This window comes from Tachypleus tridentatus, chromosome 11, assembly GCF_004210375.1.
Source record: "Tachypleus tridentatus isolate NWPU-2018 chromosome 11, ASM421037v1, whole genome shotgun sequence".
Taxonomy (NCBI): domain Eukaryota; kingdom Metazoa; phylum Arthropoda; class Merostomata; order Xiphosura; family Limulidae; genus Tachypleus; species Tachypleus tridentatus.
This window is the reverse complement of record NC_134835.1, coordinates 14,708,281-14,761,907: the sequence shown is the minus strand read 5'-3', so window position 1 is coordinate 14,761,907 and position 53,627 is coordinate 14,708,281. Positions and strand designations below refer to the sequence as shown.

Sequence of the window (53,627 nt, the reverse complement as noted above, 5' to 3'; positions counted from 1 at the left end):
AAACATGTATTTTGTTAAAAGTTAAATTAAAACAGTTAAAATAACCAGTTTGCTTGGAAGCTACAAAATTCATGGGTGAGGGTTATACATGTTATCAAATTATTAGCATTTTAAAACATCTTAAGAGCCATCCACAGTTTATTATGTATAATGCCAACAATTTTATGAGGCTGCACATACATGGAAAAGTCTGTTGGTTTATGAAAATACATATAGCATAGTATTAGAGTTAACGATAGGCCTCTGCAAAATTATCCTGTTAGCCTTATATATTAACTCCATAGTTGTATTGTTATAGCTCATGTTGTTAATCCAAGTTTTTCAAAATTTCTTATTCTTGTTTAGATGGAAAGTCTCACGTAACGTAACATTCTTTTTTTTTTTCATTGTTTTGAATCATTTTCCATTTTAGAAAGCAACTTGAATACAATAAAAGTGACTTGGACATTAATAAAAGTACATTATAGTTTTAACTTAAGAGCTCGTTAGTCATTTAGTATTAATTAGTAATATGTGTCTGATTTACAAAAAAAAATTTATGTTGCTGTTTTTTATCATCCAGGTGGATTTTTTCAAGGATCGATAAAGCATAGTTTAAAACCACGAGTTTCACGATTCTACTTTTTTCACTGTTAAAAACTGAACTGCCTGTTTAAAGTGTCGTAGCATCTGTTTACCTAATCTTAAAACATTTGTGGTTTTCTCTGCTTTGGCTACATATAATGTATATAAATAAATGTATATAAAGGTAAGTCGTATGTACAGAATAAATCTACAGACGACAAAACACTTGTCACCAAAACTTGTTGCTCTGAGATCTACGCCGACAAATCGTCATGCACGTGATCACGAGAAAAACCCTTTATTTATAATCTAGGCACAATTTCTTTATTAGATTTAAAGGATAAAATTTCGTTTTCATAACTCAACTTTCAATATCTTCTGAGTTTTCCCACTGCTACCCCTCACCAGTTTCATTTTTCTGTCAATTTTCCTTCTCTCTTTGCTTACGTCATTTCATTACAACAATTGATTCAAGAGTATAGTTACACTTGAAACCAATACAAACTGTGAAGAAAGACAACAATAAAGTTGAACCACACTATTACTGAATATTTGCATATAGTAACTATGGAGACCAGATATTAAAATAAAAGCCGAACTTTGAGAAGAAAGAACAAAATTTATAGCAAAAATTACCCACCTTACATTCCATAGGTATTTCGACCAGTACAATTTGTTGGTTTAAAGTTTTGTATGAATATTTTAATTGTGTATTCATATAAGATGATTCTATAAATCTCAATTAAATTCTTGAAATAAGAAACAAAAGTCAGACAACTAGTAACATTCACTTTACTCTGCAACCTGTGAGAGGCTTAGCAATTAGGGTTAGCAAATAGTGGGCTGTTTTAGACAGGGCTTGGCATGGCCAAGCGCGTAAGCGTGCGACTCGTAATCTGAGGGTCGCGGGTTCGCGCCCGCGTCGCGCTAAACATGCTCGCCCTCCCAGCCGTGGGGGCGTATAATGTGACGGTCAACCCCACTATTCGTTGGTAAAGAGTAGCCCAAGAGTTGGCGGTCGGTGATGACTAGCTGCCTTCCCTCTAGTCTTACACTGCAAAATTAGGGACGGCTAGCACAGATAGCCCTCGAGTAGCTTTGTGCGAAATTCCAAAACCAAACAAACAAGTTTTAGACAGCGTCGTACTGAAAAATTTAGAAAATGGGTTATTTTCTAAGACAAAAAATATTATTTTACAGTTATTAATGCAGTGGAAAACTGTTATCATTGTTCTAAGCAAACATTATTTTTAGTCTATTAAGTGTGTTATCGTTTATTTCAAAATTAACAGTTTTAATTCCTTTCCTTCAAACTATATTTATAAATTACATCAATAAAGATATAATCAAACCTTCAGATTTAGTCTTAGTGAAAGTCGGGTTCTTGTTACGAGGACAGCACTTTAAAATTTTGTTATTTCATAAACCTATCGTAGTTGTTTTCATAATTGTCTGAATTTAGAAAACCAAAGTGGGAATTTTATATATTTTTTTTTGTGTGCTGCCATTTAATAGATAGTGACACAATGTATTAATTATTTCGGTCACATAGATACAAATATGCACGACATGTCCTTCAGATAATAGTAAGATTAGAATATATAACGTAATTAATTCTTTATATTGGATTTACTAAAACATATTTTTTCAATATAATTTCATGGTGCAATGGTTAATAGATAGCCTATACCATGTTGCTGTATTATTAATTAACTGTACTTTTAGTTCGTGATTTTAATAAATTTAGGATAATTATGTCTATATATCCCACAACAGTGACTTAATAACTGTGATAGTTTACCCGGTGTCGTCTCATTATCAGTCAAATGTCTACGATATTTTTCTTTCTAAGTTCTCTCGGGTATCTTTGGAATGTTTCCTCGTTCGACGATAATGAATTAATAGGCATTGATAAGGAATTTAAATGTGGTAGAGTTGTCAAGAATAACGACCATTTTGATCAAGTAATTATTTTAGTTAAGAATAACAATGTTATTGTCGGACGATGTAACATAAATATTTTTTATTTAACGACAGTTCTTTTAAAATATTTCTTCAGGGCGTAAACGGTAAGGACGAACATTAGAGATAAAATCATAAGAAGTAGAAAAGGCAGAGTTCTTTATTTTCGTCATGAAGAAGTTACTGAGTCGATAAAGAGTTATTTTATCTTTCATAAGGAGGTCCTTTAGGTATTTGTATTGTGATTTAAAAGTGTAAACTAAATTAGGTACATAGAGTTTACGTGGTGAAAGAGAGAACTGAAGACCTTTAGCTAGCACTGATTTACACTGATTATTTATGTTATAATTAAATAGGTTAACAATCTGGTCGCCAGGATGAAACTAGGAATGAATACTGTTAATCAGTGAATTCAGCCTCAAATTTTGGACATGTTCACACTGAACAATTTGTCTTCATTCCATTGGTTTCACTTGTTTAGTACATTGTTGTAATCAACACTGTTAACAATCATTCTAAGGTTAGTACAGCACACTTTGAACTTTTTCAGTAAAATTTATGTTCTGTTGATGTTTTGTACGAAATTCTTGATCCAACTTTTACTCCACTAAATATGCTCACCCTTTATGATGTGTGTTTGGGGGGTGGGGAATTATGTTGGGTCAGTCTCACTATTCGTTTGTGAAAGAGTGGTCAGTGGATGGTGATGACTATGTTCTCTATTCTTTCACTGATAAATTACGGACGACTAGCGTAGATAGCCATCATGTAGTTTTAAGCCAAGTTTAAAACAAACCAATAGTCCCTTCAGACAAATCTGATAATATAACGACTTTTGAACATTTTGGTTTGGTTCTTTAAAGTGGAGAAACATTGGTTTACGTTTCGAAGAATGCATTCTGAAAGAAAGTAAATTGACGATTAATATTAAAGCTATATTGAAGATGAAGAAATAGATTCATACAACAGAAGGAACAGAGATAAAGTTTTCAATATTTTACAGATTCCATCTTCAGTGTTTAAAGCAAAATAATAAAAATATTTGATGACAAGTCCACTTCAGATACAAATGTATATCAGAATAGTTGGTTTGGAAACTGACGCTTTATTGAGAAGTAGAGAAAACGTTTCGACCTTCCTAGGTCATCTTCAGGTTGAGAAGAGAGTTTGCAAGTGACCGTTGCCGGACACATGTCTTAGGGACGAGGGTATAAATAGATACGGGAGAAACAGATATGGAAAGTTATTCAACCATTGACGAAATAAAACATGGTTATTTTACTGTCAAAACAAGTGCATACTGCTATCTGCAGTGTGGTGTATAGAAACAACATAAACCACGAGAAGGTCTCCCCCAATTTTGGTTAACCTATAGCTAGCAGAAAAGCCTAATTTACACCTGAACTGCCCCTCGTGGGCAGACTGAAATTACTTGGGACACTCAACCCTGTGACTAAGCATCGGTGACTAATGTATTGCTTGTACTTACTAGACACTGCTGGACAGATCACAGTCCAAAGACTTGCTTGATCGATGTTCACAGGTGTCCGCGACACACGCTTCAAAACCACAGTCGTAATATTTGTCTGTCCATTCTGTCATTGTTAATTTGTTATGTTGTTTAATAGTATTACATACAAAGTAAGTTTTACTTTGCAGGTAACATGTTTACCAAACAAATGAAGACAACATGTACTACTCAGTGCACCTCTTTATTGATCACTAAATTTCATCACAAATATATATTATGTGTACTGAAAGTTTGCCACATTTCATACAGATACACGAGTCGTATCGATACAGTTCTCTCGAGTTCTTCATGGTAAGTACTCGTATGTTACTCTTTACCAACACATTTTTTAATATTTAGTGTTTGAATTAATTAAATACAGAAACAGACAAGGAAAGCTATTCAACCATTGATGAAACAAAACATGCTTATTGTACTGTCAAAACAAGGGTAAACAAAGTCTTACACTTAGTTTTAACTAACCCATAGCTAGTAGAAAGAGCGAATTTACACCGGACGGGAATTTAAATAGATATGTTGTTGGTATTGTTTTTTAGGGTCACACTGTCTTCTCAGTCAACGTTGTACGAATGTTGATGACGAAGCTACGGATGGACAATTCCACAGAAACTGCGCATGTCAGGTAGATATCAGTGGTTGTCTGATTTAATAACAAGCTCAGCGATGGTAAAAACTATTTTAAAATTTGAAGAAAAATAAACATATGAGTATCTAGAAAACTATGGGAAAATATCAGTATATTTAGTGAAGTATTTCTTGTATTTTTTACTTTATAAGTAATTCTATCAAAAGTAGTAACATAGAAATTCAAAATGTTCTGGTGTTTGTCCTGTTTGGAATTATTTAGATTTTTATTGATTACTTCAATTACTACTCCTCAACATATTTCACACCTGAACATTGATAATAAAACTGTAAACAGTTTCAGGTTTGTTTTGTTTTATTTTAATCAATAGCTTAACCTTTTAATGTACTCTATACATCAGAATTCCCAGATGTTGAGTGATTTATAGAACTGTGTATTCTTAAAAAACACATTAACTTATTACAATAAAATTTATGTCAGGCTGTGACTGTTATATAAGATTAAATATTAATATAAATAGATACAGCTTAAAGGATTTTTTCAAAATCTATAAAATAAAAATCAGTCGTAACCTCAGAATCACTAGAAACAAAGTCCACGAAACGTATTAAACATTTTATTGGAAAGAAATGTAAACAGCTTTCCAAAGGAAAATAAATGTCAGAAGAGAATAAATAACTGTTTTTTAGGAAAGTCATCAAAGCGACTGCGATTCTTTTCGTTTACTCGGAATCACTTATCTTCTACTTCAGTCCTCATGACGATACTCACCTATAGAGGAGTACATGGTAACTAACGTCTTGTTGTAGTCCTCCAAGTAAGTATTTCAAGTCTGATTTTATATGAACGGGGAAAACAGAAAAAATGGGTGTGGTTCTTACTGGCCATAAATCTGTTATTTTCACATCGCTTCCAAGTCCTTGACAGTGCTGGATATTAAACCTTACGGTCCGTCCAGTTACTATTATTTCTGTATCTTACACAGTTCGTAAGTTTGTGTGTGTGTTTTCTTATAGCAAAGCCACATCGGGCTATCTGCTGAGCCCGCTGAGGAATCGAACCTCTGTTTTAACGATGTAAGTCCGTAGAGGAACGTTCCAACTTTTTCCTATTTTTGACAAGTTCACATCAAGTCGATGACACATTTACTGAGTCTTGCTGTTTCAGTCTAGTAAGAGAATAAATTTTACAGTAAAGTATTACTCTTAGTGTTGAAATAATATAAGAGGAGTTCCCAGTGGCACAGCAGTATGTCTGCAGGCTTATACTGTTAAAATCGGGTTTCGATATTCGTGGTGGGCAGAGCTTTGTGCTTAACAACAAATAACATCAAGTTTAAGAAGAATTGTTTATGGTGTAACACAGTACTGTTCCTCAACACACAGATGAAAAACTCAGATGGACTGCAATGGTTAGAATTTGATTCCTGTTTACAAAACGAAAACTGTCTGACAGAATATTTATTAATCACTTCTCTGGTATGTCAGTGTATGTATAACCACAACTATCTGGCTATAATTCTTAAGCCTCTTGAACTTACTAAAGAGAACAACAGTGGGAAATTATCATTACTTAAACGTAAGTCAAATTATTTACCGACAAACTAACTCTGTGTAAAATCTAAACTAGTCATCACCAACCATCGCCAAATCTTGGGCTACTCCTTTACAAACGAATAGTGTTATTGAAGGTCACATAATGACACCTCAACGGCTGAAAGAGCGGCCATGTTTAGTTTGCCGGAGATTCGAACCCACGACTCTCAGATTGTGAGTTGAATACCTTAACCACCTGGCCAGGCTGGGCCCAAGACTTACAGAATTGAAACGTTTGAGTAAATTGCTTTACGTGTGTCTATAAAATAATTATAATTCTTTATCACCTGCAGGCTTCTAATGATTATATTTCCCAGTGTTTTGTTATAGATCAGTTTACAAGACAGATATAAATTTTTATTTACAGTGGATATGTGCTCGTGTAATCGTTACCTTCTGAGCTGTAATAACAAATTAGTGGTGGCATAGTTTTTAACCTTACAATTTTATTCTTGAAGTAATCTCAGTTGTACTAATAAAATCTTAATAAACAATAACAGAAAATGTGACACAACACTGTAAGTTCGTAGAAACCTGGTTTCGATACATATAAACACAGATTATGTTTAGCTTTATGTTACAAACAAATAAACACTGCCTCAAACACCTCCTCTCATACACATAGGTCTACATCTTTCACAAATAAGGATATATGGAAAAAAAGTAGAAATCGTGTGGAGAGATGAGAAAAAACCTTAGAAAGAATGTAAAATAGTCGAAAATGTTTGAAAAATTAAATTTCCAGTCGACTATATAAAAAAAACAACTCCATTCTTTGTCAGTGTGAAGTGACTGAGAAATAAAAGAATTTACTTTACCTTTTGACAATAGATCTTACATAGAAACTTACAGGAGAAATCGGAAGACCTTTTCACACTCACATCTAAAACACGTTAGTTCAATATATACGTATGGCTAACACTAAACCACAGCAGAACACTTTTTGTACAAAAACGGAACATTAAAAATAGAAAAACAAAACTCATTTAAAGTTTCTTAAATATCTTAAAGAGATAAATATATGGAGGTTATACTCAACAACGAAATAAATACAAAATTAACACATACAATGGAAGGTACATGTAACTAAACCTACATTTAAAAACAACACAAAATAACAAAACACTTTAAATTATTACTTTAACACACTTACTTTAGGTATCACACAATCTTACAATTTGTTTTATCACTGCCAGTAAATTATGTATCCCTTCAACTTTAAATGTTTCTTTCTTTGTAGCGTTTATTTGTGTACTTTAATCATAAAACATTTGTGGTTCTCTATTTTATATTTATATAATACAAATACATAATACAGTAAAACCTGTCTAAGCCGGAAACTGCGTGATGGAAGCCTGTACAAGCCGGAAATATAAACATTTTACAGCATTATCTAAATATTTCTCTTATAAGGCCCTCTATATGGCGGAACCTGCGTAACAGAAAATTACATTCCGCCTACCTGATTTATCAACAAGTAGAATTAGAACCTGAGTAAGGCAGAAAATATGTTTTTGATTAAATACTAATTTCTTATTTAATTAATAATTCTCGGATATTTTGTTACAGTAAGTATTAGTTAAATAGATTCTGTTCTTTTCCTGCCGTCATTATTCCAGGGTCGCTATACGAAAGAACGATTGACTGTACTTTTGGTCGCTCTCTCTCTCTCGAGATTTGGGTATTCATATGTACCCTGGAGGGTCAGGTGCTCTGACCTCTTCCTCCATTTGCGATTATTTGTTTTTAATTTCACTCAAATCTACACAGGGATCTGCTTAGCCGTCCCTAATTTAGCAGGGTAACACTAGAGGGAAGGCAACTAGTCATCACTACTCACCGCCAACTCATGAGCTACTCTTTTATCAACGAATAGTGGGATTGACCGTCATATTATAACGCCCCACGGCTGAAGGGCGAGCATATTTGATGTGACGGGGATTCGAATCCTCGACCCTCAGGTACGAGTCGAGTGCCTTAACCACCTGAGCATGCCGGGCCATTTGCTGATGGAAAACTATAGAAACCATTTGTAATAGGTAAATATGAAAATCATTAATTTTACAGTTAAATTAAATTCATGATTTGAAGAAATATATTTATTTTAAGGAAAATTCTACTCTTTACATAATTTTCACGAAAAAATAAATTCTTATCTTCCTAATTTAAAATTTAGGGAATATTTACTTAATGTCCTCATTCGTTTGTTATGACGATTCTAGTGAAATCAAACTCTGATTGATGTAGATGATTCTGTGAATGTGGAAAGTTTCGTGAACGTTGACAGAATATTTTAACATAAACTGATGAAATTCATTTAAAATCTACAGTAAAATTTCAAGATGGTAACAGTGTGAGAGATTCAGAAGATGAACAAAATGTAAAATATAGTGAGGAAATAGAAATTCCTACTTCATCGCCAGTGTTAAGTTATATTAATTCTATCAAATTGTATGTAAAATGAAGTGGAAAATGAACTTAATGAAAAGTCAGTAGAATTCACGTTCTCTTTAAGCATGAGAAGAAAGTCCATTAGAAAACTAAACAGTTGAAATTGGACACTTTCTTCAAATAAATTTGATTAAGACTTTGTGGACTTGTATATATATTTTGAATGTCTATTTTTGTTCTTATTCTAATAAATATAACATAAACAGTATAATAACTTTATTCACAAACTTCCCTTGAGTCAAGCAAGTATAACGTTCTGCTCAAAATTATATATAATTAATGAACTGCACGTTCACTGTCTAAGCCGATAGTCTAGCTGCTTTGCGTCATAAAACACAAAACCAACCAACCAACCACCAATTTCTTAACTATGTTTAAAAGAGTAATTTTGTTTATTATAACTTTTAACATCTTCTGAATTTCCCACTGTTAATCTTCACTTATCAGGTTTGGCCAGGTGGGTCGCCCTTTCAGCCGTGAGGGCGTTATAATGTTACTGTCAACCCCACTATTCGTTGGTAAAGAGTAGCCCAAGAGTTGGCGGTGGGTGGTGATGACTAGTTGCCTTCCCTCTCGTCTTACACTGCTAAATTAGGGACGGCTAGTGCAGATAGCCCTTAGTAGCATTGTGTGAAATTCTAAAACAAACAAGAAACAAACACTTATCAGTTTTATATTTCTATCATCCTCCTTCTATGTTGCTTACGTCATTTTATTACAACAACTGATTCAATAGTATTGTTACGTCTACAACTAGTTCAAACTGTAAGACAACAATAAAATGGAACCACAATATTATTGAATATTTGTGTATAGTAACTAAGGGAACAAGATATTAAAATGAGAACCGAACTGTGTGAAGAAAAAACAAAATTTTATGGAAGTTTCTCACACTGCATTTCATGGGTACTTCGTCCAGCACAATTTGTAGGTATAACGTTTTCTATAAATATTTTAATTGTATATTCACATGGAAACATTTTATACATCTGAATTAAATTCTTGAAATAAGAAACAAAAGTTAGACAATTAGTAAGTAACATTCACTTTACTCCACAACCAGTGAAAGCCTAGTAATTAATGTTAGCAAATACTTGTCTGTTTTCAATAACGTCATACTGAAAAGTTTAGAAAAATTGAACATTTTCTATAAAAAAAAGAGAGAATCTTTTTACGACACGTACTGCATGGGAAAGGTTTTCGGGCTGTTCTGATATATCAATTATATTTTATTATCTGTTAAATGTGGTACCGTTTATTGAAAAAATAAGCTTTAAACTTTATTTCTTAAAACTGTATCTATAAATTATATCAATAAAAATATATAATCAAATCTTCAGGTTTAGTCCTAGTGAAGGTAGGGCTCTTGTATATACGAAGAAAGTTCTATTATATTCATTTCTATGGAAAACAAACGCTTGTTGTTTGTATCATAGTTACTTTTAAATTATCCGAAATTTAGAATGCTAAAGTTGGAATTCTTTTATAGATTTTTCTTTATAGTGACATTTGACAAATAGTGACACACTGTATTTATTATTTCGGTCAAATAGACACAGATATGCATCACATGTCGTTTATGTAAGTGAGAGATTAGATACTATAACTTAATAATTATTTATATTGTATTGGATTTACCTAAAATATATATCCTGAATATTATATAATGCTGCAATTAATAATACGTATCGTAAAATATCTTCTATATATTCTTACACATTCACTATTTTAAAGAAAACAAAATAATACATTATTTCTGACTAAATAACTAAAATATTATTGCCAAAATAACAATTATTTAATCAAAACTAAAATATATAGAAAGTAAATTAATGACAACAAAACATGCTGCATTTAATGGTACAATTTTAATGAAGGTTACGTAATACTCGGTGTTAGTCAAAGTTGTTTGATGTGGATGGTTTCTTTAGTACTAATTCCAGATCAGTGTCATCCCTACAAAGAATATTTTATATTTTATAGTTTGTGTCCTGTTTCTTTAACATGTCGGTGTATAAACGAAAACCATGAGTCACTGAAGATTTCTGTGTTTTCATCAACTATCCCATATTTCATTTGCTCTTACTAGATGGCGTTCGGCTTTATCAGTGCATCAGGCCATGCCGTTTTCTTGGGTGAAAATATGGACAAGTTCACGAACAAAGATAAATTCGGCTGTCTTTAGTCAGAAGAAATCCCATGTATGATGATATGGGGTTAAAACTAATCTGGAACTAAAACATTATTTGTAAGGTTATAAAAGCGGTTACCTATCACCAATTTGGTCTGTATTTTTTTTTATCCTATCTCTTTTAACTTACCTGTTTTTTATCCTACACCAACTTGTAAACACCTTTCACATGTTGAGCACACACCACATATCATATTTTAATCTTTAAGTAAAACATAATTATAAATGTATACTAACAGTTTTATTCAGAAATACTTTAGACTTTATAATTTTGAATCATTCATTCAGTGTATGTCAAGAATTAAAGCCAGTCCAGACTTTCATGTTTGTTTATATGTGAACTCTGACGAGTTTCTCCAGTAGACAACCTACCTATTGAATTTTGACTCCTAACCCAAATCCTACGATTGTATTTGTTAACTAATTATCATTTCTACACATAATAATTATTCATGTATCGTCGTGTTTTCGTGCAGTTTTCTTAGTGGTTTACTTACTGTAATCTCTTTATCTTACCTTTTTATGATATTACAGAATTTGACCTGAAGAACGACCACGATTTGTGAGTAACTTTCAGATGTAGAGTGCACACGTTTATATTAAATATTAAACTGTAAGCAAGAAATAATTCTAAGTCTGTATGAACAGTTTTACTCAGAAATACTTTGTAATTTATAATTTTGTGGCATCCATTCAGTGTTAAGTCACAAAGAAAAAAGGAAATCCAATCCAGATTGGACAGAGAACGTATATACTACTACTTGTTTTACCTACTGTCAACCATGGTGTCTGTCCATCAGTTCATCTGTCTCCTGTTTATGACGGCCACTTCTCATGTTGAGTATGAAAACTACGGAAGAAGGCAAAGTTCAATATTAACTATTTAAATAACAGTGTATAACAGGTATAAATAATGTTGACAACAAACAGGATATTTTACACCAAATTGTTGTGAATTAATAACAAATAATTTGAACGCATTTAATTTTAGCATTTGGTTACCATCATATAACAAGTACCACGCTTTTATATATTTTAATATAATTCAGTTTTCATATGGTAAAACACTTATTGTACAGAGTTACAACGTTAAAATCAAGGATTAAATTATTCTCAGTTAACACAACAGATAGCCAGATATGGCTTTACTACAGAAATAACATAATAACATAATATAATTTAATTTTATTTAATGTTATACTTGGAAAAATGTTTATTTCACAATATATTTTTCAACAAATTATTTATTAATATTTTTATTCATATATTTTGTACTTGATATAAAGTTACTAGTCGTGATTTTATTTAAATATTGATTTCAGATATTATTACATCATTATTTGTCATGTAAAATGTTGAGTTTTGTTTACATAGTTGTATTCATAGTTAATGGTTTGTTTTGATTTACAGAATTCTACCAAATATACTGCAGCATAATTATCTGAGATAACTTGAAATTACTGGTTCAAGTGTTAAAGGAAACTATAAGAAGAAACGAAGGGAGAAAGATATTTCTGTTTGCCTGCCACATTAATTGGATGAATTCAGAGTATTAGAAATGTTTGATTGACAGACACAAACTTTTTATTTTGGAAGGACAATGTAATAAGATTCGCAAAATGTTTTGTTAGGCATCGTTTTGAAAAATATTTAAAACTATACACTCGTAGAAGATTATACCAGATTATTGTACATAGTCTAAATTATCTAGTTTCATACCATTTTCGATAGAATATATTTTTGTTCTCACAACTTTGACACGATATCTTACCTAAAAACACATAATAACAGGAATCCCATTGAGAATCTTACATTGACTTGGTGGAGGAACCTAGACGAGCAGTCCTCGGAAAGTGTCCACAAGATGTCGTTGGAGTGTGGCTTCTCTTTTTGGAGGAACACACTAGTGAGATAACGCACAAACTAGGTACACTCTTTTCCCGTTTTGAAAGTACGGGTCACTACGTTAGGTGTAAAATGACATTTTAACTGTAGATATCCGGGCTGATCCACCTTCTTTTCCATGTTGGGGGGAGGGACATGTTAGTAAACACAATACATATAAATTAGTCCACCTTCTTTCCCATGATAGGGTGGGGAGCATCTTAGTAAACACAATACATATAAATTAGTCCACCTTCTTTCCCATGATAGGGTGGGGAGCATCTTAGTAAACACAATACATATAAATTAGTCCACCTTCTTTCCCATGATAGGGTGGGGAGCATCTTAGTAAACACAATACATATAAATTAGTCCACCTTCTTTCCCATGGATAGGGTGGGGAGCATCTTAGTAAACACAATACACATATAAATTAGTCCACCTTCTTTCCCATGATAGGGTGGGGAGCATCTTAGTAAACACAATACATATAAATTAGTCCACCTTCTTTCCCATGATAGGGTGGGGAGCATCTTAGTAAACACAATACATATAAATTAGTCCACCTTCTTTCCCATGATAGGGTGGGGAGCATCTTAGTAAACACAATACATATAAATTAGTCCACCTTCTTTTCCATGATAGAGTGGGAACATCTTAGTAAACACAAAACATATAAATTAGTCCACCTTCTTTCCCATGATAGGGTGGGGAGTATCTTAGTAAACACAATACATATAAATTAGTCCACCTTCCTTCCCATGGTAGAGTGTGGAGCATCTTAGTAAACACAATACATATAAGTTAGTCCACCTTCTTTCCCATGGAAGAGTGGGAGCATGTTAGCAAACACAGTACATTATTCCACCTTCCTTCCCAGGATAGGATGGGAAACACTCTTGTCAACACAATATATATAAACGGGTCCGCCTTCTTTCCCAGGATAGGGTTGGGAGCTTTCTTGTCAATACAATACATCTAAACGGGTCCACCTTCTTTCCTATGATAGGGTGGGGAGCATCCTTCCAAACGCAATACATACAAACGGGTCCACATATCTTCCTGTGATAGGGTGGGAAACATCCATCTTAACGCAATGCATCTAAACGGGTCCACCGTCTTTCCTAGGATAAGATGGGGAGCATTCTAGTGAACACAATACGAGGGCTGTTCAAAAAAATACGCGGACTGTTTTAATTGCTCGGCTCCAGATGGTTCCAGGGGAATCCGCTTGGTGTCGCTAGGTTTGCACAGATCAGCTGATTACGACGCCATTTCCCGATTTCAGATATCTTTATTTGTGTATTAGCTACGCGGTTTTAAGTGAAGTGCGATTTTTTCGTTTGGCGGATTTCAGAATGAATGACCTGAAGGAGCAACGACTTGCTGTGAAATTTTGTGTTAAACTTGAAAAATCTGCGACTTAAACTTTTGCTATGCTTTAACACGGCTTACGATGATGTTGCTGCTATGAAGCGTACGGCATGCTTCAAGTGGCATGAACGTTTTAAGGATGGTCGACAGTCCATTGAAGATGATGAGCGTCCTGGACGCCCTTCCACGTCAAATGACGACCCACACGTCGACAAAATCAACACCCTGGTGCGGGCAAATCGACGTCTGACTGTCAGGGAGCTTGCTGAAGAGTGTGGGATATCAGTTGGATCTTGTTACGATTTTGACCGAAAAATTGAAGTTGCACCGCGTTGCTGCGAAATTTGTGCCTCAGAACTAGTGAGTTTTGGCCAAACACTCGATCACTGTTCTTTCCCACCCCTACTCACCTGACCTTGCTCCTTGCGATTTTTCTTGTTCTCCAAACTCAAAAGATCCTTGAAAAGAAGAAGATTTAAGACGATTTCCGAGATTAAGGCAAATGCGACGAAGGAGCTGGAGGACATTACAAAAGAAGCGTACCAGGACTGTTTCAACAAGTGGAAACACCGTTGGGATAAATGTGTGCGTTGGGGAGGAGAGTACTTTGAAGGGGTCCCAGACCAGTAACTTCTAAATAAAGTACATTTTGTTTTATGACGTCAGTCCGCGTATTTTTTAACAGATCTCGTACATCTAAATATGTCCACCTTCTTTACATGGTAAAGTGTAAAACATTCAGTTAAAACATTACATGATTCTTGTTCCATCATATTTTCTGCTGTGGCTTGTTTTATACCATTTTTTACTCCTCTGGTCCTACAGTCAAATAACGGATGGATTACAACCATTCTTTACAGGGCTTTCACTCCAGTTCTTTTCTCCCTTACTATCAGTTTTCAACCTGTTCAATATCATCCTCTTTAGAATCTCTTTGGGTGTAAGAAATTTACCAATCATCTTGCAAGGTTTTACTTGATGTCCTTAAAAAGACACGAAGGTATTTAGTTATTAATCTGTGCAAAAGTTTTCATTTAGAAAAGTTCTTCACTTCGTTGGATCATTATTCCGTATTCAGGTCTATATTACAAACGCCTTTCTTCCTATTCCCATTACATAGTTCTCTAGTTGCTTCCTTTTCTTCATCCACTGATGTTATAATTTATTGTTTCAAACACTACATTGTGTCTTATAATTTTAGTCATATGGTCGGAATATTTGCTCTACATCTCCGTTGACTTGGTCTATGGTTTCGTTATTACATGCAAGATAACCTTCTGTTTTCATACTCATGGAAAGAGTCCTCCAGTCATATCTTTGATGGTAGAAACCCGTTTTAGATGAATTGACAAAATGTTCAAATCCTTACTCACTCCAACCCAATACTTTATCCTCTTGACCCAAACATTTTCCTGTTTCCTACTGTGCTCGAGAGAAACCTCGTTGTGGCTAGATAATCTATTACCACTGTTTTGGTTCCTTCTCTTTGAATCGTACCAAACCCACACCTCTTCAGAAATGTTATGTTTACTGGTTGTGATACATCATTGAACAACAATCTCATCTTAAACATATGTACCAGCATAAGCAATTCTTACATCAGTGTGTACTTGACCTCTGTTCTGTACATTGGACATGTTTGTATTCCTTACCACTGTATCATGATCTGCTCTATCAAATAGCCGCTTCACTCACAAGTTTCTGATGTGTATGTGTTTATTTGGGTAATTACGACTTATTTCGTCATCAATAATGAAATTTCATGAGTGGAGAAGTATAGAGGGATTAGTAAACAATAACATCATTATCCATTAATAAGAATCACGAGTTTAGGTTGAAGTTGCCTAAAACAAGTCTCATGCAGATACTCAAGACAAATGTTCACAGAAGACATAATCTCTGTGTGAAATGGTAAGTATCTAATGGAAACACGTTTTCATGTAAGAAAATGTTAACTTTTTCCAAAACCAAATGTCTTCTGAACTAACAAGTAGGAGATAATACAGAGTTGCTTGTAAGTCCCTACCCATCCATATATCTTATGTATCCAGTGTGTCTGTGTGCTATTCCTCATTCTCGCTGCATAATATTATGCGACGCCGTGTTCTGTGAAACATTTTCCTCAACATAGTAGGGGTTATTGTTCCAAATGCTACGGTAACAACTGCCTTCTTGCGGACTTTTTGCGGGTCATTTCATGGATGCAGGGGATGTTACAGAACCACGACCTATCCATTTGTCTGGAAAAGTGTCATTAAGATAATCTCGTACAGTGAGGGCATAATGACCCGGAGCTCCATCTTGTTGAAACCAAACCTCCTCTCTGATTCCAAGTTCATCGAGTTTCGGTATAAACCATTGTTGTAACATGTTTAGATATAAGGTATGGTTTACTGGCCCGTCAAACACGTATGGTCCAATAACATGACGCGCATTAGTGCTGCCCACATCATGACATGCAGGTGTTGTGTTAAATTTCTTCATAACAATGAGGATTCTCCTTTGCCCAGAAGTAACCATTTCGTGCTCGACTTGAACGGTAAGTTGCGCATTCATCCGTAAACATCACCTTTCCTCGAGAAGGGATCATATTGAAGATTCGCAGTCACTCATCACGCGTCAGTTTCCTGTTTTCTCTATCAGCATCACTTACTTTATTCACAAATGTGGGTCGCCATGCTTTAACTCCCATGTCCTTTTTCATAAAGGTCTGTATGGTTGCTCGTGGGACACCAAGTTCAGCTGATCTTTTCCTTGTTGACTCTAATGGTGAGTTAATTACTGACTCTTCCACAGCAGCACATGACTCTCTACGTTTAACTGGTTTTCCTAAACGAGGTGCATCCTTAATGTTTCAATCAATTTCCTCTCCCAGTTTGACATCGTTTTCGTGTTGGTGGATTCTTATTGAATCTTTCTCTAAATTTGCCAGTTATTGTATCCAGGGTGTCACCAGTATTCTTGCGCTTATGTACCCACGTACTTGTCACAATACGCTCTTCAAGTGTAAATGGGCTTACATCGGCCGTATTTCTCTGAAGAAAAAGAAACACATTTATAATACATGCGTAATTGAATATAACATAATAACATATGGATGGGTAGGGACTTACGGGCCACCCTGTAGAATGGGGGTTCCAATCTTCATCTCTACATTTGACACAATAGTTTTATGATGTGTTAAAATTTTTCCTTCCTGCTTTTACTTTAACGTTTTTTCATGCTGTTTATTACTGTTTATTTTGTACAGTTATTAGGTTACTGTAGTTTCAAAATTCACTGCAATTGAACACGAATCTCAAATTTCATATTACTTTTCATACACTTTTCACCTGTGAATATTTTTCAACACTTTTCTCAATTGCTTTGAATTTCCTTTCTTTTGGTTTAGTGCTAATCCGTCTACTAGTGAAGTAATTTCTTTACTGGAGGTAATAGCTGTAATGGAAGTCCTTATACCTTTGAGTCACACTCACTTTCACATCTGTTACTGAGTATAACAGAATCAATGGAACCTGGTATCCATTACTCAATACCTATAAGATCCTACAGTGTGTTCTTTCAATACCCAAGTGTTCTGATAGTTATCTAATCAGTGAAATACTCAACCTCTGTACACATTTACCACCCATCTCAGAAAGAACAGTCATAACTTTGGTCTCCAATACCACATCTTTTTTGCTTAGATAGTAAATTAATTCTATTAAGTTAGACCAAGTTACTTATATATGTTTCCTTCTCAAGGTTTTATACGTCACTCAGTCCACACCTGCATCTGTCCTTTGGATAACACATTTATGACCAGCTCAAACTTAATTTCCAGTCCTTATCCTTCTTCACAAAATACCCCCTCTTAGTACTTCCCCTTAAATATCACTCATTCATCAGACTCAGTGTCAAATTATCATTCCACTATCACCACTCTCCGGTTTCAAACGTGGCTTTTGGATTAACTGTACATGTAGCTTATTTACTTTTCATTTCTATATATCATTTTTCCTGTACTATACTACACTAGAGAATGTTATAACTGTACAATCTCCTACAGGTTAGTTTGTGGTAAAACTGGTTTTAGAAAAGTACTGGACCAACCAAATAGTATTAGTTGGTTAAGACACCCTGTCATATCTTCTTCAAAAGGTTGATTCCAGGTGGTCTGGTATAGAAAGGAGACAGACAGGTCTAGATGCACTGTGTTGGCTAGGATATCACACATTACCATGGGAAAGGTGGACCAACCATCATATCTACAATTAAGGATGTCATCCTCTTTTGACACCCAGTTTAGTGAAACGTACTGTCAACATGGGCGAAGACTGCATCTAGTTATGAGCGTTGTCCCACATGTGTTTCCCTCAGGTTGAGATGTTGCACTGCAATAGAGATGCATTTGGACACTTTCCGAAGGGTGCTCATCACTGTTTCCTCAACCAAGTCAGTGTGAGTTTAGGTAAGATATCGACTCACACTTCTGGTACTTCTTTTCTGGGAAGCGGCTGCGACAGTAGAAGTAGTGACGTTCCTGTTGAAACCTTGGGTAGGTGGAACTAGTGGCAGTAGAAACTAAACAGTAAAGCCATATTATGAGAAGTGGTATCTATCGGAAATATATTTACAGTGTATGAGAAATATTAAGTTTTCATAAATTCACAATCAACGTACAATAACTTTTTCTTTAAAAATATAGACACTACAGATGTCAAGCAAAGCTGAAAATTGACATTACCAAAACTGTATTCAAATTTTATGTGTGTATTCTAGTGTATATATAAATAACTATAGATAAACGTATTTACTGGTCCTTCTGTTTGTAAGTTCAAAAGTAGAATTGTTTGATTTTCTTTATGCAAAATACTTACCATCATAACTTATCAGTATGTTTAACCTGTAAAGGCAGATCACAGATATAATGACACATTTAAATGATATAACAGTAATATCTGATTCCATGTAGTCCAAAACATCAATTATGGTAAGGATTGTTGTTGTGTTGAGTTAAGCACAAAGCTACACAATAGACTATCTGTGCTCTGTCCACCACGGGTATCGAAACCCGGATTTTAGCGTTGTAAGTCCGCAGACATACCGTTGAGTTACTGGGAGGCGTGGAAAGGATATTGTTGAAACATGTTACTCAGGAGAGATTCAAAAAGACTATATTCACATCTTCAGATAATTTATTGATACGAATAATTGAAATCATGTATATGTTTTTGCAATAAGATTTGATCAAAACTGCAGGTGTGCTGTATAAATAAAATTATAAAAGAACAACAATTAAAGACTGAATTATTTAAACAGTGAACAGACAGTTTGATATATTTTCATTACATTGGTTCTTGACCAACATGAGGAATTTCTTTACATTTGTTAATTTCAGTACAACTATTGTACTGAAAATACAAAGTACTAACTAATTTACATTTTATCGTATCTTTGTATAGTTCTACTATTATTAGATAGGCTTGTTTAAAAGATTCTAACAAACAAGTTTTTAAATCTTCATTACATGTTCGATCCTACCTGATTCATTCAATACTAAATTATTATTTAACAGAAACTGATCAAGAAAACATTTCTATATTTACTGAAATATTAAAATTGTTCATGTGTGATGATTTAATACATTTTATATTTTTAGTAGGATGCACAGGGTTCAGAATGTTATATTAAAATAATTTTGAATAACCAAATCAACATCTTGAATATAAGGTTCCAGTGGTACAGTAACAACATTATTTGTAATTTAGTATGTAGTTGGATGTCACTAATACTTTGTCACATTTGGGAATGTATGTGATGATTATGAAAAATAATCATGTACATGGATTGTGAAGATATGTTCAGATGAAGGACTTTTCAAGATGGAGATAATCCTTAAACTTGAATTAAGAAACAAGGCAACATACATCAACATTTTCTACAACTTTCACTAACACTATATTATTGGTATACCTTCATTAACACTATATTAGTCCTGTATGACCAGATGAGTAGTCCCAATGTGAGGGTGACGGGTTCGAATCCCTGTCCCAGCAAACATGCTTGTCCTTTCAGCCAAGTGACGGTCAATCCCACTATTCATGACTAAAGACTAGCTGAAGAGTTGGCGGCCTTTCACTGCTAAATTAGGAACGGCTAGCGGAGATAACTCTCATGTGACTTTGAACAAAGTTCAAGCTACACCAAACCAATTAACACAATATCACTGACATAATTTATTATGTAAGGGATATATTCGACTTTTATTTTGATATAGTTTCGTTGAAGTGGGTGTTTACTGTAAGCTACTATAATAACACCATTTTTACGATATTCACACCAATAACAGCTTCGCTTCAGTCACAGTGACACCCATGTTGATGTCTCAGAAGTCACAGTGACACTTGTAGAGGTAACTGAAAGCGGAGCTAGTTTTACTATCTGACATTTTGTGTGTAAATATGACGAGTTTCTGTAACGTTTATTACATACAGGAAAACTTTGTGTTTACAGTTTTGACTGATGATTTACATAAGGTAAAATGTTAGTAATTTGAAATGTCTATGACGAACTCCTATTTCAATCTTGCAACAATAACCACAGACTTAGCTGCCGTTCACAGAGACACAGTTATGGACATTCCAGACACAGAATACCTAGATGTTTTCTAATAGGCTGGGTGTACAGTGTCAGACTCGTTCATTTTGGTGATGTAGTCGAAAGTAAAGAACTGGTATAAAAATTGTTAAACTGGACCCAGATGTGTTCTATATAAAACATGCTCGCCCTCCCAGCCGTGGGGGCGTTATAATGTGACGGTCAATCCCACTATTCTTTGGTAAAAGAGCAACCCAAGAGTTGGCGGTGGGTGGTGATGACTAGCTGCCTTCCCTCTAGTCTTACACTGCTAAATTAGGGACGGCTAGGTGCAGTGGACTAACAACCTACTCACTTAAAATCCTGTTGAAGAATCCACAAGTGATTGCGACCCTTTGTTCCTTGAAGGAATCGAGTGGCAGATGATGACGTTAAAAATAATATTAAACACATGCTTATTGATTCCGAAATAATCTGTTACGAATGAAACATTTTTTGAACATTTGGTTTTTGTTTTGCTTTAAATCCATCAAACAAAGCAAAGTGTAACTAGAAACTTTCAAATTTTCTACCATGAATACATCATGGGTTATTAACAGACCAAAGTGGGATTGGCTGTCACATTTTTAACGCCTTTAAAGTAGAAATGGTAAACGTGTTTGAAGACGGGTTTCGATCCAGTGATCTTTAGGTTATGAAACAAGCACCTTAATCACTAGGTCATGTCAGGTGTCGCTCACAACTAAACATATCCAGTAGAAAACATGGAGTTCGAATACAAGAAATCCGTTTAGCTGAGCATTTATTGTCTTAAAATTTGATTGATAAATAAAGGGATACAAACAGAGACCAGTATAAATACTATAGATATTACATTTTATTACAATCAAACCATACAATTAGACTGATTAGTCAAAGAAACAAGGTCAATGTAACGTATTTCGATTAATTTATCACTGTGTTCAAATGTTTAGAAACGATTATTTATTAGCCAGATCTAGAACTTCTGAAAAGAAATATGGTAAACAATCATCTCAACTGGTATATAAAACAATCTGGTATATAAATCTGTCGGTTTATAACCAAATAAACATGTTTACAGTTCTTCCTCTTTGTTATAAAATTATCCAATCACTTTATCTTGTTAACAGCGGTGACCAGCTCAGAGTTAACTGTACGCCTTGGAGTCTCATGTCTTTTTTCAGTCTCTAAAGAATCCTATTATGGAAAAGGACTTAATGTTATCTTGTGTTATCTGTGTTTCTTTAACATGTCTAAAGCATCTAGAAGGAGGTATATTCAATTCAGTCTCATGTTGATTGTTTACTAATGTGAATGTTTTCACTCACCATATCAAGCTGTGTTTACGGACAACCTTACTATTTCTAGTAGCAGTTTGGCTCCCAGAAGAGAAAAGACAAATATCAAACGTGTAAAAATCAAAGTTGTGGTCATTGAAGGTTATTTAATGTGATAGGTTAGTCTAACCTGTGATGATCCAATAGGGTCGTATGGTAGACACTTATGATGTAAGTGAAACTGACACTGTTAATAACAGAAGTAGTTGATATACAAAATACATCTTAAGTTTCTTAGGTTACGTTCTTTACATAGAGTCAATAGCAGAGTAAATATCTTGTGGTGAATTCTAAAGAAAGTAAAGGTTTAATTGTTCCTATAAAACAGTAAGATACACATTACTACGAAGTGACCAATCTCAGTGAACTTGGAAGAGAACACTACACCAAAAGGACGAAACAACCATTGGATCACAGGTACTGACAAAAAAAAAGCTGTAGACATGTGGTCTTTTCAGCAGACAAAATGGAATTAATCAGAGCGTTCTTATAAATGGAGATCAGTTAAATTCAGTTAATGAAACAAAACAAAAACTCAACATACTGAGAAACTAAATAAACACAGTCACAAAACTATACTCACCAGATAAAATTAACAACGAATTAGACAAAATAAAACAATACTTCATCAACATTAATAAGTTTCCTCCACAAACCGTAGAAAACATAATACGCACACACCTAGACAAAAAGCAAAATCAACCAACAAAAGTAAATATATCCCACGAATTAAAAAATCACGAAACCATATACTGTAGGCCTGGCATGGCCAAGCGCGTAAGGCGTGCGACACGTGATCCGAGGGTCGCGGGTTCGCGCCCGCGTCGCGCTAAACATGCTCGCCCTCCCACCCGTGGGGGCGTATAATGTGACGGTCAATCCCACTATTCGTTGGTAAAAGAGTAGCCCAAGAGTTGGCGGTGGGTGGTGATGACTAGCTGCCTTCCCTCTAGTCTTACACTGCTAAATTAGGGACGGCTAGCACAGATAGCCCTCGAGTAGCTTTGTGCGAAATTCCCAAACAAACAAACAAACAAAACCTTTATTAATAAATATAATCAAACATCAAGCACGCCCTCTACATTCCTATGCTCAGTTACACAACCCACTTCAAACAAATGGTCAGCTCTAGGTCAGTTACCTCTTTCTTTCTTTGTCAATCTGACGATGACCGAAGAAGGTCGAAAAGTTGTTCGCTCCTATACATAAAGATTTTCTCAACACAAACCAGCTGTTTTTACATATATAATTTACTTCATGTATTGTTTGGTTTCCATTGTGTTGAATAGTAAAAAATACATATACAACAATATTAGGGGCAGGTAACTATCACAGTGAATCAGTCAATAAAATACATTGTTTGTATAACCTTATTGTTACTGACTAATCATACAAATCACAGGCAGTTGAGAACCACGATTAGTTTGGTAACTAATTTTATGTTACTGCAGGATATTTCAACTTGTATCATCTTTATGGGAACAGATACCCTGCTACTTTAAAGCTGAAAACACGACAAAATAAATGTTTAGTGGAATTAAAATATTTATAAAAAATATAAAGTTTTATATAGAAAGTTTAATAGCTTATACATTTTATTTTAAAAAATGGCAGACATTTATAATAGTTTTGTAAAATGTTAACTTTTGTGAAACTAAAATAGTGTTTTCTTGGAACTGATATACAAATATATAATAAACACAAACACTTGTTAGCATGCTGTTTGACAACCTTTATCTCTAGACATCAATGTTTATATAGTAGTGGACATAGTAACAGTAGAACAAAATTTTATATTGAAAATGGCAAGAGAAAATTATGAATTTTAAGTTCTAGAAAACTTATTTCAGTTTAACAAAACTGGGAAATCAGTTCATATAATTTCCTATATATTCTGAAACTGGTTATTTCCAGTTAGTATATTAACATTTAGATACTTTTCATGTTATGGTAATTATAAGAACGCATAATTGAAAGCAAAGGAGAATATATGTTAGTCACATTACATATGTCATCTCAGACCTCGCGTCAAACACTTGCAATATGGTTAATACGTCAAAAGGTCTCCTCATTTCATTTTGAATTAATTTTGTATATTGTTGTATTGTTAAGTCACGTCAGCTCTGTAAATTATACCAACAGTTAAATACTATAAGTTTTTTTTACGTAGAATTATTTAGCTCGCAAAAAAAAGATGTGTCAAGTTTCAACTACTGCTTTTAGTGTGTGTTACCCAGTATTTCTTAGGCTCCAGTTCACACTTTTCATTTATTTTATTACAGTTACAAGTTCCATGACAATTTTGATTAAAAGAAGAAAAGTATGATTTGTTTTACATTTCGCACAAAGCTACTCGAGGGCTATCTGCTCTAGCCGTCCCTAATTTAGCAGTGTCATTATTACCCACATCCAACTCTCGGGCTACTCTTTTACAAACAAATAGTGGGATTGACCGTCACATTATAACGCCCCCACGGCTGAAATGGCGAGCATGTTTGGTGCCACCGGGATTCGAACCCGCGACCTTCGGATTACGAGTCGAACGCCTTAACACGCTTGGCCATGCTGGGCCAGAAAAGTATGAATACTAGCTGGTTGCCTGAAATATTTTTTGTCCTTTTTAGTCGACTCGGCATGACCAGGTGGTTAAGGCACTTCACTTATAATCTGAGGGTAGTGGGTTCGAATCCCAATTACACCAAACATGCTCGCCGTTTCAGCCATGGGGGCGTCATAATGTGACGGTCAATCCCACTATTCGTTAGTAAAAGAGTAGCCCAAGATTTCTCGGTGGGTGGTGATGAATAGCTGTCTTCCCTCTAGTCCTCCATTGCTAAATTTGGGATGGTTAGCGCAGACAGCCCTCGAGTAGCTTTGAGCGAAATTCAAAACAAACCTTTTGAATCACACTGAATTATTTATACATCCATTTTTTATCAGTATCATTTTAAATGAAATTTTCTTTTGTTAGTCTGTTCACCTGGTGATATTTGGAAAACAAATCCAAGTAGTATGTATATTATAAACTATAGTATTCATTTAATGTGCAATAAAATAATATATAGAATTAGATCGCAATAAAGCTTAATTCAATGATATCCGTAAAAACATATTATTAATAAATACTTTTTTACAGAAAAGAGAATAGTTTGATAGTTAAGAATGTAATCACAAATGTTAACTTTATGCACACAATTTGTTTTTTTTCTGATTGAAAATGAGAGAACTTTTGACTTGTGAGTTCATGATGTAGAATCATATAGCTTTTTTTTACAGATTTTGATATAAATTTGAAAATATTTATGTACTTGTAATTTTTACTTTAATATTTTTATTACTTTTATTTTTTAAAATCAATTTTCAGACATTCCCTTATTAGAGTCGTCTGTTAAATTTGCAATGAAAACCTCGAATCTCAGAAGAACTTGTTTTTGGGTAACAGCTTAGTGAAGCTGGTAACAATTGTAATTTAAGTAGAAATTTCTTATGTGCTTTTGATATTAATATTACATGTTAGAAAGCAATAATACAAAAAGAAGTCAGGGTAATATAAGATGATGTTGGTGAGTAAACGTTTTGGTAGTTTATCAATAATTCCAATGTTTTAGATACTAGAGATAAATACTTGATAACAGTTTGGGCTTCATATTTATTTGTTTTTAAACATATGAATAAGTTAATAGTATCAACAGTACATATTATTCAGATATAAATATAGGTTCATTGTGATGAGTAAAAAATAAATAAATTCATCATATGTGCAATTTCACAGGTTTTCAAGTTACAACAACAGTGACCAATATAATGTTGTGAAATTTTTAGAATTAAAATACTATTCACTGGTAGTTTCTAAATTTTCTGTTTTCATCAGATTTACTCCAGTGTTCAAAATGTGTATAATACTCAGTATTTGAATATTTAATTTAAGAGCGTAATTGCTACTTTATAAAACATCTATTGTACTTCAAGTCCATTTCTGTTTAGAAAGATATCCAACCTGTTCTTAAAATTAAGGTTCAGTCAAATGTGGAAAATTGAAATATCTGTTTTTTATCAGTTAGATTTATTTTTCTTTTAAACATTCCCAGTTAGAGTCAATTGTTTGTGAGCACTACTTTATCAAAGACACTTGTTTTCATTAGATACATTTTATATTTCATACCACAGCTAAGATGTGATAAACAATTGTACAGAAATCTTCATTGAACGTTTTTTGAAACATTTTTAGGTTATATAATTTATCAATTCTGAAATAATTGTTACAATTTTTTAAAATACACTTTAATATTTTTACATATGTTTTATAATTTGATATGCAGCTGTGCATGCAATACCTGAAAGGTACTTTTCATCCATAAAAGGGTAGATGTGTTAACTGGATTAATTACATACATATATATATATTCAAGAACTGGGTTTTCCTTTTATGAAGATAGCTGTAACAGAGATAGTGTCAGGTGAATCAGAGGAAAGAATTTGAGATCTGTTTGAAACAAACAGTAAACAGCACTCACTGTGTTCTGTTTATTGATTAAATTTAAGCTGTAACTACAAACAGAGAGATGGAAACTGGGATAGTAATGCAACTTCTGACATGCATGGATGGTAAATATACTTTAAGTCCACTTATGTTATAAAGTGGATAGGTTGAAATCACACATTCAGTAGAGACTTTTGAGATTAATATTATGTTGTACTTCAGTAAATTTTAATGTATTATATTTAGTTTTGTAATTTAGTTTTTATTTGTGAAGCTGTTAAATTGTTTTTAGTGTTACTTTTAGTTTTATTAGCACTTTATTCTTTGGTTATTAATAGTGTTACATGTATTTTGTATTAATTTATAATTAGTTTGTTTATATATGATGTTTATTTCTGTTTTATAGAATTTGTTCATTCATGATGTTACAAATGTTTACTTTCAAACAATCACAAGGTGTGATACTTTACAGTTATAGATATTTCTACATTACTTGAAGTCAAAGAATCATTAGCAATGTCTTGAAACTACATGCATGAGTTGTAGTTAATTGTTTTATTGGTATTTGTAGTTTTTATATTAAAATTTACATAGTATTACAGTATATTTATTTATATAGTAAAGAGCTTAACCAGAAATATACCACAACACAAGTTTTGGTTGTATTCCCTTGGTCCTGCATTATGTCATACCAGGAGATTTAATTAAGAAAACTGTATGGGTGTTCCTGATGAGGCTGTAAGGATCAGTTAGCTATGTACTTTTACTCATTTTTTTGGTTTGCTTATTTTAAGTTTTTCATATTGTATAATTGATACTTGAAATCGTATGCACCCTACATCCATAAGACTAAACAATACTTAGGATGTTTGATGCAGGAGTGCGACATCTCATAACATCTTTATGTACTGAAATCAATGTTTTCCAGTGTATTTCTAATTTACGTTTTATGTTTTAATAAATATAACTAAAATTGAAATATTTATAAGTAAATTTTAATGTGTACATATGTAACGTACTGTAGTCATAACATCACTGTAAGTTTCACCAAATCTCTATTAATGTCATATTTATATTTTGTAGGTCAATACAGAGTTATGTATATTGAATTAGCTTTATTGTAATTATATAAATTGAAGTAACTTATGCCACATTTGAAACTTGACAACTTTAAAACAAATTTATTCATAAGATTTAGGAAAATAAAATATTTTACAAATGTCACAAAATAGTATATACAAATGTTATTACATTCTATAAGGAATAATGGTTTTACAAATTGCTCAAATAAAAAACACATACAAGAAGTTGTGAACAGAATAAAACTATTTATATATACCTAAAAAGAATAATGAGTGTACAAACTGTGTGAATCAGATATAAATACATAAAGTTGTACACAGAAAAAGTTGTACGAATGAATGGAAGTTTATAGATATGTATTTTATTACAAACGTTATAGAAAAAGTGAAAAAGCCATATTTATGGTATTATATACAGTATTACACTAATAACAGTGCAGTCACAAATTGCATTATTCAAAAACAAGCCCCCTTAAGATGGATTCCTGTACATGGTAAGGGGACCTCCCATAGAAGGTTCTGTACTTTCAGTTTACCTCCTTTGGGATCTAAACATCCACCCATGTGTTTGCTGTGCGTGATGACTCATGAAGGGGAGGAGAGGATCCTGGTGGGTGAGGGATCCAGCTTTGACACACCACTTTAGCCTTGAATTCCTGTAAATGGGCAGCTTGGGGTGGCCCCCGAGGGTCATCCAGCTGGTCCACTTGGGCTAGGGTCAACCAAGCATCATTGTTGGCTATTCTCAGGAGGTGTGGACCTAATGTCCGATACTGATAAAAATGCATACTTTTGGAGAAATAGTACATAAACGTTTTTATTCAGAAAAAGGTTTAGCAGTTTTAATCTAGAGTATCACACCTTATTTGAATTTTATAAATAACTTTTTAATATAACATACTGTAAATAATAATTATTAACAGTTGTGCATGTCTACAAAAGATACACATAAAAGAGCATGTGTGTACAGATTTGAGAAATTATTCATCTATTAAAGATAATGTTTGTAAGGGTTGTTATTGTATCTGAAATATTAACATAAATAGTAATTATTTTAGAAATAAATGAAGATATATTTTAAAAACATTAAACTTCAAAATAAGTTGTATACATTAATTAATTGTGTTTTACTCTTTGATCATCTGTTGTACCTCTGGCTAGAGTATGCTCAGTTTTCTACTGAAGACATGGAATTGAAAGATGACACAGACAATGTTTGGAGAGTTGGTAACACCTGTGTGATCTTGGAAGCATGCTGGGAGTTTGACAGTACCATTCTTGATACTTTTTAAGTAAGTGTATAATTAAAATATAGTTCTTGAAAATCTATTATTATAAAGAGGTTATACACCATTTGTTTCTTGCCTAAATGCCACAAATTCCTCTAGGATGGTGAGAAAAACAATATATTGGGTTAACATTGGCATAACTTGTAGCTGGTAGAAATGTGCAATAATACTTTTCAAATTCTGTACACAATTGTTTAATATATGTTGATTTCTGAGAACATTAATTTTAGTAGTTGTAAACATGTTCTGATAAATGTTTCCTTCATTTAAACATTTCAATTATATTTTGTGATTTTTTTTGGTCTCCTTCATATTTGTAGTTATTCATTTTTATGAATTGAGGCCATATGTGTGTTAAATCTTTATTAACATTACATAATGAGAAGTAATTTATTGTGTAACATTAACAATTATTCAAACTAGTATTGAAGCATCCCGACATCTCTATACTTTAGTTGGATCTGTTCCTGGCACACTTGGATGGTTCTTGAAGAGAGATATATGTGTTCTGACCCCAGCTCAATGTTTTTATTATGTTGAGACCATTTATTTCAACTTCTGCTTCATTCGTTTCTATGTCCATAGAGCTATCAGTTCAAAGAGCATAATACTGCATGAAAAGGTCTGTTACCAAAATGTAAAATAGGTAATAGTCATGGTGTGTTTCAGCAACTTGGTCACTACCCTATGACAGTGTAATATACATGGTAATAATCCTAACTAAAGTAACAACTCCAGTAATTTGACTGCTGTAATAATACAGTGGATAATACCAAAACTAAGAACTCTATTCACACCAGAATAATGTGTAATACATAAACTACGTAACAGTACATATACAGTTACTGGATATGTTTTTTAATGTCACATTACTTGTACTTAATACTTCAGGTTCTGTAAGTCCACCACAGATCCAGGTACTAACTCTATTCACACCAGAATAATGTGTAATAAATAAACTATGTAACAGTTACTGGATATGTTTTTTAACGTCACATTACTTGTACTTAATACTTCAGGTTCTATAAGTCCACCACAGATCCAGGTACTAACTCTATTCACACCAGAATAATGTGTAATACATAAACTATATAATAGTACATATACAGTTATTGGATATGTTTTTTAACATCACACTATTTGTACTTAATACTTCAGGTTCTGTAAGTCCACCACAGATCCAGGTACTAACTCTATTCACACCAGAATAATGTGTAATACATAAACTATGTAACAGTACATATACAGTTATTGGATATGTTTTTTAACATCACACTATTTGTATTTAATACTTCAGGTTCTGTAAGTCCACCACAGATCCAGGTACTAACTCTATTCACACCAGAATAATGTGTAATACATAAACTATGTAACAGTACATATACAGTTATTGGATATGTTTTTTAACGTCACATTACTTGTACTTAATACTTCAGGTTCTGTAAGACCACCACAGATCCAGGTACTAAACAAACAGTAACACTGAACAAGTAAAATAAAATGGATCTACACGAAAGGGATATTTATACGAATTTCAACATTGTCATTCAGTGATATATACAAGTTATGAATCAGTTGTAATGTGATAAAACAGTGACTCATTGGAAATATGTCATTAACTGTAATTCTTGTTTCACAGTATAACAACAGTAGCAAGTAGCATATCTATATGATATGAAGATACCACTCTTCAAGTGTATGAAGAGACAATTGTGGGTTAAAGATCATTTGATAAGTTAATTACACCTTATTTTAATGCTTGTAATAATTACTTGAATTACATTTTAACATCAAAAGTAATTTTTAAACAAAATAAATGTTGTGTTAATTTAATTTTTATCAGCTCTGTCAACATTCCATAAATTCTTAAGGGATTTAAAATAATCTTTGTCTTTTGTTTGAGGGTTACTGGTCAGTTCTGTTGTGATTAAACCATGGACAAAGGATTTTTAACTTTGTGGAACATGGTTACAAATTGAATAAATTCATGGAGAACTTCTTTATGTCCACACAAATTACAATAACTTACACAGTACACTTACAAAAAATACTTGTGGATCTTAAACATGATCTGATCCTTTTGTTCACCTTGAGATATTCAAAGTTTGCATTCTATAGAAAAGTAGTTAGTACTTATTATTCTGCAAGAATTAAACTGAACTTTAAACATGAACATTAAATTATATCTTAATCCAACTTCTAGTAGTTAACAAAGTCTTTTGGATTCTGATTTGTTTGTTATGTATTTAATTTTATCTTACTTCTTTAGACCTGTGGGTGGATTAGTTAACTGATGAGTCCAAACTTGTCATGTCTGAAGCTAAAGAGAGAGTGTTGCTGAGTTGTTTGAAAGAGATGTATGTGACCATCTGTGTAAGGTAGGTAGGTATTCAGTGTTTATTGGCACAAAGCTACAAGGCTATCTGTGTCAAACAAGATGTGGTACAGTATAGATATAGGGCAGTTAAGGTAAAAAGTAAAATATGTAAAATTAGGAACTGCCAGGAAGACTGAAGCAAAAAGTACACCCTTGCTGACGGACACCTGAAGTTGGCCTTTTCAATTCTAGGTTAAAATAAAAATTGAAATGTGTAAAAGAAATCGTGTTAAAATATTATATAGTCCAATGAAAAACCTTAAATTAAGTGTAAAAGACCAATGGCTCTTAAAAATGTAAAAACTTGAGTGAAATGGTCAGAAGTTAACTAAAACATGGGCCGAAGTCAAGGGCAACCGGCCTTACAAATATCCTTAAAATGGTGTCATTGTTCTAGGTTGTAACAACGGCATGATAACAAAATGTGGATGATTGTGATCTGAGTGCCACATAGACCACACACTGGTGCAGCAGTACCAGATAAAAGGAAGTGGTGGGTTAAGAAACTGTGACCAATGCATCACCTTGCCAAAACAACCTCCTCTCTTCGATCCTTACCGAAGCAAGAGGGCCAAAGGCCTAGAGAAGGTTTGATTTGAAAAAGCTTGTTATTGTGTTGCTCATTCCAGGTTGCCTGCCATCTGGTGTACAGTCTGGATTTGATAACTGGACCATAGTCCATGTATGGAATGGGTACTGGGATGATAGATCCATAACAGACAGACTTTGCTGCTCTGTCAGCCAGCTCATTCCCACAAATTCCAACATGACCTGGTATCCAAAAGAATTGGACAGAGACAGATGAGAGAGAAAGATGGGCCAGTTTGTTTTTGATATTTATGAGAAGAGGGTGGTGACTATCATGGAATGATTTCAGGGCCAATAGACAGCTGAGTGAGTCCGTATATATATTGTACAATTTGTATATTGCATTATTTCAATATGATTAGGGGAAGAGAGATGGCATACAATTCGGCAGTGAAAATAGGAACTGTAGGGGGAGTCTGTGTACCACAATCGAACTGTCACAAATCACGGCTGAGCCCACTGAGTCACCCAATTTGGAACCGTCTGTATATATCGGAATGGATGGATCGTATGAAAGATGTTCAGCAAAGAAAGAGCGATATTTTGAATCGTGTGCATCTGTTTTCTTCAGATGACTCAAAGATAGGTTACAATTGGGGGCAGTAATTTGGAATGATGGAATAGGCTGATTTGGAGGTGTATTTAATCCAAGATTCCTACTGGCTTTGACGTCTATCTTTATGAGTGCGTACAAAGGCTTGCTGAAATGCAGTGCGGTTTGAGAGTGTGGGGTATCTTTGAAATTTATCCCAAGGATGCTTCTGAGTTTTCCATATATTTTAGAACAGGCAGAATTCCACAAAGGGCGAGGGTGCCATGGGGAACATGTAGAGGTTTTAGGGATGCATCGAATAGCAGTTTGTATAATACTGTTGGTTATTGCTGCTATACAATCACCTGTGGATGATTTACATAAGATGGCAGGATCCAGTTCCAAGAGAGTAGTGAAAGAAGGCCAGTTGGCCTGGACCAACTTCCACCAAAGTACATATGTCAGGTGGTACTGATCATGGCCAGTCTCTCGTAAGATGATGGGAAAATGATCACTACCTCATGGATTAATGTCAACCTCCAAGGGAAAGTGAGTGAGTATTGAAGGGGAACAGACAGAAAGAGCTATAACTGTAAATGAGTGATTAGGCGCATGAAAATAAGTGTAAAAGGCAGTATTGAATAGAGCCAGTTTGTGGTTCAGGAGCATATGCTCTATGGTGCACCCTCTCGTATCAATACGGGAGCCACCCCAGAGGGGATTATGTCCATTGAAATCTTCCAATATTAAAAAGGGGGTAGGCAGTTGCTCAATGAGGGTATTGAGGTCTGATTGGTTATAATGCATTTCAGGTGTAAGATATAGAGAGCAAATAGTGATGGTACAACCCAAGGAGACATGGTTGGCTGCAGCCTCCAATAGTGTGGTAAATGACAGGGACCAGGTGGGCACGTGCTGATCAACCAGCAATGAAACTTCCCCATGTCCCTGTCCCACACATAGCCTTTTGTTTTAGTATAATGAACAGTGGCAGATAGTAACTGTATTTGTAGGCTGTAGAAATGTTTCCTGCAAAGAAAGACATATGGGATGATAATAGGCAAAAAGATCTTTGATGTCAGTCACATTTGATTGGAAACCTTGACAGTTTCATTGGATGAGTGTGGCCATGTGTAATTATTTCAGAGGAGAAGACAGTAGAGAGTCCTTCTGCTTACAACCACTTTTTTTTCTTTATTCGATGTGGGTCTATCTCCCTCTGTGGATCCTGCTCTAGCTCAAATGGCTGGGTCTGAATTTATCGGTACACGTACTAATGATTAAGTGCACAGACGAGTTATTTGTTTAATTTTTGGGGTATCAAGAGAGGGAGACTCCATGGAAATATCTTGACTTGAAGAAGGTGATGTTCGGCAATGACTGGAAGGTGTGGTCAGGACAGAGATGGAAGGAGACACTGATTCGTGAACTGTGTTGATTTTGGGAAGTGTTTCATTAAGATATGCTGGTGAAGATTGTGTAGGGGATAGGGTAAGGTCTGTTTGGACTCCTATTGTAGTAGTAGAACAGGTTATAGCAGCATAAGTACTGGTCAGAATAGGTAATAATAATTTTCAAGCCTCTGTGTAAGTGAGATTGTTAACTGTCCTGAGACATTGTATTTCTTTTTATTCTACCCATTTAGGGCAAGAGGTAAAATAAGAAGGATGTGTACCCTTACAGTTCGAGTTAGCATTCGGTGGCATTATGGTCTTTACCACAACAGACACAGGTCAAGGAACCATGGCAACATTGTTTTGAATGACCAAATCATTGACAATGGAAACATCGTACAGGATTTTGGAATATAAGGTCGCACCTTACAATTCAGATATCCTGCTTTTATTGTGGTTGGAGTATGTGGTACAGTAAATATTAGTATTAGAACATTTGTTGATTCCAGAATTTCATCCTTTCGAGTGAACCCACACATTAATATTTACATGTATCCAGATTTGAGTATGTAGAACAGGACATTGCTAGGACTGTTAAGTTTATCCAATTACCATTTATAAGCTAGTGAACTTTGATAAGAATAACATGGTACAAAACCATAATAATCAACACCTTGATAATGTTATCTTCTGATAAGTTCAACATCTACATGTTTGTAATGTTACCTTGTGATAAGTTCAACATCTACATGTTTGTAATGTTACCTTGTGATAAGTTCAACATCTACATGTTTGTAATGTTACCTTGTGATAAGTTCAACATCTACATGTTTGTAATGTTACCTTGTGATAAGTTCAACATCTACATGTTTGTAATGTTATCTTCTGATAAGTTCAACATCTACATGTTTGTAATGTTACCTTGTGATAAGTTCAACATCTACATGTTTGTAATGTTACCTTGTGATAAGTTCAATATCTACATGTTTGTAATGTTACCTTGTGATAAGTTCAACATCTACATGTTTGTAATGTTACCTTGTGATAAGTTCAACATCTACATGTTTGTAATGTTATCTTCTGATAAGTTCAACATCTACATGTTTGTAATGTTACCTTGTGATAAGTTCAACATCTACATGTTTGTAATGTTATCTTCTGATAAGTTCAACATCTACATGTTTGTAATGTTACCTTGTGATAAGTTCAACATCTACATGTTTGTAATGTTACCTTGTGATAAGTTCTGTTATTAAAGTTCTACATCAGAAAGAAAGCAGTAAGAATGTGTTACAACACATCTGTGTAAACTTTAGATTAATTAGTTAAGTATTTTTATGTGGTCTGTAAAACTTTATCGGTATGTTTTTATTACATATACACACTGGAAATGTTACATGTTGACAGGTGAATATAGCTGGATAAAGAAACTTTATTGGTAGAATTGTTACATTGAAACAGAAAAACATTATTTCTGTAATGTTATGTGATCTGTGTCTGATATAATTAAACTGTAACTACTAACATCTGATAAATATGTATACTTTTGGAAAATTTAACATTATTTGTTTTTATTTAGGAAGAGTTAACAGTTTTAATCTAAACCACCATCATTATTTGAATTTTGTGACCAGCTATTAATACGTTACTGTAAGTGATATGATTAACAGTTATGTAGATATGATATAGTTTATAAAATACAGATACCTGTCAATAAGTATATATGTGTGCATTTTAGAAATTATCTAGCTATGAAAGGTAATGTTTATGAAGGGTGTTACTGTACCTTAAATATTTAGATAACAGAGGTAGTAATTATTTTAGCCATAATGAAGGATACATTTTAAGTTAGTGCTGTAGGTCTCCATGTTACACAAGGTGATATCATCTGTGAAGCAAACAGGGAGTTTGAGGTTACCTTTTGTGGTACTGTACAGGTAAGGTTATAAAATATGTAGACAAAATATAATTCTTGAGAGATTTGACATTATAGAAAGTTTATACGTTCATTATTGTTTACTTAAATGTTAGAAAGTTCTCCAGAATGGTAAGAAAAACAAGTACACATTGAGTTCACATTGCCATAAGTTGTTCAGGTAGAGATGTTTAATAATTACTTCTGAACCCTATACCCAACTTTACAATATATGTTGAACACTGACAATGGTAATTTCTGTAGTTGTAAACATGTTCTTGTTTATATTTATGTTACTTTTTGGTCGTTCTTTAGCTTCTTCCAATATTTTAAATTATTCATTCTAATTTTTATTGTTAGGTGAGTGTTATAGTTTTGCAGTGAACCCACATGTGTGTGTATAGACATTATTAACATTGTAAAATAAAAGTAATTTATTGTGTAACATTAACAATTATTTAAACTAGTATTGAAGCATCCCAACATCTCTATACTTTAGTTGGATCTGTAGGGTTGTCAAATGATGACTTTTAGTGAACAGTATTGTCAGTGGATATTTAAACTAACTATTAATTGTAATGTGATATGAATAGTGAGTAAAATCTGAGAACGAGACTGTGAACCAGAGTCAGTTTAACATTTTAAGTTTAACTAATACTTTATTTTTGTGAGAACTGTAATCAGAGATTTTAAATTGAGTAGGTTTTATTCTGTTGTTACAGTTTGATATGCCTGTTATCAGAATCTTAGTGTAAAATACTCTGAATACATCATAAAAATATATTAAAAATAACTTTATTAAACTTATTCAACAATACATTTTATATTTATCAATTCAACACACTTATTGGTTATTTTCAGTTAAAAACATAGTTTTGTGTACAGGAAAAGTTAAAAATAGTGTAGTGCAGGTAGTTACATCGAAGCTAGAACATAATATTGTCATAAATCACTGTAACTACCTCAGAGATAAATATATCACAGCCATACTGTTTACTATATTGTCATAAATCACTGTAACTACCTCAGAGATAAATATATCACAGCCATACTGTTTACTATATTGTCATAAATCACTGTAACTACCTCAGAGATAAATATATCAGAGCCATACTGTTTACTATATTGTCATAAATCACTGTAACTACCTCAGAGATAAATATATCACAGCCATACTGTTTACTATATTGTCATAAATCACTGTAACTACCTCAGAGATAAATATATCACAGCCATACTGTTTACTCAGACTCACATGTTAGGTTGGTTCAGGATGTTAATGACAACTTATACATGCATCTTTGAAAATAATGGAACAGATTAATCATATAAACCACAATACAGTAATTTATTAACAGAATGTATAAAATAAACTAATGAATAACATAACATTATTCAAGTGTGATGAAGCTGTTGTGGTAGTAACTATTTGAAGTTTGCTTTCACAAAAGATTGATTGTTGAACCTAAACATGTCTCGGGCAGTTACTGCCATAAACACTGAAAACTTAATATTTGTCAGACCCACAATGGTTAGTTAATTCATTTAAATATTAATATTAAAAACAAATTCATAAATATTGGTTTTTATGTGTCATGTGATATATTGCATGCTTCTTTGGCTTTAATTATTTGTTTGTGATATCCAAAGACAAAGTCTGTAGTTTTTTAAGAAGTGAAAACTTAAATTACCAATATTTACAAGATAGAATGTAAAATAAGAACCTTCTGTTTTATCTGTTTTATGATAAATTATTATATTTAGAGAATCAAACAAGTTGGTCACATCCATCTCTTTCCTTTTTAGAAATGCTTATTTACATATACTGACTTTCACAAATTAAGTTGGATCTAGTTCTGTTAATTTTTTGTTCATATGATAAACACATAATTCATTAAGAAAAATAATAGATTCTTATAGTTCTATATATTGTTATTATCATTTGTTTGTTGGGCCCAGCATCGTCAGGTGGTTAAGGCACTCAAATCTTAATCTATTGCAGGTTTGAATCCCAGTTGCACCAAACGTGTTCGCCCTTTCAGACGTGGAGACGTTATAATGTGATAGTCAATCCCACTATTCGTTGGCAAAAGAGTAGCCCAAGAATTGGCGGTAGGTGGTGATGACTGGCTGCCTTCCCTCTAGTCTTATGCTGCTAAATCAGGTACGACTAGCAGACAGCCTTAGTGTAGCTTTGTGTGAAATTTAAAACCAGATAACTTGTTTGTTTAATCTAGATGTGTTAGTTTTTTGTTCAGATGATATGTAAGAATGTCACCATAGAGAAACAGCAGATGTTTATAGTTTTACTTATTGTGGTAATCTGATTGTTGAATCAAGAGTGTTAATTCTTTGTTTGGATGATATGTACACAAATTCTTAAAGAGAAGCCACAGGTGCTTACAGTTCTACATACTAACGTGGTTTTAAGAGAAATGTGAATAGACAGTAACAATTTTAACAAAATACTGAACAACCATTAAAACCATTATTATAGAACTTTGAGTCATGAAAACACATGCTCAAGAAGTTTTATACAAAATGATACTATTTTTGATTGCCAGTTTAGAACAAAGAAAATATAGTTGCACTTATTAAAGGTCAGTTTTATAATTTTTTATGTCAACTGGGGTTACATGTGACTCACTGATTTTTGTATTAAAAATTGTTGTAATGTAAACTAATCAACACTTTGTATTATTATACATTAGATGTTTAACTTTGTTGGAAACTTGACAGTTATAATTATTTAAAACACTCAACACTTTGTACTATTATACGTTAGATGTTTAACTTAGTTGGAAACTTGACAGATATAATTAGTTAAATCACTTAACACTTTGTACTATTATACATTAGATGTTTAACTTAGTTGGAAACTTGACAGTTATAATTATTTAAAACACTCAACACTTTGTACTATTATACATTAGATGTTTAACTTTGTTGGAAACTTGACAGTTATAATTATTTAAAACACTCAACACTTTGTACTATTATACATTAGATGTTTAACTTTGTTGGAAACTTGACAGTTATAATTATTTAAAACGCTCAACACTTTGTACTATTATACATTAAATGTTTAACTTTGTTGGAAACTTGACAGTTATAATTATTTAAAACGCTCAACACTTTGTACTATTATACATTAAATGTTTAACTTTGTTGGAAACTTGACAGTTATAATTATTTAAAATGCTCCACACTTTGTACTATTATACGTTAGATGTTTAACTTTGTTGGAAACTTGACAGTTATAATTAGTTAAACAACATAATGAAGTTTGTCACATTGACTTATCACTTTGTTTTTATACATTTCAATAGCTTATGTTGATTTAAATATTGTTTGCTAGTGTTTGAAAGTACATTTTCCAATATCATGTGTCTACTGACTGACCTAGATATCATGATACACATTTCAGTTTCTGTGACTCAGTAGTAGATTATATCATAAAAGTATACTTATTACACACAGTATTTTATTAAGGCTTGTTTGACTGTTTGTGTACCTGGAGTACAAGACATACTCAAGTTGATGGGTTAGTATGAGCTGATAATTTGTGTTTAGTGTGTACAGTGGAACTTGTTGGTTTAAGTAATTAGGAAGCTTTCATTGTGACTTAACACTGTGATGTGTGTTGTATTTTTGCTTATTTTAATCTTGTGTTGAAATACTTTCTCCAGCAGTCAAGACTTGATTTTTAAAACATATTAACAAAACATATAATGAATGGTAGAGCCATGGCAACATATGTAAACATCTATATTGAATGTTTTGAATTACACATATTTCATCTTCAACAAATCAATAAATTAATGAATTAAACAATCTTTAGTATAAACATTAATATAAACAAACAATAAACAGTGTTATAAATATTAATATAAATATACAATAAACTGTGTTATAAATATTAATATAAACAAACAATAAACAGTGTTATAAATATTAATATAAACAAACAATAAACAGTGTTATAAATATTAATATAAACACACAATAAACAGTGTTATAAATATTAATATAAACAAACAATAAACAGTGTTATAAATATTATTATAAACACACAATAAACAGTGTTATAAATATTAATATAAACATACAATAAACAGTGTTATAAATATTAATATAAACATACAATAAACAGTGTTATAAATATTAATATAAACACACAATAAACAGTGTTATAAATATTAATATAAACATACAATAAACAGTGTTATAAATATTAATATAAACATACAATAAACAGTGTTATAAATATTAATATAAACATACAATAAACAGTGTCATAAATATTAATATAAACACACAATAAACAGTGTTATGAATATTAATATAAACACAATAAACAGTGTTATGAATATTAATATAAACACAATAAACAGTGTTATGAATATTAATATAAACACACAATAAACAGTGTTATGAATATTAATATAAACACACAATAAACAGTGTTATGAATATTAATACAAACACACAATAAACAGTGTTATGAATATTAATACAAACACACAATAAACAGTGTTATAAATATTAATATAAACACAATAAACAGTGTTATGAATATTAATATAAACACAATAAACAGTGTTATAAATATTAAAATAAACACAATAAACAGTGTTATGAATATTAATATAAACACAAACAGTGTTATGAATATTAATACAAACACACAATAAACAGTGTTATAAATATTAATATAAACACACAATAAACAGTGTTATAAATATTAATATAAACACACAATAAACAGTGTTATAAATATTAATACAAACACACAATAAACAGTGTTATAAATATTAATACAAACACACAATAAACAGTGTTATGAATATTAATATAAACACACAATAAACAGTGTTATAAATATTAATATAAACACACAATAAACAGTGTTATGAATATTAATATAAACACACAATATACAGTGTTATGAATATTAATATAAACACACAATATACAGTGTTATGAATATTAATATAAACACAATAAACAGTGTTATGAGTATTAATATAAACACAATAAACAGTGTTATGAATATTAATACAAACACACAATAAACAGTGTTATAAATATTAATATAAACACACAATAAACAGTGTTATGAATATTAATACAAACACAATAAACAGTGTTATAAATATTAATATAAACACACAATAAACAGTGTTATGAATATTAATATAAACACACAATAAACAGTGTTATGAATATTAATATAAACACACAATAAACAGTGTTATGAATATTAATATAAACACACAATAAACAGTGTTATGAATATTAATATAAACACACAATAAACAGTGTTATGAATATTAATATAAACACACAATAAACAGTGTTATGAATATTAATATAAACCCACAATATACAGTGTTATAAATATTAATATAAACAAACAATAAACAGTGTTATAAATCTTTCAATGTGGAAAGAAGGAAATCCAAGGGGGAATCAATCTGAATATCTATTTAGGCTTGAACTTTCATTTATAATATGTAAACTTTATTTTATCATCAGTTTGTGATCATTACATCAATAAGTTATTACTGAAAAATCTTCTGAAGATGGGTGGTGATGATGATGTTTCATTGTAGAATATATAGAATAATATACTAATAATAACTTTGTAGAATATATAGAAATTAGAAATGTTAAGTGTTGTTAGAATATTAACTACAGTCCTGTTAGAAACTTTGTAGAATATATAGAAATGTTAAGTGTTGTTAGAATATTAACTACAGTTCTGTTAGAAACTTTGTAAAATATATAGAAATGTTAAATGTAGTTAGAATATTAACTACAGTTCTGTTAGAAACTTTGTAGAATATATAGAAATGTTAAGTGTAGTTAGAATATTAACTACAGTTCTGTTAGAAACTTTGTAGAATATATAGAAATGTTAAGTGTAGTTAGAATATTGACTACAGTTCTGTTAGAAATTTTGTAGAATATATAGAAATGTTAAGTGTAGTTAGAATATTAACTACAGTTCTGTTAGAAACTTTGTAGAATATATAGAAATGTTAAGTGTAGTTAGAATATTAACTACAGTTGTGTTAGAAACTTTGTAGAATATATAGAAATGTTAAGTGTAGTTAGAATATTAACTACAGTTCTGTTAGAAACTTTGTAGAATATATAGAAATGTTAAGTGTAGTTAGAATATTAACTACAGTTCTGTTAGAAACTTTGTAGAATATATAGAAATGTTAAGTGTAGTTAGAATATTAACTACAGTTCTGTTAGAAACTTTGTAGAATATATAGAAATGTTAAGTGTAGTTAGAATATTAACTACAGTTCTGTTAGAAACTTTGTAGAATATATAGAAATGTTCAGTGTAGTTAGAATATTAACTACAGTTCTGTAAGAAACTTTGTAGAATATATAGAAATGTTAAGTGTAGTTAGAATATTAACTACAGTTCTGTAAGAAACTTTGTAGAATATATAGAAATGTTAAGTGTAGTTAGAATATTAACTACAGTTCTGTTAGAAACTTTCACATATTCCAGTTTATCATATCTGTAAGTTTGTTGTGTGTAGTTTCCTAGTAAGGTGCAAAGAATTAACATTCTATTTAATATTAACATTCAATCTGAGAAAGATACCATTTAGATTAAAATTCAAAATCAACCCAGTAATAACTAATTTAATATATTGATCTTATAAATATTAGATTGTCAACTGTAAACTCAAATTAATAAGTAACAAGGCTCAGCCAGATGTAAGAAATTGTGTAATATTATAAAACCATGTATATTAAATATTCTAACCAATAATGCTAATTAAAGATATAAAAGAAAGAACAGAATATTTACTAAATATAATAAACATGACTTATTATTTTTATCATTTCACTCTTTGGTCAGGTATCAAAGATTTTCTGGTTAGGAAAGAAATGTAGTTTTTGTTATATTTCTATTCTTTAAGATATATCCATCTAATAAGAAACTTTGCTTTTTGTACATAAACAGTACTACTAGAAATTAAAACTGTACAACCAAACTTTCAGTAATAACAAGATAGTTTTATTTTTCAAGTGTAACTATAGAACTTAAGATTTTTGTAGGTCTCCAGTGTCCATGTTACTGGTAGACTGAGACATGGACTCAGACATCATACAATAAACAAAGCCCAAGGACATGATTAGTGATAACATGAAAAGTGATATTACCAGCTGCACAATGATTTGGGTTAGTTTAGTGATTGTGCGAACTGTCCTTTATAGCATGACTCTGGTGAACACAAACAATCATGAAACACATACACAATTAACACTACTAGTCCAATTAACTTCATGAACACAAACAATCATCAAACACATACAGAATTAACACTACTAGTCCAAATAACTTGATGAAGACAAACAGTCATCAAACACATACAGAACTAACACTACTAGTCCACATAACTTGATGAACACAAACAATCATCAAACACATACACAATTAACACTACTAGTCCAAATAACTTGATGAACACAAACAATCGTCAAACACATACACAATTAACACTACTAGTCCAAATAACTTGATGAACACAAACAATCCTCAAACACATACACAACTAACACTACTAGTCCAAATAACTTGATGAACACAAACAATCATCAAACACATACACAATTAACACTACTAGTCCAAATAACTTGATGAACACAAACAATCATCAAACACATACACAATTAACACTACTAGTCCAAATAACATGATGAACACAAACAATCATCAAACACATACAGAATTAACACTACTAGTCCAAATAACTTGATGAACACAAACAATCATCAAACACATACAGAACTAACACTACTAGTCCAGTTAACTTCATGAACACAAACAATCATCAAACACATACAGAATTAACACTACTAGTCCAAATAACTTGATGAACAGAAACAATCGTCAAACACATACACAACTAACACTACTAGTCCAAATAGCAGTTAACACAAACAATCCTCAAACACATACACAACTAACACTACTAGTCCAAATAGCAGTTAACACAAACAATCCTCAAACACATACACAATTAACACTACTAGTCCAAATAACTTGATGAACACAAACAATCATCAAACACATACACAATTAACACTACTAGTCCAAATAACTTGATGAACACAAACAATCATCAAACACATACAGAATTAACACTACTAGTCCAAATAACTTGATGAACACAAACAATCATCCGAAACACACAGAATTAACACTACTAGTCCAAATAGCAGTGAACACAAACAATCATCAAACACATACACAATTAACACTACTAGTCCAGTTAACTTCATGAACACAAACAATCATCAAACACATACAGAATTAACACTACTTGTCCAAATAACTTCATGAACACAAAAAATCATCAATCACATACAGAATTAACACTACTAGTCCAAATAGCTTGTGAAGACAAACAATCATCAAACACATACAGAATTAACACTACTAGCCCAATTAGCAGTGAACACAAACAATCATCAAACTCATACACAATTAACACTACTAGTCCAACTAACTTGATGAAGACAAACAATCATCAAACACATACACAATTAACACTACTAGTCCAACTAACTTGATGAAGACAAACAATCATCAAACACATTCACAACTAACACTACTAGTCCAAATAACTTGATGAACACAAACAATCATCAAACACATACACAACTAAAACTACTAGTCCAAATAACTTGATGAACACAAACAATCATGAAATACATACAGAATTAACACTGCTGGTCCAAATAACTTGATTAACACAAACAATCACCAACACATACACAACTAACAGTACTAGTCCAAATAACTTGATGAACAAAAACAATCATCAAACACATATACAACTAACACTACTAGACCAAATAACTTGATTGACTGTAGTTATATTTCTAATATAGTGTCAATAGTAAACTAGATTTCATTTGTAGTGTAGACTGTAGTAATATTTCTGATATAGTGTCAATAGTAAACTAGATTTCATTTGTAGTGTAGACTGTAGTAATATTTTTAATATAGTGTCAATATAAACTATATTTCATTTGTAGAGTAGACTGTAGTAATATTTCTAATATAGTGTCAATATAAACTAGATTTCATATGTAGTGTAGACTGTAGTAATATTTCTAATATAGTGTCAATAGTAAACTGGATTTCATTTGTAGTGTAGACTGTAGTAATATTTCTAATATGGTGTCAATAGTGAACTAGATTTCATTTGTAGTATAGACTGTAGTAATGTTTCTGATATAGTGTCAACAGTAAACTAGATTTCATTTGTAGTGTAGACTGTAGTAATATTTCTAATATAGTGTTAATAGTAAACTAGATTTCATTTGTGTGTAAACTGTAGTAATATTTATGATATAGTGTCAACAGTAAACTAGATTTCATTTGTAGTGTAGACTGTAGTAATATTTCTAATATAGTGTTAATAGTAAACTAGATTTCATTTGTAGTGTAGACTGTAGTAATATTTCTAATATAATGTCAATAGTAAACTAGATTTCATTTGTAGTGTAGACTGTAGTAATATTTCTAATATAGTGTTAATAGTAAACTAGATTTCATTTGTAGTGTAGACTGTAGTAATATTTCTGATATAATGTCAATAGTAAACTAGATTTCATTTGTAATGTAGACTGTAGTAATATTTCTAATATAGTGTCAATAGTAAACTAGATTTCATTTGTAGTGTAGATTCTAGTAATATTTCTAATATAGTGTCAATAGTAAACTAGATTTCATTTGTAATGTAGACTGTAGTAATATTTCTGATATAGTGTCAATAGTAAACTAGATTTCATTTGTAATGTAGACTGTAGTAATATTTCTAATATAGTGTCAATAGTAAACTAGATTTCATTTGTAATGTAGACTGTAGTAATATTTCTAATATAGTGTCAATAGTAAACTAGATTTCATTTGTAGTGTAGACTGTAGTAATATTTCTAATATAGTGTCAATAGTAAACTAGATTTCATTTGTAGTGTAGACTGTAGTAATATTTCTGATATAGTGTCAATAGTAAACTAGATTTCATTTGTAGTGTAGACTGTAGTAATATTTCTGATATAGTGTCAACAGTAAACTAGATTTCATTTGTAGTGTAGACTGTAGTAATGTTTCTAATATAATGTCAATAGTAAACTAGATTTCATTTGTAGTGTAGACTGTAGTAATATTTCTAATATGGTGTCAATAGTGAACTAGATTTTATTTGTAGTGTAGACTGTAGTAATGTTTCTGATATAGTGTCAACAGTAAACTAGATTTCATTTGTAGTGTAGACTGTAGTAATATTTCTGATATAGTGTCAATAGTAAACTAGATTTCATTTGTAGTGTAGACTGTAGTAATATTTCTGATATAATGTCAATAGTAAACTAGATTTCATTTGTAGTGTAGACTGTAGTAATATTTCTAATATAGTGTCAATAGTAAACTAGATTTCATTTGTAATGTAGACTGTAGTAATATTTCTGATATAGTGTCAATAGTAAACTAGATTTCATTTGTAATGTAGACTGTAGTAATATTTCTAATATAGTGTCAATAGTAAACAGGTATAGACTAATAATATTTCATTATTTTAAGAAATATTAGACTAGTAATATTTCTGATATAGTGTCAATAGTAAACTAGATTTCATTTGTAGTGTAGACTGTAGTAATATTTCTGATATAATGTCAATAGTAAACTAGATTTCATTTGTAATGTAGACTGTAGTAATATTTCTAATATAGTGTCAATAGTAAACTAGATTTCATTTGTAGTGTAGATTCTAGTAATATTTCAAATATAGTGTCAATAGTAAACTAGATTTCATTTGTAATGTAGACTGTAGTAATATTTCTGATATAGTGTCAATAGTAAACTAGATTTCATTTGTACTGTAGGCTGTAGTAATATTTCTAATATAGTGTCAATAGTAAACTAGATTTCATTTGTAGTGTAGACTGTAGTGATATTTCTAATATAGTGTCAATAGTAAACTAGATTTCATTTGTAATGTAGACTGTAGTAATATTTATGATATAGTGTCAATAGTAAACTAGATTTCATTTGTAGTGTAGACTGTAGTAATATTTCTAATATAGTGTTAATAGTAAACTATATTTCATTTGTAGTGTAGACTGTAGTAATATTTATGATATAATGTCAACAGTAAACTAAATTTCATTTGTAGTGTAGACTGTAGTAATATTTCTAATATAGTGTCAATAGTAAACTAGATTTCATTTGTAGTGTAGATTCTGGTAATATTTCTAATATAGTGTCAATAGTAAACTAGATTTCATTTGTAATGTAGACTGTAGTAATATTTCTGATATAGTGTCAATAGTAAACTAGATTTCATTTGTAATGTAGACTGTAGTAATATTTCTAATATAGTGTCAATAGTAAACTAGATTTCATTTGTAGTGTAGACTGTAGTAATATTTCTAATATAGTGTCAATAGTAAACTAGATTTCATTTGTAATGTAGACTGTAGTAATATTTCTAATATAGTGTCAATAGTAAACTAGATTTCATTTGTAGTGTAGACTGTAGTAATATTTCTAATATAGTGTTAATAGTAAACTAGATTTCATTTGTAGTGTAGACTGTAGTAATATTTATGATATAGTGTCAACAGTAAACTAAATTTCATTTGTAGTGTAGACTGTAGTAATATTTCTGATATAGTGTCAACAGTAAACTAGATTTCATTTGTAGTGTAGACTGTAGTAATGTTTCTAATATAATGTCAACAGTAAACTAGATTTCATTTGTAGTGTAGACTGTAGTAATATTTCTAATATAGTGTCAATAGTAAACTAGATTTCATTTGTAGTGTAGACTGTAGTAATATTTCTGATATAGTGTCAACAGTAAACTAGATTTCATTTGTAGTGTAGACTGTAGTAATATTTCTGATATAGTGTCAACAGTAAACTAGATTTCATTTGTAGTGTAGACTGTAGTAATATTTCTGATATAATGTCAATAGTAAACTAGATTTCATTTGTAGTGTAGACTGTAGTAATATTTCTAATATAGTGTCAATAGTAAACTAGATTTCATTTGTAATGTAGACTGTAGTAATATTTCTGATATAGTGTCAATAGTAAACTAGATTTCATTTGTAATGTAGACTGTAGTAATATTTCTAATATAGTGTCAATAGTAAACTGGTATAGACTAATAATATTTCATTATTTTAAGAAATATTAGACTAGTAATATTTCTGATATAGTGTCAATAGTAAACTAGATTTCATTTGTAGTGTAGACTGTAGTAATATTTCTAATATAATGTCAATAGTAAACTAGATTTCATTTGTAATGTAGACTGTAGTAATATTTCTGATATAGTGTCAATAGTAAACTAGATTTCATTTGTAATGTAGGCTGTAGTAATATTTCTAATATAGTGTCAATAGTAAACTAGATTTCATTTGTAGTGTAGACTGTAGTAATATTTCTAATATAGTGTCAATAGTAAACTAGATTTCATTTGTAATGTAGACTGTAGTAATATTTCTAATATAGTGTCAATAGTAAACTAGATTTCATTTGTAGTGTAGACTGTAGTAATATTTCTAATATAGTGTCAATAGTAAACTAGATTTCATTTGTAGTGTAGACTGTAGTAATATTTCTGATATAGTGTCAACAGTAAACTAAATTTCATTTGTAGTGTAGACTGTAGTAATATTTCTGATATAGTGTCAACAGTAAACTAGATTTCATTTGTAGTGTAGACTGTAGTAATATTTCTAATATAGTGTCAATAGTAAACTAGATTTCATTTGTAGTGTAGACTGTAGTAATATTTCTAATATAGTGTCAATAGTAAACTAGATTTCATTTGTAGTGTAGACTGTAGTAATATTTCTGATATAGTGTCAACAGTAAACTAGATTTCATTTGTAGTGTAGACTGTAGTAATATTTCTGATATAATGTCAATAGTAAACTAGATTTCATTTGTAGTGTAGACTGTAGTAATATTTCTAATATAGTGTCAATAGTAAACTAGATTTCATTTGTAATGTAGACTGTAGTAATATTTCTGATATAGTGTCAATAGTAAACTAGATTTCATTTGTAGTGTAGACTGTAGTAATATTTCTGATATAGTGTCAACAGTAAACTAGATTTCATTTGTAGTGTAGACTGTAGTAATATTTATGATATAGTGTCAACAGTAAACTAGATTTCATTTGTAGTGTAGACTAGTAATATTTCTGATATAGTGTCAATAGTAAACTAGATTTCATTTGTAGTGTAGACTGTAGTAATATTTCTGATATAGTGTCAATAGTAAACTAGATTTCATTTGTAGTGTAGACTGTAGTAATATTTCTGATATAGTGTCAATAGTAAACTAGATTTCATTTGTAGTGTAGACTGTAGTAATATTTCTGATATAGTGTCAATAGTAAACTAGATTTCATTTGTAGTGTAGACTGTAGTAATATTTCTGATATAGTGTCAATAGTAAACTAGATTTCATTTGTAGTGTAGACTGTAGTAATATTTCTGATATAGTGTCAATAGTAAACTAGATTTCATTTGTAGTGTAGACTGTAGTAATATTTCTAATATAGTGTCAATAGTAAACTAGATTTCATTTGTAGTGTAGACTGTAGTAATATTTCTAATATAGTGTCAATAGTGAACTAGATTTCATTTGTAGTGTAGACTGTAGTAATGTTTCTGATATAGTGTCAACAGTAAACTAGATTTCATTTGTAGTGTAGACTGTAGTAATATTTCTGATATAGTGTCAACAGTAAACTAGATTTCATTTGTAGTGTAGACTGTAGTAATATTTCTGATATAATGTCAATAGTAAACTAGATTTCATTTGTAGTGTAGACTGTAGTAATATTTCTAATATAGTGTCAATAGTAAACTAGATTTCATTTGTAATGTAGACTGTAGTAATATTTCTGATATAGTGTCAATAGTAAACTAGATTTCATTTGTAATGTAGACTGTAGTAATATTTCTAATATAGTGTCAATAGTAAACTAGATTTCATTTGTAGTGTAGACTGTAGTAATATTTATGATATAATGTCAACAGTAAACTAGACTTCATTTGTAGTGTAGACTAGTAATATTTCTAATATAGTTTCAATAGTAAACTGGTATAGACTAATAATATTTCATTATTTTAAGAAATATTAGACTAGTAATATTTCTGATATAGTGTCAATAGTAATCTAGATTTCATTTGTAGTGTAGACTGTAGTAATATTTCTGATATAATGTCAATAGTAAACTAGATTTCATTTGTAATGTAGACTGTAGTAATATTTCTAATATAGTGTCAATAGTAAACTAGATTTCATTTGTAGTGTAGATTCTGGTAATATTTCTAATATAGTGTCAATAGTAAACTAGATTTCATTTGTAATATAGACTGTAGTAATATTTCTGATATAGTGTCAATAGTAAACTAGATTTCATTTGTAATGTAGACTGTAGTAATATTTCTAATATAGTGTCAACAGTAAACTAGATTTCATTTGTAGTGTAGACTGTAGTAATATTTCTAATATAGTGTCAATAGTAAACTGGTATAGACTAATAATATTTCATTATTTTAAGAAATATTAGACTAGTAATATTTCTGATATAGTGTCAATAGTAAACTAGATTTCATTTGTAGTGTAGACTGAAGTAATATTTCTAATATAATGTCAATAGTAAACTAGATTTCATTTGTAATGTAGACTGTAGTAATATTTCTGATATAGTGTCAATAGTAAACTAGATTTCTTTTGTAATGTAGGCTGTAGTAATATTTCTAATATAGTGTCAATAGTAAACTAGATTTCATTTGTAGTGTAGACTGTAGTAATATTTCTAATATAGTGTCAATAGTAAACTAGATTTCATTTGTAATGTAGACTGTAGTAAAATTTCTAATATAGTGTCAATAGTAAACTAGATTTCATTTGTAGTGTAGACTGTAGTAATATTTCTAATATAGTGTCAATAGTAAACTAGATTTCATTTGTAGTGTAGACTGTAGTAATATTTCTGATATAGTGTCAATAGTAAACTAGATTTCATTTGTAGTGTAGACTGTAGTAATATTTCTGATATAGTGTCAATAGTAAACTAGATTTCATTTGTAGTGTAGACTGTAGTAATATTTCTAATATAGTGTCAATAGTAAACTAGATTTCATTTGTAGTGTAGACTGTAGTAATATTTCTAATATAGTGTCAATAGTAAACTAGATTTCATTTGTAGTGTAGACTGTAGTAATATTTCTGATATAGTGTCAATAGTAAACTAGATTTCATTTGTAGTGTAGACTGTAGTAATATTTCTGATATAATGTCAATAGTAAACTAGATTTCATTTGTAGTGTAGACTGTAGTAATATTTCTAATATAGTGTCAATAGTAAACTAGATTTCATTTGTAATGTAGACTGTAGTAATATTTCTGATATAGTGTCAATAGTAAACTAGATTTCATTTGTAGTGTAGACTGTAGTAATATTTCTGATATAGTGTCAATAGTAAACTAGATTTCATTTGTAGTGTAGACTGTAGTAATATTTATGATATAGTGTCAACAGTAAACTAGATTTCATTTGTAGTGTAGACTAGTAATATTTCTGATATAGTGTCAATAGTAAACTAGATTTCATTTGTAGTGTAGACTGTAGTAATATTTCTGATATAGTGTCAATAGTAAACTAGATTTCATTTGTAGTGTAGACTGTAGTAATATTTCTGATATAGTGTCAATAGTAAACTAGATTTCATTTGTAGTGTAGACTGTAGTAATATTTCTGATATAGTGTCAATAGTAAACTAGATTTCATTTGTAGTGTAGACTGTAGTAATATTTCTGATATAGTGTCAATAGTAAACTAGATTTCATTTGTAGTGTAGACTGTAGTAATATTTCTGATATAGTGTCAATAGTAAACTAGATTTCATTTGTAGTGTAGACTGTAGTAATATTTCTAATATAGTGTCAATAGTAAACTAGATTTCATTTGTAGTGTAGACTGTAGTAATATTTCTAATATAGTGTCAATAGTAAACTAGATTTCATTTGTAGTGTAGACTGTAGTAATATTTCTGATATAGTGTCAACAGTAAACTAGATTTCATTTGTAGTGTAGACTGTAGTAATATTTCTGATATAGTGTCAATAGTAAACTAGATTTCATTTGTAGTGTAGACTGTAGTAATATTTCTGATATAGTGTCAATAGTAAACTAGATTTCATTTGTAGTGTAGACTGTAGTAATATTTCTAATATAGTGTCAATAGTAAACTAGATTTCATTTGTAATGTAGACTGTAGTAATATTTCTGATATAGTGTCAATAGTAAACTAGATTTCATTTGTAATGTAGACTGTAGTAATATTTCTAATATAGTGTCAATAGTAAACTAGATTTCATTTGTAGTGTAGACTGTAGTAATATTTATGATATAATGTCAACAGTAAACTAGACTTCATTTGTAGTGTAGACTAGTAATATTTCTAATATAGTGTCAATAGTAAACTGGTATAGACTAATAATATTTCATTATTTTAAGAAATATTAGACTAGTAATATTTCTGATATAGTGTCAATAGTAATCTAGATTTCATTTGTAGTGTAGACTGTAGTAATATTTCTGATATAATGTCAATAGTAAACTAGATTTCATTTGTAATGTAGACTGTAGTAATATTTCTAATATAGTGTCAATAGTAAACTAGATTTCATTTGTAGTGTAGATTCTAGTAATATTTCTAATATAGTGTCAATAGTAAACTAGATTTCATTTGTAATATAGACTGTAGTAATATTTCTGATATAGTGTCAATAGTAAACTAGATTTCATTTGTAATGTAGACTGTAGTAATATTTCTAATATAGTGTCAATAGTAAACTAGATTTCATTTGTAGTGTAGACTGTAGTAATATTTCTAATATAGTGTCAATAGTAAACTAGATTTCATTTGTAATGTAGACTGTAGTAATATTTCTAATATAGTGTCAATAGTAAACTAGATTTCATTTGTAGTGTAGACTGTAGTAATATTTCTAATATAGTGTTAATAGTAAACTAGATTTCATTTGTAGTGTAGACTGTAGTAATATTTATGATATAGTGTCAATAGTAAACTGGTATAGACTAATAATATTTCATTATTTTAAGAAATATTAGACTAGTAATATTTCTGATATAGTGTCAACAGTAAACTAGATTTCATTTGTAGTGTAGACTAGTAATATTTCTGATATAGTGTCAATAGTAAACTAATTTCATTTGTAGTGTAGACTGTAATAATATCTCTGATATAGTGTCAATAGTAAACTAGATTTCATTTGTAATGTAGACTGTAGTAATATTTCTAATATAGTGTCAATAGTAAACTGGTATAGACTAATAATATTTCATTATTTTAAGAAATATTAGACTAGTAATATTTCTGATATAGTGTCAATAGTAAACTAGATTTCATTTGTAGTGTAGACTGTAGTAATATTTCTGATATAATGTCAATAGTAAACTAGATTTCATTTGTAATGTAGACTGTAGTAATATTTCTAATATAGTGTCAATAGTAAACTAGATTTCATTTGTAGTGTAGATTCTAGTAATATTTCTAATATAGTGTCAATAGTAAACTAGATTTCATTTGTAATGTAGACTGTAGTAATATTTCTGATATAGTGTCAATAGTAAACTAGATTTCGTTTGTAATGTAGGCTGTAGTAATATTTCTAATATAGTGTCAATAGTAAACTAGATTTCATTTGTAGTGTAGACTGTAGTAATATTTCTAATATAGTGTCAATAGTAAACTAGATTTCATTTGTAATGTAGACTGTAGTAATATTTCTAAT

The 53,627-nt window shown here is 31.2% G+C and overlaps 1 long non-coding RNA gene across 1 annotated transcript; it reads left to right on the top strand.

The window, feature by feature from the left end:
- Positions 1-25,498: 25,498 nt before the first annotated feature.
- LOC143231429 (uncharacterized) lies at positions 25,499-29,804 on the top strand. The gene is made up of 3 exons (XR_013016915.1): positions 25,499-25,638; positions 28,799-28,929; positions 29,382-29,804. It is a non-coding gene; the product is annotated as an uncharacterized LOC143231429 (long non-coding RNA).
- The last annotated feature ends 23,823 nt before the right edge of the window (positions 29,805-53,627 follow it).